We start from the raw sequence: 72,089 nt of genomic DNA on the forward strand, positions 1-72,089 counted from the left end.
ATGGCTTGATCAAATCTGACAACAAAAATGGAAAGGAGGGTTGTCTTTTCACTTATACAAAATATTCCCATAACTGTCAGTCTCTGATTATATTTGGTGGTAAATGTTTGTCAGGTTTTATATCATATATGTAGCACGCTAAAACGCAAGTCGACTTTGAAGCGAACTCATCATGCCTTTCGTCAGACTCCCGACTTGCCAGAAAACGTTAGGATCTCATTTCTGCTCTTGGACACAATATTTGCAAATAAAACAAATTTTCATTGCAAGTCCAATGTTATTTCAAAATGGATGTTTCGTAAAATATGCTAGTGCATGCTGTAATTGTTTAAAACAGTAAACGGAACTGCAAACGACTTGACAGTACAACCTTGGCATGGACTGCCCCCATTTTGATGCCGGTGGTAACTTTAATTGTTTTCAATGCTCGAAGGTAACAAGGGAGGGAACTCAAAGGACAAATAGTGAGGATTCCCACTCCCCTCTTCCCAAATGAAATATATGGATTAAAAAAATGTTGGTTTAATTTTAATTTAATTTTATTTTATTTTATTTTTGATTGGCAATCACAATACATTTCACCTAAACTCTCTCTTCTTCTAATCGACCAACATAAATTCATTGGCGATTTTGTCGCTATTAGCTATCGCCTTTTTTGTTGCTGATGTTGCTGTTGTAAGTTGTTCTTGTCGTCATTGTTGCTCTTGATTTTGGCCATCGCCGGGTCATACATATATCGTGCTCATGGCCGAAATTGCTATTTTTTGCGCATTACCGGTAATGGACAAGACAGCGTCGCGCATTACCGTTAAAGACAGGAAGAGGGCAATGTCCGTCACAAGCACGGTTTCTCTCTCTCTCTCTCTCTCTCTCTCTCTCCAGTCTCTCTCTCTGACTGTGTGTGTGTGCTTTTCGGTATGGATCAAGTAAAAACAAGGATTCAAACACATGGTGGCGTAAAACTCAGTGATAAAAATCTTCAGTTTTATCTCATAAAATTAATGATGACCGGCGATAGTACACACAACAGACGCCCCCTCGACTCGGCACTGCAGTGAGGGACGACAATGCGCGCGGCCGCCACTGAAGGGGAACTGACGGCCGGTCACATATACAGCGACTGCAGCAACTGAGAGGACACCCGGTTGGTTAGCTTCACTGAGTTGGGCTGCCTTTGTTTTTGATGACCAGTGGAGCATTACTGACGTCACCGCTGAGATCACTGGGATCAGTGGCCGGGTAAGTTCGCCGCGGCCGGCCCAAACCTTCTCGTGACATCTGATCCCGGCTAACCGGCTGAACCCGACACGGCAGTCCTGGAACGAGCTAGCCTCCGACTGCAGCGTCTACACCCTCACGGCTGCAGAAAGCCCAAGCCAGGTGGGCTGGACATCAGCGGTCAGTGTGATCAGAATGCCGGCAGACAGTTGACTCGGCCTAAGCAGCTGCTGTGCGGCCCGGGACTGAGAACTGTGTCAGGACAAGCGCCCACTTGGACTGAAGGCAGAAGAAATGCTGCCAGTGCTACAAAAACTGCCTCGAAGCGTACCGGCTTCAAAGACCTGGGCATCGACATCAACACGTGGGAGATGCTTGCTCTGGACCGTCCAGCTTAATTGGCGCAGCAAGATCACCACAGAACCCACTCACTTGTGTTCCACATGTGGACAAGCCTTCAGGGCCCGGACTGGCCTCACCGCTGATCAGTCACCTCCGGACCCACTGACAGCCCCCGATCTTCCTTCTGATATTTGACTGAAGCGACTGATGGTCATCTTCGAATCCGAAAGACGAACATCAGCTGTGGCGATTGCAGTTGCAGCGCTTAGCTGTCTGGGTGGATAGTGGGAGCTTACGGCTGACAGTTGCATCAACGCCGATCAGACTGTAAAGGCTGCTGCCTCGTCTGAAGGAGTTGCCACCGTGATGATAATCTTTTTCTGTGATTGTGGAAGTCGTCATTCTAGTGTTGGTCAGTTTCTTCAGTGTTTCACACTTTTCATTTTAATTTTTGATAGCGTCTGATTTTCTGACGGTTGCCGACTCTGCTGGATTGAATGTATTGTTGTCGTTCCCAAATCACATGTCTGCTAATAACGTTTGTGTCCCTGTCTGACGGGAGGATGTCGTCGAGGAAGAGTCTTTTGACCGTTGTGTTTGTTTCATTGCTGCAGTCGATAAATGTTCTGGGGTTTGTGCTCAGAGCGGAGACGAAAAGGGCATTAAACATTTTTTTCCCCTTCCAGCTGTGTATTCCTTGTTGGTATAACCTTGCCGGCTAACACCAACATTGCAACCAGCAGCTGGGGTGTTTCTGCGGTATTCTATCGACAGTGTTGATGGAATCTTGAGCTGGGACCTGCAGGTCACGTAGTTTTACGGTCGTTGATGGCGATATTTAAACAATGTCGTCCAGAGCATCAACATTTTTCAGCTGTTGATTGTGCTGGCCTTTCGTTTTACTATGCCTAAAATCCATATGATTTGCCAAGCAGCTTTTCATGACGAAACAGCTTTCAACACTGACTCGCGTGAGAAGTCTGCACATGGCATGCTATCTGTCGTTTCTGTCACTGTGTCTATGCTGTCGCTGTCACTGTCAGTATTGCTTTTGTCACTGTTGCCATTATTGCTGCGTTTAGTTGTTCTGACTGATGCCAGTCTTCGGCCGGGTGTGTGTTGGCGGGTGATGGTAGTGGTGGTGGTGGTGGTAGTGTGTGTGTGTGTGTGTGTGTGTGTGTGTGTGTGGAGAGAGAGAGAGAGAGGAGGTAGGAGCGATTGAAGCGCTCATGGAGCTTGAACATCGATACTGGCGGCATGCATGTTTGTGTCTTGCTTGTTGAGAAAATAGCAGGGGGCTCCAGGGTCGGCGGCGGAGGATAAAGGGGGACAACACTCTCTCTCTCTCTGATATTAAAATAACAAACACAAAGTATTTTTGGACATGTAAGAACATTCTACGATGCACCAGATTTGGAAGAACAACAAACAATACATGCACATCTGTTTTCCATATGTATTCATGTTCCTATACGTCTTGAAAAGAAAAATAATCAGGTTAGGTTTTATTTGGATTACTGATCGACACTCTACATCTCAAATTCACACAGTTTTTTTATTTTGAGCAACGCATGCTCCAACGTTCACTGTAACATCTCTGCTTTAATATCTACAGACAGGCTCGGGGGGTTGTCTTGGTTGGGGAGTTTCTGGGTCAGTCCGAATTCGCACACTTTGAGACTGCTCGGGTTCACCGACGTCATGAGGAAAATGTTGTTGCTTGATATTCTCCAAGAAGAATTACTTTGTTGGCCGGTTATTCGAAAGCCGCCACTAGCATCAGGCCAGCCAGCACTTTGAACACACTCATGTACACTGACCCTTGGATGCAGAACTTGCACCCAATTATGCAGACTGCACTACATTCTGTCAAATACGAGGCAGTGTTGGTCTTTATACGTGCCATGGAACTTCACTGCACACACAAGAACAAAGCAACCTGTTTGGTACAGAAACGTTTACAAGGCAGAAAGGTGCAGAATCGTAAAAACTGCCACCAAGGTTACCGGGGCTGATCTACCTTTTCTGGACGACATAATTGTATACTTTAATCGGCTACTCAAAAAAGCGAAATCAATCGTTGGTACAGAAATATAGGCACAAAAACCAATCGCTTCGCCAATAGCTTTTTCCCCCAAAGCAGTCAATTCCCTGTCTCTCGAACAAATCCAGTGTGATAGAAGAGAGTGGCAATCAACAACCATTTTCCAGAAGATCTAGTCGTCAACGCATCCACATGTGATGCTTTGTTTAAATGTGTGTATGTGAGTGTGTATTGATATGCACATGTATGTATCCTAAATTCTACTGTATCTGTGTTTATGTATGATTTTCGATTTATGTTTGTACCTTTTATGTCAGTACTATCCCCCCCAATATTCCTTGTGGTAATAAAGACATTCAATTCTATTCTATTCTATTCATTTGAGCATCACTTATCTGGCTGGATGCTTTCAGTCAACGACATCATCATCATCCGCAGCTCGACCGACCGCCCAGTTCCTCCCACACCCTCACCCCTCACCCCTCACCCCCTGCTCCCTCTCAGTCCTCAACCACCTCCTCTTCCGTCTTCGACTGTCTTTCCGTCCTCCGTCTTCGGCGGTAAACTCGTCTCATTCGTAGTCGTCAACGACTGCGGCGTCTACTGAGACGTCCACCTAATGCCGGTCAGCCAAGAACTGCATACACCTCTTGTGTTTGGTTCCAGCTTTCTATATTTTGGATATGTGAAAGGACAATGTTTGCAGAGTGCAATACACTTGGCATTATTTTCAATCGAGTTTTATCTAGGTTTGGCCATTTATGGTCAAAATCTGGTCGGACCCACGATGACGCGGATGGAGGTGACGCGCTTGACCAGGCCATTTTTGATCAGCACCTTCACACACACACACACACACACACACACACACACACACACACACATGCACGCACGCACGTACGCATGCACACACACACACACACACACACACACACACACACACACACACACGGCACACACACACACACACACACACACACACACACACACACAGCAACAGCGGGAGCTGAGAGAGGAAACAGGGACCTATTCGCGAAGCTGTGGACGTCGCCCTCGTTCAGGAAGTACAGCAGAATGATTTCCTTCCTGATCTCCCGGAAGTTGTCAGAAGTGACGCACTTCACCGTCCTCATCATCCCTGAGGGCCGGTGTTTCATCCGGTACACCTGCAACACAACATCAGCCACTGGTCACACTCTCTTGTCTCTTACCACCCTGCTGTAGGTAACGCTGTGTCAACACCTGTACACGACTGTCTGTTTTCTCTTCAGTCAGTTCAACTCGTCATCTGTCTTCAACAAAACCACTTGGAGACCGACGTCTGCACAAGGCACATTTTCCTTTCCCTATGCTCTTTGTGTCGCTTGCTGTGAATGTGTGTGTGTGTGTGTGTGTGTGTGTGTGTGTGTGTGTGTGTGTGTGTGTGTGTCCACGTGTTTGTGTGTATACTTTCTGTTTCTGTGCGTTTATGTGTGTGCGCGCACACAGACACACAGAGACACAGACACACACACACACACACACACACACACACACACACACACACACACACACTCACACACACACACACACCACGTGTACAGAACAAGAGCAAAGACAATATCTCGTAACGTGTGTTCGTGAATATCATTTTGAAGCGACTGATGTGAAGAAATCATTTTCGTGTACGTGTTGTCGTGTACACTCAACGTGGACACACACACACACACACACACACACACACACACACACACACACACACACACACACACACACACACACACACACATTTTCTCTCGCCCTCCCCACCCTCACCTTCTGGTTAACAATCAAGAAGTTGTCGTAATTTTGTTGCAATATTTGACCACAAAACAAATTCTTTTTCTCAACCACCTATTTTCGTGCAACAGGTTCACCGATGGGGTTTCAGAAGGGTCAGTACGATATCACTGATGACAGCATGAGAACAAAATGGGTCACTTCGCCTTATAAATGAAGACCCATGCTGTACTTCTTTCGGATTTTTATTTCATTTTAAACAAAATGGTTAAATAAGGTTTTTTTAAAATGTTATACATAGTTTAAGACTTAACTCCAGTCACCATCTTCCCGGTCCCCACCCCCACCCGCCACCCCCCCAACTCACCATTCATCCCTCTCCCCCTCCTAAACGATGATACTCGAATCTGTACTCTAACAAAATAAAATGTGTACAATCACCAGGATGTGTGACGGGGCATTAAACAAAATTCCTCCTCCTTCTCAAGACTGACTGGCTCAGAAAAACTGCTCGCACACTCAACCATAATTCTTTCGAGGTGCCCTTCTCTAATGCGGAACTAACACTGATCAAGCTTTTAAATTTCAGGTAAGTATCTTTTAATCTTTCAATTGTACTGTTTTCTTTCAAGCTGAAAGGTCCATACCGTTGTCACATTTTCACCACCACTACCACCTGCTTCCAGCCTTGCCATTTGCACTGTGACCCATTCGGAAATATCTGTCCACCGATGCAACATCTAGACTTATTGTTTCTCTCATTTTCTCTCGCCTCGACTACAGCAACTCTCTATTGTCTGGTTTGCCTGCTTCATCCCTCCAGTCCCTCCAGCGCATACAAAACTCTGCTGCCCGACTTGTCCTCAGAAAGAAAAGATCTGAGCACATCACTCCTCCTTTACAACATCTCCATTGGCTCCCTGTCTCACATAGAATAAAGTAGAAAATCTGCACTCTTTGTTGTAAATGTATTCACAAATCTGCCCCTTCCTGTCTCTGTGGCTGCCTTCACCCCATCTCGTTCTCAAAGACTCGGATCCACTCTGTATACGCACATCCAGATTCAAAAACTCCATTGACAGCCGCCGCTCTTTCTGCCGTCTCTGGACCTTGCATTTGGAATGAACTACCCCCTTCGCTTCGTCAGGTCTCCGCACTCAGCTCTTTCAAGTCTGGCCTTAAAACCCACCTCTTCCGAAGATAACCTCCCTTCCCTGCCTCTTCGTTTTTTGTTTTTTTGTTGTTGTTTTTATAAAAAACATATTTATGTATGCGTGTGACTGGTGTGAAAACGCTTTTGATTTGTCTCTGCACAAGATTCAGCGCTATATAAATACTAATTATTTGTATTAGTATTATTTTTTTTTTTTTAAAGAATTTTTTTTAAAAGCTATATGGCAGAACCACAGCGAAAAGTGATCAATATTATCTTCTCGTCCCTCTTCGATTTCCACCACCTCCGTCCTGGACAGGGCTGTAAAGAGACAGCCACCACCCTGGTGGCTGGTAGTTGCCGACTCTCCGTCAGGTAATTGATACGAGACTCTCCAGGTACTTGACTGACACGAGACTCTCCGTCAGGTAATTAACACAAAACTCTCCACTGAGGTAATTGACACAACACTCCCCATCAGGTAATTGATACGAGACTCTCCAGGTAGTTGACACGAGACTCTCCAGGTAGTTGACACGAGACACTCCAGGTAATTGACTGACACGAGACTCTCCGTCAGGTAATTGACACGAAACTCTCCACTGAGGTAATTGACACAACACTCCCCATCAGGTAATTGATACGAGACTCTCCAGGTAGTTGACACGAGACTCTCCAGGTAGTTGACACGAGACACTCCAGGTAACTGACTGACACGAGACTCTCCGTCAGGTAATTGACACGAAACTCTCCACTGAGGTAATTGACACAACACTCCCCATCAGGTAATTGACACGAGACACTCCAGGTAGTTGACACGAGACACTCCAGGTAATTGACTGACACGAGACTCTCCGTCAGGTAATTGACACGAAACTCTCCACTGAGGTAATTGACACAAGACTCTCCATCAGGTAATTGACACGAGACTCTCCGTCACGACGATTTGGCTTCACTTTCTCACGTCACGGACACGTGCAGATGCACACACACACACACACACACACACACACACATACACGCACGCACACACACCTACACACATACACGCACACACGCACGCTCACACACACACACACACACACACACACACACACACACACACACACACACACGTACTCTCTCTCTCTCTCTCTCTCTCTCTCTCTCTCACACACACACACACACACACACAGAAGAAAGGTTAGCAAAGTCTCTCAGCTGGACTGTAAACGGGTCTTCGCCGCGAGATGGAACAAGAGAGAGAGAGAGAGAGAGAGAGAGAGAGAGAGAAAGGAAAAGGGAACAGAAAGAGAAGGGGGAAAAAACGAAAGAAAGAAATGACAGACACATAGACAGACAGACAGACAGACATATGGAAATAAAGAAATATCAGTATCAGTATCAGTAGCTCAAGGAGGTGTCACTGCGTTCGGTCAAATCCATATATGCTACACCACATCTGCCAAGCAGATGCCTGACCAGCAGCGTAACCCAATGTGCTTTGTCAGCCTTGAGAAAAAAAGAAGAAGATAAAATGGAAAAAAAAGAAAAGAAATAACAAAATGCTAATAATATTAATAATACTACTTCTAATAAATAAATAAATAAAATAAAATAAAAATAAAATAAATAAAATAAAATATAATAACCAAACATTTTTTGTAACAAATAAATTTAAAAAAAATAAATAAATAAAAATAGAAATAAAATAAAATATAATAACCAAAACAAAACAAAACAAAACAAACAAACAAAAAATGAATGTGGAAAAAAATTGAAGAAGAAGAAAGCAAGAAGTAATTGTGCTTATTCCACAGTCAATTAGGTGGCGTCGTTAAGGTTCTGGCTACCACGAACATCACTTTTTTTTTCTTTTTTCCATTTGCAATCTCTTGTTTGAACCTGTCCGACAAGCTTGCATTCTTTTCATACACAATGACTTCACTCATAACCCGATATCACCTACGGCTACCACGAACATAACTTTTTTTTCTTTTTTACCATTTGCAATCTCTTGTTTGAACCTGTCTGACAATTAAGCTTGCACTCTGTTCATACACACTGACTTCACTCATAACCCGGTATCATAGTTTAACTGCAGAACTCAGTCCTGTAAACAGTCAGAACTTCAAGACAGATATCTTCAGACAACACTAAGGCATTATCTGATAAATCTGCCCTCAGTGATTTCCAGAACTACTGTTGTGAACAAAGCAGAAGCAGCTCAGTATTATTTCCTTCCCGGGTATTCAAAATCTTCACGTGCGACGAAATTTAAAACAATGGAAAAGGTTGCAAGAGAGAGAGAGAGAGAGGGACAGAGACAGAGACAGACAGACACACAGAGACAGAGACAGACAAGGAGACAGACAGACAGAAAAAAAGAAAGTAAACAGGTGGAGACAAACAGAAATAAAGAAAGAATGAGTAAACGTAATAAAGAAAGAAAGAAAGAAATGAAAGAACGAAAGAAAGTGAGAGAGACAGAGAAAAGAAGGCGAGAAACAGACAGACGGAAAGAAGAACAAACAAAGAAGCTTCAAGTGTGTACCGAGTTGAATAGCCGCCAAATGAACCTCCGTCCCGGGTAGGGCTGTCAAGTGGCAACCGCCACCCCAGGGTGAGTAGTTGTTGACACACCGTCAGGCAGTCACATGGCCCACTGTATTTCAAAAGGACTCTCCTTTTCGACCTGCAAAGAGACAAGACAAGACAAAAGTCTTTATTTCCAAGAGAGGGGGGTTTGGCAGAGTCTTTCTCTTTCAATAGGACTTTCGTTTAGAGAGAGAGAGGGGGCGGGGGGGGGGGGGGGGGGGGAGGGGGGGGTTAGCATAGTCTTTCACTTTCAATAAGACTTTTGTTTAGAGAGAGAGAGAGAGAGTGGGGGGTGGGGGGGGTTGGCAGAGTTTTTCACTTTCAATAGAACCTTCGTTTAGATAGAGAGAGAGAGAGGGAGGGGGGAGGGGGGGGGGGGGGGGAGGGGGGGAGGGGGGGGGTTGGCAGAGTCTTTCAATAGGACTTTCGTTTAGAGAGAGAGAGAGGGGGAGGGGCAGTGGGGAGGGGGTTGGGGGGGGGGTGTTGGCAGAATCTCACTTTCAATAGGACTTTCGTTTGGAGAAAGATGGGGCGGGGGGAGGGGGGGTGGCAAAGTCTTTCACTTTCGATAGGACTCTCGTTTAGAGAGAGAGGGAGGGGCAGAGTTTTTCACTTTCAATAGGACTCGTTTAGAGAGAGAGAGAGAGGGGTGGTGGGGGGGGGCAGAGTCTTTCACTTTCAATAGGACTCTCGTTTAGAGAGAGAGAGGGGGGGGTTGGCAGAGTTTTTCACTTTCAATAGGACTCTCGTTTAGAGAGAGAGAGAGAGGGGAGGGTAGGGGTTGGCAGAGTTTTTCACTTTCAATAGGACTCTCGTTTAGAGAGGGAGAGAGGGAGATTGGCAGAGTCTTTCACTTTCAATAGGACTTTCGTTGAGAGAGGTATATATATATATATATATTTGGCAGTCTTTCACTTTCAATAGGACTTTCGTTGAGAGAGAGAAGAGAGGGAGAGAGAGAGAGAGAGAGAGAGAGAGAGATTTGGCAGTCTTTCACTTTCAATAGGACTTTCGTTGAGAGAGACGGGGAGGGACAGGGGGAGAAGACAAGACAAGACAAACCTCTTTATTTTCCAGGATAATAGATAAGCACTGGCACACTTTTTTTCATCCAGTCCCCACCCTGAAACCGGGTCCACACTACCCAATACTACATTACACATGTCACTGCATGCACGACACAATGTTACTTTAAGTCATAACATGCATACACAATACTACATAAAGGCATAAGCATGGTAATAATCACACACACACACACACACAGCAGAAAGGTTGGCAGAGTCCTACACACAGTGAGAGACAGAGAGAGAGAGAGAGAGAGAGAGCAGAAAAGTTGGCAGTCTTTCTTTCAAATAGACTCTCGGCGATTTGAGACAGAGTGAGACAGACATAAAAGAAAAGAAAAGAAATAACAAATTAACTTTAAGTGTGTACGAAGTTGAACAGCCGCGTGATGAACCTCCCGGATAGGGCTGTCAAGTGGCAACCGCCACCCCGGGCTAGGTTATTGTTGACGCACTCTCCAGTCAGGCAGTCACATGGCTCACTGTCTTCATTTCCTCAGGGACAGGTAAAGCCGACACGCAGAGAGAGAAGAAAGGACTTTGCCTTTGTCACTTAGTCATTTGTCTTTGTCCCCACACAGCCTTGCCCAGCAACGGAGTAATGACTGTGCGTGCAATGGCTCGAGAGGCGCGAAAGATTGTACAATGGCAATCAACAGATTTGGTCCTATTTCACTTTTAATATCCTGAACTGATCTGTGACCTGTTTAAACCGAATTGTCGTGTGTTTGGCAATTAGGTATATGAGAAATAGCACAGCGTTTAATCGACCGTTATAATCAATAATCATTGATAATTAAACGCGAAATAATCTACTGATACCATGAACACGAACTGACACTCAAAGTCAAGCCACAATGTTCATTCGGTTTACCATTACCTGGTTTGATGGCCCAAAACAGAAAGAGCGGCTCTCTGATGTGCACAAATCTATCAATGCAGACGATTTTACGAAACTGGCAAGTGCTTGCACGTTAGTTAAGTGACTTGAGTCTATGCTTCAAAACGGCTGAATACATTAACCCTCGAGTCGAAAACCACTGAAATAGATAACGTCTACAAATGAATATGCCGGGCGCAATAGCCGAGTGGTTTAAGCGTTCGACTTTCAATCTGAGGGTCCAGTGTTCGAATCACGATAACGGCGACGGCGCCTGGTGGGCCGTAGAGGGTGGAGATTTTTCCGATCTCCCAGGTCAACGTACGTGCAGAATTGCTAGTGCCTGAGCCCCTTTGTGTGTATACACATGCAGAAGATCAAATACACACGTTAAAGATCCTGTAATCCATGTCAGCATTCGGTGGGTTATGGAAACAAGAGCATACCCAGCATGCACACCCCTGAAAACGGAGTACAGCTGCTTACATGGCGGGGTAAAAACGCACGCAGAAGATCAAATACGCACGTTAACTCACTCAGTACGGCCAGTCCTCTCTTCTCCTCTACACAGACCCCTCGGATGTCCAGTGGGTGTCTGAATGACCCAATCTTTAGCTTCCGTCGTCAGAACTGTGGTATTCTTTGTCAACATTCACCTCTTCAGTATAAGAGCCTTCCGCTTGCAATATTTTGATGATGGTAATAGGGGTGAAACGCTGTTAACGTCGTCTCTTCCGCCGTTCGTATGGAGAGAGTTAAAGATCCTGTAACCCATGTCCGTCAGCGTTCGGTGGGTTATGGAGACACGAAAATACCCAGCAACCATGAACCACATGAAAGATAGAGAGAGGGGGCGGCCGTACGTCTAGCATGAAAGGTAGAGCACGATGCTTTGCAAATCAAACGAATATCGGCTTCATTTCCAAACTGACCAACACTGCGCAAATGACTCAGTCAAAACGGAACAGAGTCTCTGTGGGCTTTTCCAAATACAATAGACTGAGCAACACCTAGACGCCACGTTCTTGGCATCAGAGATCTTTTCCCATCCATCTTGCGGCCAGTCAGTGGCAGCCTCTGTGCGTGTGTATGTGTGTGTTTGTGTGTCTGTGTGTTCAAGTTTGTGTGCGTGTATGCGTCAGTGAGCGAGGGTGTAAGTGTACACATGTGTCAGGAGAGCTCTGTGCACGTGTGTGTGTTTTATCTTCAGTTTAACGTCTATTCACTATAAGTGTTTTTAGACGGAAAGGAGTAAAGAAGTGGATAAAGGACAGGGAATGCATGTGAATATTAGTGTAAAAAAAAGTATTCATGTTATGTATCAGAGGAAAAGTATATTATAAGAAAAAGGTCTAAAGAGATTGTGGTGTGTATTGAATGAGGTGTCATGGGGAGGAGAATATGTACGTATATGCATATCATCATCTCATCTCATCTCATCTATCCCTTGACCCGTGGGTGGGTCGTTGGGGCACCATGGATGACTGCCTGGTCAGCTCGCGCCACCTGCCTCGGTCCTCAGCGGCCCTTTGAGTTGTGACAAATGGCAGGCCCGTCCACTCTTTGATGTTGTCCTCCCACCGCTTTCTCTGTCTGCCTCTCTTCCTCCTTCCTTGTACGGTACCCTGCAGGATGGTCTTGGCTAGGCCGTCTGATCGTGTGACGTGTCCATACCAGCGGAGCTTGCGTTCCTTCACTGTGGTTAGCAGGTCTTTGAATGGGCCAATGGCGTTTTGGACTCTTCTTTTCACTTCCTCATTTGTGATGTGGTCTTTGTATGTAATGTTCAGGATCTTGCGGAAGCATCTCATTTCCAGGGCCTGGATTCTTCTCTGGAGTTCTGCAGTGAGGGTCCAGGATTCGCAAGCGTATAGAAATATTGAGAAGATGAGGGAGCGCATTAGTCTGATTTTGGACGAGAGGGAGATCTTTTTGTCCTTCCATATAGTCTTCAACTGACTCAGTGCGGCAGTAGTCTGCGCGATTCTGGACAGGACCTCTGGTTTCGAACCCTCGTCTGACACAATGGCACCCAAGTATTTGAAGGAGGAGACTTCTTCCAGTTTTTCACCGTTTACGTGCAAGTTGGACGTTACGCCTTGGCTGTTGTTGGTCATAACCTTGGCCTTCTCGGCACTGATCTCCATGCCGTAGGCTGATGATGTCTTGTCAAGTTTGTGCACGAGTTCTTCGAGTTCTTTCTCTTCTCCTGCCAGGCCATCAATGTCATCGGCAAAGCGCAGGTTGGTGATGACTCTGCCTCCAATGCTGACAGTTCCCACATGATCTTCCAGGGCGTCAGTCATGATCCTTTCAAGAAAGAGGTTGAAGAGAGTGGGAGAGAGTAGACATCCATGTCTGACTCCGACCGTGGTTCTAAACCAGTTACCCGTGCTACCATTGAAGAGGACTGCACTGGTTGCTCTTTCGTATAGGTTCTGTATGGCTTGGATGATGTCTTCACTGATGTTGAATTTGTGCATGGTGGCCCATAAGGCAGCGTGCCATACCCTGTCGAACGCCTTCTTGAAGTCAATGAAGACGTGGTAGAGGTCTCTTTGGTGCTGGAGATATTTCTCGCACAGCAAGCGCAGGTTGAAGATTTGTTCTGTTGTGCTTCTCCCTGCTCTGAAGCCGGCCTGCTCTTTGGCGATGATCATTTCTGCTTGCGGCTTCAGTCGGTTGAGAAGGACCTTCAGCATGACCTTGCTGGGGTGGCTGATTAGGCTGATAGTGCGGTAGTTTTTGCACTGTTGTAGATTGCCCTTCTTGGGGATTGTGATGACCAATGATTGTGTCCAGGTGGTTGGCCACTCTCCGGTCTGCAGGATCTTATTACAGATGGTGGTGAGGGCATCAATCACCGCTTCGCCTCCAGCTTGAATCAGTTCGGCGGGAATGTTGTTGACGCCAGCTGACTTCCCTGCTTTCAGTGTCTTCACTGCTGCCTCTACTTCTTCCCGAAGAATTGGCTGGCTGTCGTTGTTGGTTGATGGGGGACAGTTCAGAACTGAAGTGTCACCTTTGGTGTCATGGTTGTACAACTCGGAGCAATATTCAGTCCAGCGCTGTAGGATGTCTTTTTCTTCAATGAGGCATTTCCCTGATTTGTCCTGGATGGTGCTGACTCGTCCTTGCTTGGTTGTTGTCAAGTTTTTGACAGTTGCGTACGCTCTTTTTGAGTTGTTCTTTTGCAGGTTTACAACAATGTAAATATAAACAACAACATTAATTATAACACATCAAAGGAGGATACCAACTGGACTGGAGTTTAAAATTTCCGGAAACATTCTAAGCAATGAATAATCATTCAAAATCTTTTCAGTGGCTAATGAAATATTGGAAGAAAAGTCATCAACTAGATCTTTAGGAATCAACTGTCTTATGCTCGGACAATGAATGAGTAGATGACTTACTGTTATTTGCTTACCGCATATACATTTTATATTTTTAGAAAATTTTGTACGAAAGGCATTTAAACGAATTCTATACATTAGACTTGTAATTTGTCTTGAATGTGCTGCTGGTGTCAAATTTAGAAAATGTTTGGGATTAGCTGCATTTTTTGTGTTTTCACAACATTGGTAATATTGATTATTTGAATGTATAAGTAATTGCTTAAATCGATTTTTAGATACATTTTCTATGCAACTAATCAGTGTATTCATGTAGATCTAACTGGATGTCAAGTTGTATTGCGCCTTCGAAATTACGTGCTGCTCTTCTAGCTGCTTGGTCTACCCACTCATTTGAAGATATTCCACAGTGCGAAGGTTCCCAACAGAAAGTTATTTTAATGCCCTGTTTTGTCAGTTGGTGTATAATATGTTTTATTTCCATTGTCATCTCAATTCGCTTCTTTGAATTTTGAATTTGGAGATTCTATAGCTTGTAATACTGACTTCGAGTCTACACATAATAGAATTTCACTGACAGTTTTCGGAATGTCTGAAATATAATTTAAGGCGTGTGTGTGTGTGTGTGTGTGTGTGTGTGTGTGTGTGTGTGTGTGTGTGTGTGTGCACTGTGGGAGCAACGGAATATTGGAACGTGCGAGTGTGCATATATATATATATATATATATATATATATATATATATATATATATATATATATGCGTGTGTGCTTCGACACTGAGTAAGTGTGTGTGTGTGGGGGGGGGGGATGAACGTGTGCTTGCATGTTTTACATTTATTTGCTTATTTATCATCTTTGTGTGTGTGTGTGTGTGTGTGTGTGTGTGTGTGTGTGTGTGTGTGTGTGTGTGTGCGTGTGTGTGTGTGTGTGTGTGTGCGCGCGCGCGCGCGCCTTTTAAATATCATTATTACAAGTAGTAGTATTTAGCTATTATTTTATTTTTCTATTTTATTTTATTTATTATTTTTTTATTCTGTTTTATCTATTTATTTATTTATTTTATTTTATTTATTTCGTGTTTTTTTTCTGAACTGATAAACCGCCATGACAGCCAGACATCGGAAGTCGGTGTTGGTCGTGTAACGGAAAGAAGAAGAAGATGTCGCTTTAACGTGCACTAAAATTGCTTTAAGATAGGTTTTAGGATGCTGAAATAGGACTTCGCCAATTAATTTATTTACCTGTTTATCAAATTGTCTGTAACTTAATAATGTTTGCGCTTTTGTCTTTTTCTGCAATTGTGGATTATCGAATTGATACAAGGGAAACAACTATGTTCTATTCTTTCACAACCGGAAGTACCGGAAGTCAGTGAGAGATGAAAACTTGTACAAGGCACAGTTGCTTCACGGTGATCTGTGAGCAAGACGTCTTTCTGTGTTTCGGGAACTTTCTGTACCACAAAACGATAACATTTTCACAATGGATTTTAAAGAATTGCTTCTCGAGGCTGACCGAAAACAACAAGCAGTTGCTAAACAGGTATGTATTCTTTTAAATAATACATTTTCAATTTACAACTACTCAAGATATGTGACGATTTGTTAGTTCAAACTGAATCGGCCGCCAGCTTCAAGACGCTGTTATCAAAAAGGCTGGCCACCAACCACCAGTATGCCCGCTGAGTTCCCCCGTTTGTCGCTAATAACGCCAGTCATCTGGATTCTGGGACATTTCTATATATTTCAAATTGTTAGACAATTGTTCATTGTTTCGCATTTAGGTATGAATGAATGATTAAAAAAAAAAAAAAAATCTTATCAAAGTGATTTTCTTCAAGTCTGTGTTTGACTTAGACCTGTTTACATTGCATTTTGTAAACAGTCCAAGTCTGAACTTGAACTTGAACTTGAACTGTACGATGTTTGAGGTCCAAAGACCTGTTCATCGCTCCGTGTGGGTCATTGGCTGTGCATACTAAGACGGATTGTACTTGTCTGGCTTGTTCTTCCAGTAGACATCCAGTCTGTTCTTAAAGGCATTCACCGACGGTGCCAAGACCACTTCGTCTGGGAGACTGTTCCATGTCTTGGTGACCCTTTCACTGAAAAAGTGTTTCCTGGTGTCACAGTGGGTGTGGTGCGGGAACAGTTTCTTCGCGTTTCCTCTGGTGCCTGAATCTTCTGCTGTTTCAAGTTTTGGTTTTTTGGTTCTGTGGAGTCCGTGGACATATTTGAATGTGTCTATCATATCCCCTCTGAGTCGTCTGTGTTCCAGGCTAGGCAGGTCGAGTCGTTCTAGTCTTTCCGCGTAAGGTAGCTCACTGATCGAGGAGATCAGCTTTGTGGCTCAGTGCTGCATGTCCTCCAGCTGCTTACATAATGTCTTGTGTCTAGGTTGCCACACAGTTTGTGCGTACTCGAGGATAGGCCTCGTTATTGTTTTGTACAGCTGGATGAAGAGCTTGCAGTCTAAGAACTCGAAGGTTCTGCAGATGATGCCAATTACACTGTTCGCTCTTGCTGTGACACTGTCCACGTGCTACTTAAATTTGAGGTCATTATCAACTTGAACACCGAGGTCCGCTTCCACCTCACTTTCTGCCAAGGGTATTTCACTGATGGTTCCGGTTTCAGCATCTACATGCTTCATATGGTACGATGCTATTGATTTTCGTGTGCCAATTTTCATCACTTTGCATTTCTGTGGGTGGAATCTCAGAAGCCAATCGTTTGACCAACTCTGGAGGCTGTCTAGGTCTTGCTGGAGCGATGCGGTCGATTCCTGGCTGTCGCTAGCGGCATAGATTTTTGTGTCATCTGCAAACAGTTTGACGGTGTTTTGTACATGTTTCGGTAGATCGATGTTTCGGTAGATCATTGACATAGATGACAAACAAGGATTGGTCCTAGTACACTGCCTTGAGGGATACCGCTTGTGACAGCTACTTCGTCTGAGAAGGTTCCATTGATTCTGACTCTTTGTTTTCGGTCTCCAAGAAAGGCTGATATCCAGTTGAGTATTGGGCCTTTTACTCCGTGGGCTTCGACTTTCTTCAGCAGATGATGGTGGTACAGTCTATCAGCCTGGTCCAGTCATCGAGAGCTTCCAGTAAATTGGTCACGCAAGATTTCCCTTGAACGAATCCATGTTGCTCTTCACATAGTAGTTCATTGCGCTGTAGGTGATTCATTATTTGTGTCCTCATGAGCGTTTCCATTACCTTGCACAGGATACAGGTCAGGCTGACAGGTCGGTAGTTTTCTGGCTGCTGTCAGCTTCCTTTCCTCTTGTAGATAGGAGTGACTGTGGCTTCTTTCCAATCATTAGGAATTTCCCGATGTTGCAGAGTGAGGCAGAATAGATGTGCTATTGGACGTGCTAGAGACCCTGCTGCCTTCGCCAACACCATAGGGTGGATTCCGTTGGGTCCAGGTGCCTTGTTTATTTTCAGATTTTGAAGTTGTTTTTTCACATCTGCTCCAGTGATGTTTGCCTCTTGCAGTATTTCCTGGATGTTGTACTCGGGGGGTGGTGGTAGGTTCTCCTCTTCTTCCTGTGTAAAGACTCTTTGAAAAAATTAGTTTAGAAGTAGAACGTCTGCCTTTTCTTTGTCTGTTGTCGTTTTTTTTTCCATCAGCGTTTTTCAAATCTGCAATGCCTGACCTGCATTTGGTTTTCGACTTGACATATGACCAAAAGACTTTGCTGTTATTCTTTGCGTTGGCTGCGACCTTTTCCTGTCTACCTCTTTTCGCTTTGCGGCACGCTCTTCTGGCATGGTTATTTGCGCGACGGTATTCCTGCTCGTCTTGAGGGTCTCATGATTTTTTTCATTTTCTGAAGAGTCTGTGTTTGTTTCGAACCGTGCTTAGTGTTTTCGGGTCCATCCATTTCTGGGTGGTTCTTCCTGATGTCATCACTGTTGGGATGTGCTTATATACAGCTTTCTGGATCTCATCCTTGATGATTATCCAGGTTTCTTCAACTGACTTGTTGGAGAGAAGTTTGTCCCAGTCTGCTTCAGCTAGGTCCAAATTCATTTCTTCGTAGTTCCCCTCTTCAAACTTTGTCTTCTTCCTTGCTGGTTCTCGCTTAACGTAAGAACATGAGAAGCTGATGATGAGAGTCACGTGGTTGCTTTTTCCTAGTCCGGCTTGTGTTGTGATGCTGTCTATCATCTCCTCTCGGTTGGTGAAGACCAAGTCATCTAGGCTGGGGTTCTGTCCTTGCCTAAATCTTGTTGGTTCCTTCTGGTGCTGGGTCAGATATGCATCTTGGGTGGCTTGGAGGAATTTCTGCGCTTGGTGCTCCTCCCTACAATTGCAGGTCTCCTTTTGCCAGTCGACTTTCGGGTGGTTAAAGTCACCCATCAGGAGAATGTGGGAGTACTGCTTCTGTTTGCCCAGGTCCACCATCAGTTTGTTGAGTTTTTCTGTGTTATCCGGGGGAGAGTTTGGGCTTCTGTATATCAATCCAATCGAAAGTTTATCTGAGCCGTCTAGACGACATTCGACTAATATTTGTTCTTCAAAGTCGTTGTCTTGAACTTCTATCTGGGAAGCCTTGAGGTTGCTGTCTACATATAAGCACATCCCCCGTCCTTTCTTGTCTGTGAGGTTATGAAAAAGGTCGTAATCGTCAATGGCTACCTCGCACTCCTGTACTGCATATCTTGTGTTCTTTGGTTTTACTTCAGTTATTCCAATCATTGATGGTTTGTACATGCTGATAAGGGCTTGTAGTTCATTCCTTTTATTCAGTAATGAATCTGCATTGCTGTAGAGGCACGTACGTGAGTTCAAGGAAGCATTGGCTGTATTGTTCTGGTGGTTAGATGACAGCTTGGGAACTGATGAAGTTTTAAAACTATATACATTGCGAGTTGAGAGTTTTTTTACTCCGATTCTCCCTGGACCGCCTGATCTGGCGGTTCCCTGAGGTAGACCACACGCTTGTTGCGCCTCACCCATCTAGCTTTGTCGTCCCCCGACGCCTGGGCCCTCTTCGTTTGCAGTTCGTTGTAAAGTGCAGTCTCTTTCTTGCGTTCTGCAGGGGTCAAGTCTTTTCTCATACTGATGCCTGAGATGGGGGTTGTTGCAGCAGCCTTGGTTTCTTCTTCTTTTCTCTTTCTGTGGTAGGTGCGCAGAGTCTCATCTGTCTGTGCTATAGACTCGAAAGTTAGTCTTAGTGGTCTCGGGGGGCCTTCGCTTCCCTTTTCTTTTGGCTTGCCCAGTCTTCTGATGTCTGTTGGTTGATGGGGGATATTCAGATGCTGCAAGATTTTTGTTGTTGTCTCTGTGTCTTCTGATTTCCTGTCCCTAGATTCAGTGGTTGCGCATTCCTTCATTTTGAAAATGATCAGGTTGGTTTTTCTTCGGTGCCTGTCTTCCATTTCAGCTACTTTTTCCTCTGTCTTGCTGTCCACAATGTCAACAATTTGGCTCTCTTTAGGAGTAGGACTGCCTGTGTTTTTGTCTGCTGTGTTGATCGTGACATTTTTGACGGCTTCGTCTGTGTCTCTGATCTTTTCAATCATTTTCTGTGGAAGGTCACCTTCTGTTATCTTGGTTACAGTGGCTGCAACTGCTTCCACATTCTTTGATAGTTCCAGGATGTCAATTTTCAGTTCTTCCATGCCATTCAAAAATTTGTGGATCACCTGGTTGCACGATTTGCCGCAGTACCAATGTAGCTGTGGGTTGGGCTTGTCTGCATCTTTCTTCATAAGCTTATAGGTGACTTCGTCAATATCGACGCAAGTGATGTGGAACCACAGGTCACATATTTCACATTGGAGTGCTTTGTCCTTGGGGCCTACTGTGTTTGTACAATGTCCACAATTGCTGTTTTGAATAGTTTGAGAGCGTTCATCAGTTGCATTTGATCCTTTGCGCATCCTTGAACTTGTTTCTGATGTTATCCGTCTTTTATGTTCCCCCGACATGATGTCTGATCTATGGTGTTTCAAAAAGGAAGATTTCACTCACCTCTCAAACCATGTGTGGCAATGTATCCTTGTTCACTTCAATCTCAGATCCTTGCCATGTGTAGCAGTGTATCCTGTGTTCGCCTCACCTAATATCATACAAGTCAGAAGAACCAGCAGCACACACTGATACAGTCCACCAACACCGCACTGATTCGGTCCACCAACACAGCACTGATACATCCACCAACACAGCACTGTCGATCCGACTAGTAATAGTCACAACCTTATTATCTGAACAAGTCACAAGGGTAATGATTTGAATCCGTTTTTTTTGGGGGGGGTTTTCCCCCCCCTTTTCCACACGTAATCCCGTAGAATAATCACCACAGCATACACAGGTTTGTTTTGATACAGTCAATCTGAATACACAATACTTGCTTTCTCTTTCTTCAGTCAGTCAGAAACTACAGCTGTATAGCAGCATACACTGGTTCAATCCGTAAGTATAGTTGAACAGTAATTCTCATAATAATATCATGACAAGTCACTAGGGCTTTGTTTTGAATCCATTGTTTTTGTTCACTATCAGTCACAACACAAACTTTTGTGCTAGGCCTATGTGGTAGGTTGCCCACATCACGAACACAATGTTATTATTGTACCAGGTCGTGAGCTGTTTTTGGCGACATCACCAAAGGGTAATTTCTGTCTCGTTTCACAGTGCCCTTGCAATTTTTGAGAGAAACTTGTGTGGGTACACTTCCCTAGCTGTTTTAAGCAGTTTTGGTCGAATGTCACACTCCAGTTAACACTCGAGAAAACAATTTTCAGTAAATTTATCCTCTCGCGTCTTCAAAACCCGCCATTGCCCTTCCACCACGCATGCGCAGATTCTGATTGTACAGATTTGACAACAAGCAATAAGCAAATGACACACACACACACACACACACACACACTGACTGACTGAAACCATTTATTGTCAGATTAACTGTTTGTTGTACTGACATTTTCGCAACCATTTGAATAAAATATTAACTGAGCAACACAAGGAAATTCTGATTTGAGGAAGGTATGATTTAAAAACACACACACACACACACACACACACACACACACACACACATAAATATATATATATTTTTTTTTTTTTTTTTTTTAATGCAGGAAATTAAAAAAATGGGAGGTGGGGCATGCACACACACACACACACACACACATACACACACACACACACTTCAAACTCCACAATTCCCAAGAAGAAAGCTTTAAAAAAAAAATTTTTTAATCTTCATACACAGATTATATAATCAGACTGTTACACAATTTGTCAATACCAATGATCCTCCTGAATCAATCCGCTCTCAACTAACACACACTCTCTCTCTACAAATTGACACCCACTACTGTCACCCCCCTTCAATCTAAATGTTATGACAAAACAGTTTTCAAGGCCCTAATAAGTCATCTTTCACTGTGTCATCAGTGTCAGATTGGTATAAAGGGGAAAGCAAAGCTGTCAGATCATTACATACTTTCACTTCCAAATTTATAAAATTTTGTAAAATTACTCAATTCACTGTCAGCAGCATTGGTTTCCACTGCTGATGCAGAAGTAGCAGTGATGTTTCCTTGGACTCGCACATCTGACAACTGTGACAAAAAAAAGAAAAGAAAATATATGATTACAGTTTGAATGGTTATGTTATGACATTTGTTTTAGTTACACATTTTCAGTCAAACTCCATACAACCCCTAAAATGTGTCAGATGTATTCACTGCATTATGCATGTGCAGAATCTCAAGCCAGTGAGTTGTTTAAATTTGTAACAATAACTATGCCTTATCTATCTATCTATTTATCTCGTGTGTGTGATTGCGTGTGTGTGTGTGTGTGTGTGTGTAAACATTCACATTGCCTGTGGAAGTAGCAAGGATCTCACTGTCTCAGTATCATTGTTACAGCACTTTCTGAAAATATGCAAGCATTTCCACTTGAAAGAAATATGCACTGACGAATGTTGTATAGTGCAAATGCTTTGTAGTGTTTGTTTCAGGGGTACGCTAGTCAGTTTTGTACTATGTGTCAGAGATGCATACATATGTGCTGAATAAATATCACAGCTAAGAATGTGGCAAAAAACAATAAAAAACAAAAACAAAACAAACAAACAAACAAAAAACTCACAAAAAATCCAGTTGAATGATACAACATTGGTGACTGGAAGCTGAAAAAGACCAGCCAGCTGGTGTACTGTAATTCTCCGTTTTAAAGGTTAAATTGTGCTTTTGGATTGAAACACTAGGGAGATAAGTGTGTGAGAAATGAAGACCCAAAACATTCTTAGTCTTGGCTGTTGAATTGAAACAAATATATTTTGAAACATAAAAAATGAATATTGGATTCAAAATGTCACATACCGTGCTTGTTTTGAAGAGCTTGTTTGTAAAAGGTGAAGGAATATCATTGCCACTGGCGGTCCTTTTCAGTTCACGAAATGATTCTGAGCTCACCACGCTCTTTGCAATCGGTTCATGGCTGGTATTCGTTGTGATTTCACCTTTTTTCCTTTGAAGTTCGAACAGTACTTCTTTCCTCCCGTTTTCCCCAGACCCATTGTGAAGCATTTACACAAGTACAATCGACGAACACGCAACTTTCACTTTTAGAGACTTCCCATGAATTCTCTTTCCGGCTTAATCAAGGGCAAATTACTCTAATTTTTTTTCTAATGAACAAGGTCTATCCCAATCAACCATGCGCCATGATAGTACGGTCTGGATGTACAGATTGTGAGATAAGATGCGATAAGATAAAAAATTTGAAGGTTTTTTTTTCTTACTTCTAGGGTAGCAATTTCCTGGTGACTTTATCATTGTTAGTGTTTGGTGAGTATTCCATGAAACCTGTTGATTATGCTGAAAATTTTGAAAATTACACATAAAATTTTATGATGATAAACTTCATGTAAATGATCAGGAATGAGAGTCAAATGTCAACTGGAGTCTCTGGAGACATGGAGAACACAGAGGCCCAGCATGGCCCAGCTTTTTGCACCAGATCCCCAAACAGGATAGCACACAGACCTAGTTAGCTTCCACATTTTTTTACACTGTTAGTGTTACTGATGGTGCTGTCACACACACACACACACACACACACACACACACACACACACACACACACACACACACACACATACACACACACTCACCCACTCACTCACACTCATCATCAACAACAATTATTATATTGTGTTTAAAGTTGCATGCTTGTTATCAATGCATATAATTTTTAAATGACCCATCAATGTGGCAGCCAGTTGGTCTTTTTTTTGTTGTTGATGTTGTAAAATCGGTCATGCTGAAAGGGCTTTTGTAGATTTTTCTTATTCTCCTGCTAACAATTGCGATTGCAGTTTTGAACTAAAAAAAAAAAAAAAAAAAAAAAAAAAATCCTTGATGCTGTTGATGTTCTACAGTTAATAAAAATATTCAAGCAGCTGGACATCAATCCTTAATTGATACGACGCTCAGTGCTTCATGGAGATCCCGATGAGAATGTGATTGTCAGTGAATGACATCAGTAATCATTGCATCCAGTAATTTTAGTTGGTTGGACTGGGATTTTATCGAATGGTAATTTATGATATTAATGGGAGTTTGTTGGTAATTTGGTGGAAAAATTGGCAAATTTGGAGTCAGGAGGTGTTGAGGGTGACCAGTCAGTGGATCAAGAGTTTGATTCCTGGTCGGACTTCTGTTGGGACCACTTTTATCAGCCAATAGTGAAAAGTTCATTACGGACAGCAGTGAAAGCAAACACAAGAATCAAGAACGGCTGGCCTTTCCATGAAATGCTGGAACTGAAGTATGCATAATCTTTCATTGAACAGGAATTGAACATTATATCCATTAATTATTCAGGACCAATGTCAAGCTGCTGGCTGCACACCCAAAGCAAAGCATGTTTATTTAAAGGGATTGTCGCTTGTGTTATGTGAACTGTGGCTGAATACTGTGCCCCCCCCCACCCCCCACCCCCCTTTTTTTTTTCTTTTTCTAGTTTCCAGCCAATTTACCTTGTTTGAGGATGACTTTGATAGATGCAGAACATTTTGCCCCAAGAAGTCATCAGTGTAGTAAGAGTATGCTGCCGGAAGGAACTGCCAAATGTGGAGAAAGATAATAATAATAATAATGATAATTCAATTTGATTTAGAAAGTGCTTTTCCATGTAAAATATGCTGAATTGCACTTACAATGTGAATGCCGATGTTTAGAACATGTATTGCATTTAAACACTAAAATGTAAAATGAGGAGGAGGGGGGGCTGAACGAATGCTCAGAACAGTTGTAATCTGTTTCTTTCTCCAAATATCTGGAGGGTCTGAATCTGAGCGATTTCTTCAGCGTTCACGGGCAACTTACATGTTTTGCTTTGTCAATGTTATACAAGACTGTGGTCCTTTATTCAAATAAAATCAAGATCCAGTTCAGTTGTTCAAGCTCACTTTTAAGTGCATGACTGTTATTTTGTCATTTGAACAGCCATACTTGTTTTGGGGTTATGTTCATGTTTCCATTACCCAACTTACATACTGTTCTGACAGGATAGATATACAGTATACCTTTATCGTTAGTGCATTTTATCTTCTTTGTCTGCATATCTAAACAGGAATGGAATTGAATAGGTCCACACATTATGCTGGCATTATACTTTTGGAAATGCTAGAGACATTTTGCAATTGTGAAGTTTTCATTTTCCACAAAGCAGAGGGAAAACAAAGGTATTACTTTACTATTACGCAAACGCAAGTGACACACTGAAGATTTGATGTCTTTCAGCTGTATTGCTTTGCTTTTGTTTTTCCTTTTTCCTTTGTGCTATTTGGACTATAAGTGCATAATGTTAACATTTACTGTCCAGAGCATTCAGCATTAATCAAGTCTTTCAGCACTGAAAATTAAGATTAAGCATATTTAGTATATTGTATTTTCTGTGTTCATCATGAATAGTGACCATTATTTCATGGCCTCAACACACTGTCACACACACACACACACACACACACACACACACACACACACACACACACACACACACACACAAAACATAGAAAAACCATAAACTGTCCATGTGTACACCAAATGATTGTCACTCACTTAATTTATCCTTTGTCCAAAAACAACAGATTTGTTTATTCAAAAACATACATTTTCTTAGTTTTCGAGACACCTTCCGTACGTCTGAAGAATTATTCACTTCTCTGCAAGTTTGCTGAATGTTTGATTAACCCCTTACTTGAAGTTGAACATTTTAAAAATGTTTTCATTCCTGTAGAATGTGTGAACAATCATCATGCAAAATTTCAAGGAGATAGTAGTGCACTTTTTTTTCTTCTTTTTTTCTTTTTTTTTTTTTTTGCACTTACTGGCTTCGGTGGAAACCCTGAGTTTGTTTTCCTTGGCACATAGGAATGAAAACATTCATTTTTGTCTTCCTTCAAGCGTTTGCTCTCATTTTTGTTGAGCAGCAACTAAGTCCATGTGTCAAGGGCACTTAGTTGTAACTACTGGTACTCATGCTTGGACCAGGCATCATGATCATCACACTTGGTAATTTGGTTACATTGGAGGTTTCCAAGTTATTAGATTCAGGGGAGCCTTGGCAGATCAAAAGCTAAGTCCCAAAAACTGTAGGAACTTTTCTCCTTTACCGCAGAAATAAAAGAATAATTGAGATAAGATAAAACACACAAAAAAACACTATTTAGTGCACAAAGAAATAAACAACATTATTGCTTTAAATATTAATTAAGTTGAATTGCGTCAGATGCACCACAGCAGTGGGGATTAGCCTGCTTGCTTTGGAACTGAACATGCATGGTTTGACCCTGCTCACATCCCTTTTTTTCTTCTTTTTTTTCTCCCAAGCTTATTTTATATATCATATTTAATACAGAACACTTTTAAAGATTTTTTTTCCCTCTCCTCATGATTCCTTTACAGTTACTGGATAAAGTGTGAAGCACAAGTGAGTCTTTAACTCAAGGCTTTGCCTCTTGTTTTAGATTTATATTGATAAAAGTGGCTGACAAGTGACATGAAGATGAACTGGTGAGGATTTCATAACTAAAAAGGCTGTTTCAGTGTTTGCTTTACAAGTAATGTTTTGTGTATGCAGGCATGCAGATAAATGTACATGTGTACAAAAGTGTTTTTGACATGTGTGCAGTCCCAACAGATAAAACGAATCAACACCAACTTCAGAACACCAGCATCCAATTCCAAAGAACAGAAAACCAGACAGCCAAAGTCAGAGGTGATACAGAAGCTTATTGAGGAGAAAGAAAGAGAGGAAAGGCAGAAGAGAGAGGCTGTGGAAAAAGAGAGAAGACAGAAAGGTAAGGGAAATGTTTTGTCGGTTTGCTTTGTTTTGTTTTGTTGTTTTACAACACCAACTCAGTAGCTGTGGTGTGTGTGTGTGTGTGTGTGTGTGTGTGAACATTTGCTTTATCTTTATAGTTTTGATCTTTGTGTGTTATGTGGGATGTTTCTTCAGGGAAATGCTTAGCAGGAACTGTTTTATCATGAAATGTCGTAGTTATATTGCATTATTTGATTGTTGATCTGTGTTCGTGTCTGTATGTGCCTGTAGGTGTGTGCATGTGTGTATGTCATTGAGTGAGTGCGTGAGTAGTGTGTCTGGGTATGCATGCAATTGTTGGTGCGTGTGTGCGTACATACGAGAGTGTTTGTGTGTGTGTGTGCGCGCGTTGTGTGTTTTGTATGTATGTATGTAATCCTACGTATGTTTATTGTATGTATGCGCATACGTGCTTGTGTTCTTCTTTCAATTTCAATTGTCTACTTTTTTGTTGTTATCATTATTTCATTTTTATCTTAATTTTTTTAAATTTTTTTTTTATACCTGTTACATTTCTTGATTTAATCAATTGACATGACCTCTTTTAATTGTACTCTCTTAATAATGATAATAATAATAATAATAATACATAGTTTTTCTATGGCACGATATCTAGCACCAGTGCTGCTCAAAATGCCTTGACTATAAACATGCCTTAAAAAACACATCAACCGCTATCTGACAATGGAAAACATCCAGTGTGTTCATATGAATGAAAAAGCACACTTAAGAGATGAACCAGATTATAAACGCTATGAACACACACACACACACACACACACACACACATACACACACACACACACATTAAAAGTAACAAGATTGAAAAAATGCCATCACATCTAAGACCAGAACTACATAAAATACACAGTGCATTAAAACAGGACTACAAAAATACTAGCACAAAGATACTTGTTAACAGGCATACCTGCTCAGAACAAAAATGCTAACGAAAAAGGTAAGTTTTCAGATCTGACTTAAAGGAATGCAGATCAGAGGCATTTCTAAGAGGTGAAGGTAGAGAGTTCCACACTTGGGGAACCTGAGCTCTGAAAGGCCTATTTCCAGCACATTTCAGATTAATCCTAGGAACTTTAAGCAGCTTTTCAGAACTGGATCTTAATGTTCTGTGTGGTTCATATGAGGAGAGATACAATGGAAAAGATTTGTCAAAATGTTTGAAGGTGAGTGCTGCTAACTTATAGTGAATGCAGGACTCAGTCGGAAGTCAGTGTAACTGATTCAGCAAAGGTGTAACATGATCAGATTTCTTTTTGGCGAGAACCAGTCATGCAGCATTGTTCTGAATTTTCTGTAATCTGTTGATGGAGGAAGATGGTAAACCTGCAAGAGTGGAATTGCAGTAATCCAGTCTGGACAGGACAAAAGAGGAAACCAACTGAGCCACATTTTTCTCTGTGATGTAGGGACTGACTGAGGCTAGCCTTCGGAGATGAAAATTACATGAGCAACACAAGAATGAAATTTGGTCGTTCATAGTCCAGGTTTGATCGAGATATACACCCAGGTATTTGGCTGATGTTTGGCATCTTTATGGTAACCAAAGTGTGAGTGTACAAAGTGAACAAGTTAGGCCCTAAGACTGATCCCTGAGGGACACCAAACACAAGAGGAATGACTTTAGAGGTGCTATGTTTTACTTTAACCCTGAGTTGACGATTTGAAAGATATAAAGAAAACCATTTTAAAGCAGTAGATTTAATGCCAAAAGTAGTGTTAAGACGATTGATAAGAATTTGGTGGTCAGTTGTATCAAATGCCGCTGACAGATCTAAAAATGCCACTACAGATGTAAGTCTTTTGTCTGTGTTTGAGAGGAGACTATCTGTGACCGAAAGAAGGGCTGTTTCTGTGCTATGGCTTTTCCGATAAGCAGACTAACAAGTTTCAAGCAGGTCGTTTTCATCAAGATGTTCCTGGAGCTGATGTAACACAATTTTTTCAATGATTTTAGAAATGAAAGAAAGATTAGAGACAGGTCTATAGTTCTTTAGCTGATTTGTGTCCAAATTGTGCTTTTTCAAAAGAGGGGTGACAATGGCCAATTTAAGACAATCATCAACAATGCCTGACTCTAGAGAATGATTAATAATTGTGGTGATGAAAGGGAGAAGGTCATCAAGACATAATTTCAAAAGGTTAGTGGGCAGTGGATCTCTTACCTATGTTTCAAATCATATGCATATGTTTGTGTGGGGATGTTTGAGTGAATGTCTTTTGCGCAATTGTAAATTGCATAGAGCTTCAAGAATATGCGCTATTGCAAGAAATCTTAATAAATAAATAAATAAATAAATAGTAGACCTACATCATAAAACTATTATTTACAAATCTCTTGACTTGTTCTTTTGTAATTTTATGTATACTAAATATTGTTGATATTAATACCAGGCTCCATGCTCATATGATATGGGTGGTTTTGCCAAATACATTTACTTTTATAAAAAGATTATAGTACTTGAAGTTGAAGTCTTTTTACTGGGTTAGTCTTTCTTTCATGAAACCAGGAAAAATTAACCAATATTTTTTGACACAAGTCTAAAGACTATTGACTGATCACTTTGAAGTTTTTGAAAAGCACAAGGCCTGTCCAGGGTCTCTTTGAAACATTTGAAATAAAGAACTTAAGAATGATAAAACAGAACCTAAGCATCAATGAGTGATCCTTATTGTTTTTGTATTGTATCGAGGCTGAGTTTTGAACATCTGTTGATCCAACATAAAGGGTTGTTCATAGTGGTTGATTATCTGTTGAGTCTATTATTTAAAAAAAAGAATGTTACAGACTGATATTGTATTAATTTGGTCGAAACAAAATGCTTATACTCTTTATAACAAAGGTGAAAATGAAAAGTGGACATTTGTAATTTGACAAAAAAAAGTGTTACATATAGTCTGAATAATAATATAGATCAGGCAATGCACACTGTCTGTCATGTCTGTCAAAACACCTGAAATCTTCTATCCTCTCGTGTTAGTTTTTTGTGGTTGCAGCTTTGTTGCTTTTTTTCTTCGAAAACAGTAAAAGCATATTATTACCCCCTATTTGGTGTAGTGGGGTTAAACCCCTTCCCGAACACTCCACCCATCTAGATATATTGGATTCTGACGAGTTGGTAGCTGTGTACAATCAATGCTTTCCAGGGGAGGGGAGGGAAAAGGGAGTGTTTTTTCATTATTTCAATTTTCTGACCCATTCATTTTCAGAAAACGACCCATGAACCAAACCTAAACTCTGATGCCCCTCACCCTTTACACCTCTAAGAAAAAAATATTTCCTTTCCATCTTACCTGAAGGAATTTTGGTTGTCTTGCAGAAAAAGCCAGGCAGGAAAGAGAGAGGGAGGAGAAACGAAAGAACACCTTTCGCATTCCAAAGAAGACTGCTGTACCTGAAGCCCCACCATCTGATGCAGAATCATTCTCTTCAATCAGCTCCGGTGATGAACCCCAGCTGAGCAGCAGTGCCTCCACCAAACACTCTTCCCACCATGGAGGTCATAAATCATCTGCAGAAAAGTCTAGCAAGTCTTCATCACATGGACACTCAGGAAAGAAAGAAAGGCATTCACATAAAGACTCGGAGCACTCCTCTAATTCTAGTCACAGCAGCACACGCAAGTCAGGTGAACATTCCTCCAAAGGAGAAGACCGCCATCGTGCAGAGACAGATAGGAATAAGCACCACTCAGATAAGCATAAACATTCTTCTGAGAAACATGATTCAAGTAGCAAGACTCATGAGAGATCAAACAGAGACAAACATACTTCTGAGAAACGTGATTCAAGTAGCAAGACACATGAGAGATCAAACAGAGACAAACATTCTTCTGAGAAACGTGATTCAAGTAGCAAGACACATGAGAGTTCAAATAGAGACAAATCTCACAGTGGCAGCAGCAGCAGTCATTCCAAAACACAGCATCCAAATTCACATAAGCATCACAATACAGATAAATATGTGATCAAAGAGAAAACAGTCACTGTGGCAGAGAATGATTCCAGTGGTTACATTACCAGTCCGGACATCAGTTCGGAAGAAGAGGAGGAACCTTCAGCTCCCAAACAGCCATCGGTAAACAGGAGCGCCAAACAGCATGCCAGTTCTGCAAATCCCAAACAGCTCACCAGTTCCACAGACTCCAAACAGGAAAGTGGTGATGTTCCAGTGACACTAACTCGCCATCATCTAAAACCAACTAAAGACCGATATGGGGGTTCCATGGAAGAAAGAGCGAAAATGCTTGAAAAACTGCAAGCTATTCGGGAAAGAATGGCAGAATCAGAACCAGGGAGCCGCAAAAGGTCAGCATGGGGAGAAGTCAAAAAGAGGCGAGCCAAGAGAGAAAAATTGGATGGTGATTTCACAGGCTCTTGCATGGAGAAAATTGATTATGATGAAGAAGAAAAACCAAGCTTGAAAAGGCCTGAACCAAAACCTGAAGAAGAAAAGAAAGAAAAATATGCCAAAGAGTTTAAAGAGAAAAAACGTAACAAAGAAAGAGTTAAGGATAGACAGAGAAGTATGAATGTAAGAAGTGAGAAGAGTTCTGATTCCAAAGGTGCAGCCAAGTCGAACCGGTTTGATGAACTGCGTGAAAAACCCAAGATCAAGCCTAAACCTCGACCAAGACCTCCTCCTGTCAATTTTGCTGACATTCTGAAGATGGCAGAGCAGAAGCAGGCACAGCCAGTCATGGTTGACATCGCTCCAAAGAAAGAGAAAGAAAGGCGACCTATGACACAAGAGGAAATCGATCGCAAACTAGCTAGAGAGGAGCGGATGAAAACAAAAGACTATAAAGACTGGTACAAGTTTGGAACCACTGCAAATGCAAAACAAGACAAGTCAGAAAAAGCTGGTTCTCCTCCTGGAGGGTTCTTACGTACAAATCACAATGTGATTCCACTGGAAGACAGTGCTAGTCATTCAAAACCATTTTCTATCCCACGCAAAGGTGGTAACACCAGCAGTGCAAAGACTGACACACACTCTGGCAGCACAAAGAGTGACAGTAAAGCCCACACCTCTACCTCAAATCGCCCATCAACCTCAAAAAGTTCAGACAGTCGTCCAGTGCATGTCCCTAAACCCCACCCTACCCGACCCGGCATGATAGCCAACAAACCCCAGGCTATGGCCCAACACATGAATGGTGACCGCAAGTCAGAAGCAGTTCAACCAGGTGCTGAAAACAAGCAGAAGCCTTCATCGTCATCGGCGTCGTCATCACAAAATTCTTCTGCCCAACATCGCCCCAAGGCATCTGGTGGTGCTGTTGCTGACAAGACAAGAGAGGGCAATGCTTGGGAAAAGCTGTTCAATCGACCAGAGTACAAGAAAATGAAAGAAGCACCAGGTAAGTTGTTTGACTCATTGCTCATTTATTTGGTGTCATATACTGTACCATGTCAGACAGATGCAAACTAGGCCTATTGGTTTGCTCTGCTTGGCCAAATTTCGCGCGGCTAACAGTGAAAAGACGGGCCCGCCCGCTCTCAGCCAATCAAACGCCTCTAAAAGCTATAAGCGCTGAATCATTCCTTTGGCCAAGGCTCTCCACGCCATCTTGTCAGGTTTACGCTCTGTCTCGTCTTACGCTTTTCTTGGCTATTAAGCGTATTCATTTGGCCTTATTTTGCTGCATGCGGCTTGTGTTTATTGTATTCTTACATTCTGTGTACTCGATTCGACTCGGCACCCGCGATTCGTTCGTTTTTTTCTGCCTCTAAGTCGATCCTGTCTTTCCTTTCTCTGTTGGGGGTCGGATTTTCGCTGGGTGCCTAAGCGCGGTTTCCATGCCTCGTGTGCCATACCACGAAGGCAGGGATCATGATGCTGGGACTGAGACTCGGCAAGAGACTCTCCCAGGCCCAGAGCTCATGATTCCTCCTGATACGGACCGCGGCGATGCGTCGTTAGACGCTGATCGCGGAGGCGACTTTCGTACCAGTAAAACGGTCATGAAGGGGACCGGGGGGAAAGAGGTACGAGCGTCGCCTCCCGAGGTGTCCCAGCGCGAGGCAGGGAGAAGGGGGAATGGCAAGTCCTCTCCTGGCTGTGGGGACTCGCAGCTAGGTGCGAACTCCCAAGGGGAGGCCGTGCCCGGCCATTACCCAGGTCCCCACTCAGAGACGGCCCTCACAGGCCCCATTGTTGTTCCCCCTCCTCCCTTCTCTGTCGACCCCCCTCCCCCACCTCCTTTCGGGGGGGGGGGGGGGGAAATTTGGTTCCGGGGGGGGATCTCTACTTTGCCCACCCCGGGCCAAGCCACCCCAGTCTCCCCACGGGAGGGGATTCGGGGCGCGTGGCAACCTGCTCTGCAGGTCTTCCCGCTATCCGGCCGGTCTCCCCTGCTGGGGGAGGCCCACGCGTGTCAGGCGGTTCCGGGCAGTCAGCCCGCTCGTCTTCGGGCGGGACTGACAACCAAGTCGGACCTGACCTCCCTCCGACTTGGCCAGGTTTTTCCCTTCATGGAGGTCAACGCACCAGTGACCCTTGGGGTTCGGGTCACGGTATGGCTGGTGCCCACGGGTGGTTACCCCCATTCTACCCGTACTGGGGCACACCTATGGTGCACGCTGGGTTGCCGGGAGTACCAAGGGCCAGCCCCTTGGTCCGCTCCCCACTGGACCCAACCCAGCACATCTCACAGGGTGACACACACAGCCCCGACAAGTGGGATCGACCAATATTGCCACTCTTCCACAAATCGGGCCTCTGTCAACCCACAGGTGACCTCCACGGTCACAACGGCCTCCTTGTCAGGACCGACGGCTGTTGAGGGCCCTACTCAGCCCGGGGGGAGCCTGCGGTTCCCACCTGCCCAGCCCTCAGTCCTACAGTGAGATGAGTGGGTGTTTGTCCCCTCACAGCACTCGTGGGTCCCTCTTGCATCCAGGGACGCCCTCTGAAAAGGTGTGGCACCCACCATCCCAAGCATGGTTGGACCTACAGGTCCACACGCTCCCCACCCGCTTCAGGTGTCAAGGACAAAACAGCTGGCGGCCATGGTCCCAGGCTCAGGATCGTCCCAGCTCATCCCGCTGGGCTGACCACAGCTCACAGGACGCCCCAGTGGGTACATCCACTTGGGATGGCACCCAGCAGGGGATGGACTGCGAACAAGAGTGGGAGCCCCTGTCTTCGGATGAGGACGAACAAGCAGATGAGCACTCTTCGCCCACATCCCAGGGGGGACAGATTGAGCCCGCGCCTCCCTAGGGACCAGCCTGAACCAAACTCGGACTTTGCCGAGCTCGAACTGACCCTCCCCAATAGGGTCACGTATGCCGAATCAGTCCCTCAGGCTGCTTTGTTACCCTTGACCCTCCTTACGCCATGTGACTCTAACTCCAGAACCACAAGGCAACTCAGAGTGCCAGAAATGGTGCAGGAATGGCTTAATAAGCCAGCCCGCACTGTCAGGGGTGCTACTTCCATCCCTCCTCCTGGCAGGGAGTCCCTCTCTGCCCCGGGCGCCTTTTCCCCGGGAAAGTTCCTTAAAGATTCCTCCAAGGGAGGGGTGTGGTCCTGGTACACACAGGACCACCCTGCCTACAGCGAAGCAGAGCCCTCCGCACAGGACAGGATGTTGGTCTCACAGCGCACCACCTTCCCCACTTCAGCTACCCTATCCTTTAAAACGTTAGCAGAGTGGGACAAATTGGCCCGCCACTGCCTCCTCGAGGTTTCCACAGCTTACACCTTCTTCGACGTGTTCCTCCACAGGGCCAGTGAGCTGTGGGAACAGCGTCCGGTTAATCAGGACACGGGGTCTCCTTCCTCTGTCCCGCCTGGCCTCTTCACCGACCAGAGGTTAAACGCTTTTGGCAGTAGGGTAGCATCTGGTCTCACGGCAGCTGCAGACACAGCTACCAGCCTTCACTTCAATACTGTGCTAGCGCGGAGTGAGGCCATTCTCAGCCTCTCTAACATTCCTGTGGAGGAGAGGGCTGCCCTGCGGTCCATCCCAGCACAGCAGCACCCCCTCTTCGGCCAGTATGCACCCCATTTTGTCAGCCACAGGGCAGAGACAAACAGGGAGGTGGCCTCATATTTGGCCCACACCTCTCAGGGGCTCCAGGGTGCTATGCCATTGAAGAGACCGGCCACCAGGGCCCCTCCATATACCACACCGCCTAAGTCAAAGCAGCATGTGCAGAATCAGCGGCAGAGGAATAAACCACCTTATGTCCGTCCAAGCCGACCGGCTATGCCCAAGGCCAGAAGGCAGCACCCCCAATGACTGGGCCCCGATTCAGCACCGCCAGTCGTTCAGCCCCTCCAAGTAGGAAACTTGTCCCGGCATGCACATCAGTGGTGTGCTCTGGGACTCAACGACGGGATTATGTCGGTGCTAGAGTCGGGGTACATGCTGCCTTGGGCGGAGGACCGCCCCCCTCTAAGATCCACTCCTCCTCCTTAGGTGCCCAGCTCGACGGAGCAGGAGAGCGTCCTAGAAAAAGAGATATCGCACCTACTCCTCATAGGGGCTATATCTCAACTCTCGGACCCGGGCCCCGGTTTTTACGGCTGGTTGTTCGTGATTCCAAAGGTCTCGGGAGGGTGGAGACCAGTTTTGGACTTGTCCCCCCTCAACAAATTCCTCCCCAAAATCAAATTCAAGATGGACACACAGGCACAGATTCGGGAGACCATCCAACAAGGCGATTGGGCTACCTCTATTGATCTGGAAGATGCTTATTTTCATATCCTCATCCATTCGGCATCCCATCAGTACCTGAGGTTCATGTAGAGGGACAAGGGGTTCCAGTTCCCGGCCCTCCCATTTGGTCTGTCCCTTGCCCCTTTCCTGTTTACCAAGGTGGTGCGGGAATTGGTGTCCATCGTCCGCTCGGAATCCATTTGTCTCTGTGTGTACCTGGACGACTGGCTTATCCTGGCCCAGTCGCAGGCCCTGTGCCTGAGTCATACGGCCAGACTTCTAGACCTTTGCTCCCAACTGGGCTTCCTCATGGACCAGGAGATATGCGATCTGTCCCCAAGTCAGTCCTTCGACTTCTTAGGGATGAGATTCGACACGCGGTCCATGATAGTCTCTCTGCCGCCAGATCGCTGGGACCGTCTGGCAGGCCTCCTCAGCCACTTGGGCCGCTCCTCCCAAGATACAGCGCGGACACTTTCTTCCCTCTTGGGCATGATGGAGTCCACGGCACCTCTCATTCCCTGGGCAGGGTTCTCAAGCGCCCTCTCCAGAGGGCACTGAGGTTACGCCGGTCCCAGAGCACTCAGCCATGGGATACCCAGATATGTCTGGGCGAGTGGTTCCTCGAGGTGACATCAGAGTGGTTAATCACCCCTCTTCGGACACAGGGGGTGCCCATAGCCCCACCTACTCTTCAGGTGGCACTCTTCACAGACGCCTCCTCCCTGGGCTGGGGAGCCCACATGGACTCACTCCATGCAGCAGGGACTTGGTCCCCGGAGGAGTGCCTATGCCACATCAATGTTCTGGAACTGGAGGCAGTTCGCAGGGCTCTCCTGCACTTCATGGGGGAGGCCACTGGCAAGACCATCCGCTTGTTCACGGACAAGACGACGGTCGCATGTTATGTGAACAAATGGGGGGGAGCGCACTCGGCAGACCTCTCCCTGCGGACCGAGGCTCTCCTCCGTTGGTGCCACAGCAAGGGCATTGCACTTTCAGCGAGACACTTAGCAGGAAAAGCCAACATCTTGGCAGATGCTCTCAGCAGATCCAAGAGTGTCATACGCACAGAGTGCACCCTGGACAAGGACAGCCTTCAGGGGGTGTGGGAACAGTGGTTTCCACCGATGGTGGACCTTGTTCATCAAGAGACTTCCCACTTATGTCTCTTCGGTTGCCGACCCAGAAGCGTGGGCAGTGGATGCTCTCTCTCTAGACTGGAGCAGTCTGATTGCCTCCGCGTTTCCTCCCTTTCCAATTCTGTCCAAGGTGATACGGAAAGAGAGATTGGAACGCCCGCAGCTGATCCTCATTGCGCCGAAATGGCCAGCCCAGACCTGGTTTCCAGACCTTCAGTCCCTGACACATGTTTCCACCCCTGGAACTTGAAACCAAATCTCATCTGCTGAGGCAGCCTCGCTCGGGCACTCCTCATTCCAATCCTCAACTGCTCCACCTGCACCCATGGCTGCTGTGCGGTCGGAACTGTCAGCATCACCATTGAAGTCCTCGACCCCTCGGTCGGCCTCTGTGTCGGCTGCGCTGACCCAGGGGTGTGCCTCCTCTGACCTCCTCTCCATAGTCACCAGAGCAAGGAGGCAGGGAACGGAGACTTTGTATGACTTTCGCTGGAAGAAATGGTTGCGGTGGTGTACAGCTCAGGGCATTCCCCCTACGAACCCTACGAGCATGCAGCTGGCCAACTTTCTGGCTCACTGCTCCTCGGTTTTCATCCTGTCTGCTAGTTCTGTGCGAGGGTACAGGTCTGCCATCTGTACCACAATTCAAACAGCTAGGTGGTCCCGCCTTTGAAGCGGATTTCCTGCTCAGAGAGGTGGCTAGGGGTGCCCCTCTGAAGGAAGCTAGAAACCCCAGAAGAGTGCCCCTCTGGGACTTGTTCCTGGTGCTGGATTTCATTCGAAAACAGCCCTTCGAGCCATTGGGGACTATTCCTTTTGACATCCTCACCGTCAAGACCACTTTCCTTCTGTGGCTGGCCACAGGCCGTCGTAGAAGTGAGCTGCATGGTCTTAGTGGAATGCCACAAGATCTGGCCTTCCACAGAGATGGTTCCATCACTATTCGTTTCCTTCCAGAGTTTCTGGCTAAGAACCAAGACCCTGAGGTTCCTTCCCCCTCTCTGAGGGTCAGACCTTTGTCTGATATTCTTGCCCAAGATGATGAGGATAGGCATCTCTGCCCTGTTCGGTGTCTCAGATATTATTGGGATAGGTCTCGCCATAGGCGTTCTTCTCAGAGGTGTCTGCTCATCTCCCTCAGTGAGAATTACAAGAAAGACATCGCTGCAGGCACCATTTCCCGCTGGGTTTCCCAAGTCATTCATAGAGCCTACTCTCATGCACACAGGGATATCAGCTGTCTTCATCCCAGAGCACACAAAGTGCGGGCCATAGCTACTTCGGCTGCTTTCCAGCACTCAGTGCCAACGCAGTATGTCTTGGAGGCAGCCTTCTGGCGGTCTGAGAATCCCTTCATCAACTTCTACCTCAGGAATTTCCGTATGACCAGGGCTGACGGTTCCAAGGGGATTTCCTTTGTCGCGGCTAACACTGCCATCTCAGTTACAAGGGCTCCCCATACGAACCAGTAGGCGTTGCCCTCCTCCATTTGCTTTAAATTCTGCATCAGTTTGACATGGTACAGTATATGACACCAAAAGGAGGAGTTTGTATTATACTCCATGTTTGGTGTTACATATACTTACCATGTCAAACTTGAATGCCCGCCCGTCTGTCCCCGCGTCTCCGCCGTGGTTCTCATGGGGCATTTTCTTCGATAGCCACGGAATGATTCAGCGCTTATAGCTTTTAGAGGCGTTTGATTGGCTGAGAGCGGGCGGGCCCGTCTTTTCACTGTTAGCCGCGCGAAATTTGGCCAAGCAGAGCAAACCAATAGGCCTAGTTTGCATCAGTTTGACATGGTAAGTATATGTAACACCAAACATGGAGTATAATACAAACTCCTCCTCTTAAAGACCACTGATTATGATTTGATGTGTGTATCAGTGTTATTATTAGTATCACAATATGTGAAAGGCAGATATTAAAGAACTGGTTCAAAGTATATAATTTAGTGAGATATTGAAATGGTTGCCAGTGTTATCAGCCTTGAGGGACTGCAGTGTGTACACTAATATAGTTGTTGACAGTTTTATTGCCCAATCTGTGTTTAAAATAACTGCTGTTCTAAACCGTCATCATTTCAGTTATGATAATGTCTGTATTGGTAATCTCAGTTGATCAAACTTAAAAGTGTTAATCCAATAAGAGGTCAGTACAGTCACCTAATATTGTAATAATTCGTTGTTTTTCTGCTGAAAGTGAAATGGCACTGAATTGAGGTTCAAGGCCTGTCAGAACAGTGCCACAGACCACAGACAGTGAGACACTATCATACTGTTTGATGCACTTAAATCATGAAAGCATGAGGCCTTGCTCTTGTGCTTCTTTCAGTCAAACACTCATTATGATCAGGCACAAACACTGTTTCACTGAATTTGATTGTTGTGGAATCATGCATTCTTAGTATCATGTAACTATCTTCAGATATGTTTAGTGGTTTCTGGGCTGTAGACTAGAGAAATTTCAAATTACCCAGGTTCCCTCCCTTCATCCACCCCCACCCCTTACCCTGTCACCCCCCCCTCAAGACAGGTGACTATTTTAAGCATTTGTGGGGAGTCTTTTAGTACATTAATTCTTCATCATATAAATAATGTATTAAACGTTAAGGTAAGCCCTAATCGATAGAGTAGGGTTGCAAAAGCAGTCTTAGCCGTTTTAGGTTAGCTAGCTAATCATTAGGAAAATTCCTAAATCTACGGAATTAGTGCAGACTTGGGAAGATACTTAGTGCAGAAAAATTTAGTGCTGCCAAGGTCATTTGCGCAACCCAGCGCTGTTCCTGATTCAGTTCTGCACTGGAATGATTTGATTAACCTGAGTTTTAACATGTGAAAATCTCTATGATAATTATTCACCATGATTGTTTTGACAGCTCCCAAAAGGAAGATGGTGATTGACAGCGAATCGGAAGAGGACGAGTATGACGATGAGATGGATGACTTTATTGACGATGGAGAGGTGGAGGATGCTGGCACCGTGTCCAAAATGATCCAACAGATGTTTGGATATGATAGGAGAAAGTAAGTTTCTTGTTTGCTGTTGGTTTTTGCTGCTTTGTTTTAAAGATGTTCTCTTTTTTTCCTTTTATTTCTTTTTAAGCTATACTTTTATAGAGCTTTACTACAACTACAAGTTACTATTTGTAGTTGTTGGATTTTCTTTGCTGCTGTGCAGTAATTTGGGTATGAGTTTCTTAAAACTTGGATTTAGCATACAACCAAAACCTGAAATGTAGGAAATTAACCTAGAAAAGTAGAATGTAAAGTTCATTCCTTTTCCAGTATGTGATCATATAATGATTTTTTTCTTTGTGTCTCTCTTTCTATCTGAATCTTTCTAAATTACAGTATCTTTAAGTCCCAGACTGGCAGAGTGTGTGGATGTGCTTACACTACATATATGTTTTTCCATGAATGTGCTTTAATCACCTAATAAATATGAACCAATACATTAGATTTATTAACTGCTGAGCAATGACAGTAATCTGTTCCCTTTCTAACCCTTTCTTTCCCTTTTTGTTTTGCTGGCAGTATTCTGGTTAATTGAAAATGGCATACTATAAAAGTATGATACTTTCATGCTGAATGAAAGAGCAAGGGTGAAGTCAGGCCAATATGTCATTTGTTATTGACTAGTTAAAAAATATTGATCAGCAGTGAGGAGCTTCAGAGAGCTTCTAATGAAAGGTTTCATAAATTCATCACTGCTGCCTTTCTCCCTTTCTGTTGCTGAAGTTGAATATACTAATAGATTGTTCACTGAGACAAATTATACAGTTTGACATCTCCGGTAGATTGGAAGATTGTGTGGTGAAATAAAGTATAATGATTGTCATCTCAGACATGATTAGTATTGGCCCTACTCGGTGTACAACAGTAGCTCTGGGAAAGTGCTTGGTCAGGGAGCTTTTATCTGCACACGGGACCGCGGTTTAACATCTCATCCGAATGACTAGCGTCCAGACCACCACTTAAGGTCTAGTGGAGGGGGAGAAAATATTGGCGGCTAAGCCTTGATTCCAACCAGTGCACTCAGATTCTCTCACTTCTAGGCAGACGCGTTACCTCTAGGCCATCACTCCACATGACCTGTTATACACACACACACACACACACACACACACACACACACATGTGCACATGCATATGATCATGTGAGCTTGTGCATGCATATGAGAAGTAAAGGGAGTAAAAATAAGCTGTCATAGTGTCAGATTTTAAAAACATGCCCCCTCAGGTTAACAATAATGTGTTTTTGAAAGTAGGGTTGGGACAAAGTTAAGATGGATTAGGGTCCAAAATAGATCACACTGATCAGACTGTTTTCTTGTTGTGATACTTTAATGTGTACCCCAAAAGCAGCATGATGTGAAACAGCATTATAAATAATCCAGTGCCTTTGTGCTTATTCTACTGTTCAGGTTCCGTGATGAAGATGATGATGACAGAAACATGGAGGTTGGCTTCAGTCAAGTCATGAAGGAAGAAGCCAGAAGGTATGTGGTTTTTTTTGTTGTTGTTGTAATTGGTTTTTGTTGTTGTTTTTTCAGTTTATCATCAGTAATGATTCGTTAAACTTATTTGTCATTTTCCCTGGTTGCAAATAGAAATTTTGAATAAAAGAAAGAATATATGAATTTGCAAGCACCCTTGTACATTTATGCACATAAACACAAAAGGGACATGTACAGCATTGCAGTGACATACACACAGTGCACACACACACACGCGCGCGCGTTGTATTATCAGTTGTACACCCCACTCCAGTTCTGCAGAATAGTGCAGGCAAAACTTTTAAATTGTCAAGCTAAGTTAATTTTGCACCAGCATCCTTTAAAAGTTTAATTTGTCAGATTCTGGATATAAACTTATTTGTTGATTGAATATATAGAGATTTAATGCCTGACAGTCCCCCTTCCCCTGCCCACATATTTCCATGGGCTTAATATTACTCATGATACACCCTGAAAACAGTGCGAGCACAGTTGAAAGATTTGAAAGTAGGCTGTGTGAAAATCAGTTTTGATAAATGCTCAGACATTTGGCATTGTGTCTTGTGTGTGCAGTGCTCGCCTTGGCCTGCAAGAGGATCTGGAGGATATTCGTAAAGAGCAAGAAGAGCTGCGACTGAAAGCTTTGAAAAAAAAGAGGAGAACATGATGCATGCTCAACACCAGCTTCTGCATGATCAGCACTGTGTGTGGGCTTGACTTGGAAACTATTTTCTGCATCGCAAATGATGGTTGTGTACATGTTCAGTATTGTACCAGATTGAGTGAGAATGCATCTGACTGTGTTACTGGGATTATTCTGTGTGGAATGTGATAAATCCCCCCTCCCCCCTTCCCCCTCTTTCATTTCTTGAGTGTAAATACTATGTGTCTAAAAGAAATATGACTGCACGATTTACAGATGTGGGGGAGATGGTCACATTTGGTGTAACTGTCAGTGAATTTGGTCTGATCATTGTGACATTGACATCATCATTAGAGGATCATGTCTCAGCATCTGTTGAGGGAGTATGTTTCAGTCCTGATTAATTTTCCTGAACAGAAATGTGTTGTATTTTATTGTATTACATTTTGTCTCAACAGATTTCTGTGTGTGAAATTTGTGCTTCTCTCCCTAGGAGAGCGTGTTACTACAGTGCAGCAGTGACTGTAATTGTGTTAGTTTTTCTATCAGAGTGGAGTTTTCTACAGGATTTTTGTCAGGGACAACAGTTTTGTTGCCATGGGTTCTTTTATGTGCATTAAATGCATGCTGCACATGGAACTTGAGTTAGTCATCTCATCTGAATGACTACAATGTATGTTGTACTAGCATACTGCTTTAGTGCTTAGATGAGAGCATCTAATAGTATGCCATCAACTGAATTTTTTTTGTTTGATTTTTGTTAATGCTGCTTATCGTTCATCTGCACATTTCAGTGGCCATACTTTAGCTGTACGTTCAGAGTTCCCATACACAGCCACACCTGGGTTCGTGTGTTGCAGTCCCAGTGTTGGCAGTCCACTGTGAACTATCGATATTAGGTTTCCAGGCCACATACCAGGGGAGACCCTGCACTGTTGCTGAGTCACTTCGGTGGTATTCAATAGTGCCTGATCTGATTTAGCATAATTAGGACACCATCTGCTAAGCCCATACTGACAATAATAATCGCTTCGTTGCGGAGTCAGGCTGAACGAGTGTCCTTCCCACAGTATGACCACCATCATGTATGATCACACTGACTTCAGATCTTTTGCCCACGTTAAGCCTATAGTTCTTGAAATGAAATTCACCAAAACTTCAGGAGCAAATTAATTCTGACTTTTTTTGTTGTTGTTGAGATAAGCATGGCAAGTTCCATGTACAATGGGTTTGGTAAGTGTACAGGGTTACTGACAGATGCATTTTGGTACAAGGCTGAAATCAGTTGGATGACTTTGGATGACAATTTGGAGTGAGTTCATGGTGTGTTGTGACTTCAGGGACTTCGTGTTTCTTATGGCATTACTAGTCATCATCTCTGCCATACATGACTTGCCACATGTGTTTCATCTGTATATAATTGAATGTATGCACCTTTTTGTTTTAATTGGGTACAGGATAACTGTGCCTTTCAGATCACTGCCTTTGCCTTAGGTACTGCCTTCGTCAGTGTGTGTGGGCTATTCAGTGTTCTGCAACAAGCTGTTTTCTCACGTCACAGACAGGATTTGGGTTACTTTATAACAGGCAATTGTGGGCTTTGCAAAAGGCAAACATGTAAGAGAGAGGGACTGTGTCTGGTTTTCTTTTATGAGTGTTCTTTTTACTGAATTTAGTCATCAGCCATTTCTTGATCTTTGATATTTGTTTTGTGGAAAGCTTTATTTTCTAACATCCTTGCATTTGGAGACAGTGTTGGTCATTTTCTGTCATCCATGAATTGATATGATTCTTGTTGGTTGGATGTATTTTGGGTATGATAGCTTTGGGTTAATGTGAGATGTTTTGGAGAAACTTTGAAATTAGAAATATGTGCTGGTTAAAATGAAGACTCCCTTATCTACATGGAATTTTGCTCAGGAATGACCAAAGGATAACATCAATTTATCAGGTGTTGAATTTTTTTGAGCTGTCATTTCTGAATCATGATCAAGAAGTATCTACTGATTTAGTGTCATTATTGCACGGTTTGAGACCAGGTCTTGAACATTTTTTGTGACCATTGACATTATAATGGAGAGAATTTTAAGAGACATTGTAATGAGACAAAAGAGAATATAATCTTGACGAAGAGTGGCTTGTTCTTTTGTTTGTTTTCATATGTATTTCTTGTTCCATCAGAAATGAGAAGGGGGGAAAGGGTACAGTTTTATAACGTCTTTTCCATGTTGTTTTTTTTATATAGATTTATTGATTTGCAAATATTAACAGTTTAATGTTCGACAAAAAGAGTTGCTAATACACACACACACACACACACACACACACGCACACACACAGAGTCTCTCTCTCTCTCTCTCTCTCTCTCTTACACACACACACACACACACCAACCATGTGCATAAAACATGCACACACAACAGACAGGCAGGCATGTATGTACATGTCTATACATGTACATACATGCAATATGATACATGCCCCTTTTTTCCAAAGCAGGAACAAAACATTTTCATAAATGATAAATTGACTGTGTTCGCATCAGCATTTCAGTAGCTAGAGACATATACCATACACTAGTTGTCTGTCTATGTGCAGAATGGGACCAAAATTGGTGTCGTGTCTGCCTGTCTTTAGTACTTGACCATCAGTTCATACCTCATCTCTTTCTTGCTTTTTGTTTGAATCAGCAGTAATATTCATGGCATTGTACTGTACTTCCTTGTAACAACAGATTTCTCTGTGTGAAATTCAGGCTGCTCTCCCTTGTGAGAGCATATCGTCACAAACCAGTTCAACCCTTTCTGCTTTTTTTTTTTTTTTTTTTTTTCATACCCATGTCTGGAAGTGTATTGTCTCTCCTGGTAGAATGTACAATGATCATTCTAAATATGTTAGGAATTTTAAAAAAAGAAAAAAGCACTAATTACATTTGGTAAAATTTCATTCTTGCCAAATGATTAAACATGACGTTATTGATTATAACTATGATAATAACAAAAATTGCCTCGGAAAAAACATGCTTGTGCTAAAATTTTGTCGGTAGTTTGCCATGAGTTTATCAAAAGTTGTGTTCCCTTCCTAGTTGTTAAACATCAGTTGAAAGGTCAAATAAGCAGTTTGATGAATAAGGAGTCAATGGCCAAGCAGGAGTCAACAATCCACATTAAAACGTGCAATAGTGCTCATGCACTACATGGGCGCAGGGCAGAATAAGTTGGATTCTTTAATCAGCAGGTCTGCACATAACGTATTTAGATTTTTTTTGTTTTTTTTTTTTAATTTCTGTGTGGAACAACATTTTGGAAAACTACAAAGGAATAGAAATCTGAGGTTAACCCTCTGGATGATTGTACTTGTAAACCTTTAAAATCTGAGATGCCTGAACAACACTTTTACTGTTATATTTTTCTCTTTCTTTGAAAGGAAGTAGCTTGCTGAGGTACAATCAGCTTCTAATTTTCTTCATAAATTGGAGGCCAGTTCACTCGTAGCTTTGTTGTTGGACCCTCTTCTCCTGGTCATGGCATGGCCTTTCTTTTTTTTTCTTTTTTGTTGTTGTTGTTGTTTTCTTTCTTTGTTGTTGTTGTTGTTTTTGTTTTTTGTAGTTTCTTTGTAATTGATAATACGACCAGAAAGTGACACCCCCCACCCACCTCCCATCCCTTCACCTCCCTACCATGGTATGCTTATGAACCTGCTTTTTGTTTTTGAGCAGATTTCATTTTTGTGTTGGAAAAGATCTGTTGCAGCTTTTTTTTCTTTTTTTTCTTTTTCTTTTTTTCTTATTTCTTTTCTTTCTTTTTTTTACCAAGATACTTGAGAATGGTTGGAGACAACTGAGAAGTACAGGACATGAAAACATTTCCTGTTGTTCATAATGAAGTGTAGGTCACATGTTTTAATAGAAGACTGAAATGGAGAAAATTGTGTTTTGTGGCTGGCCATGATATGATTTCGTTTGAATGCTTTGTCAGATCACACATGTGGATGTCTGTTGCAATTGTTTTGTCATGGGTCAGTATCAAATCCTGTGTATGGAGAACCTGTGTTCTGTTAATGTTATGTCACTGTTCCCTGCACTTAACTCGTCTTCCCTCTGCTCCCTGTGATACCATGTGGGGTTTTTTGTTGTTGTTTTTTTTTCCCCAGTCATTACACTCCATTGTACTTTGATGTCAATATTTTTTTTTAAAGTCCATTATGTATGTTGGCTTATGGTGCCTTGAGCAATGTATGTCAAGATTAAAATTGTAAATTATATAAAAACAAAACTGAGTGTGGTGTGTATTTGTGTATGCATATGTGAGGTTGTATCAAATCATACTGCTGTTTACTATTTTTCGTATATCATTAAGAGTTAGATAAGTCACTGAAAACTAACACTCATATCAAATGCATTTAAGGTCACAATCGGTAATAAATACACAGACAGACACATGAGCGCGCGTGCGCACACACACACACACACACACACACACACACACTCAGCACTGGTATCTGACCTGTCAAAAGAAAAGTTAATGCTAAGAAAGTAACTAAAAAGATTTAACATTGCACTACTCACAACACACTTCTTCCAAAATTAGCTGAGTTCTCAGAATGATGCTTGTGTAGTGGGGTGTATGCTTCTACACAGGCAACAGAACATACTGGTTGAAACAATGTACTGCTATGTGGTAGACATCAGTGGCTTCTTAATACATGGATCTGTAGCATCAGGTATGTCGCCAAAGCTTTCCTTGAAAATAGGGGGGAAAAAAGATAAAATCAGCATGTTGATTGTGGCCGTTCCAACTTGAAAAAGAAGAAGAATGGCTCCAGGTATACAGTATGATGTATTAATGCAGGCAGTCGGCAGCTGGTTCCAATCACACACGATGATAGATCCTCTGGTCTCCATGACTCACTCTACTGGTTGTTGAGGGTATTGTCAACATCAAAGAGATGCTGTTGTTGATTCTGTGCAAGGCAGTTGTGTCTCCCCTACATTTCCAGCGGCTCCCTTTGTAGGGTGCCCAGCATTATCTCCATATAGCCAAGTATTCTAGCATTACAACTCCCTGAAGTGAATCTTGCCAGTACCATTGTTCTCTAGACCTGTTCAGGACCCTGTACATACTCTGGGATAGACCAGACCATAGCGATACAGGTTGCAGCTCTTAGCTTGAGGCTGTAGTGGCCTGGTAACAACGCATCTGCCATGGAATTGAGAGAACTTGAGCATGCAGGATCGAATCCCACACTCACTAGCATTCTCTACCCGTCTTCTAGACTTTGATTGATGGCCTGGATGCTAGTCATTTGGATGAGATGACAAACTGAGGTCCTCTGTGTAGCATGCACTAAGCACATTCAAAGAACCCACAGCAACAAAAGAATTTTCGATGGCAAAATTTTGTAGAAAAATCCACTTTGATAGTAAAAAGGAAAAAAAAGGGTAGTGCTGCACCGTGGTGACATGCTCTCCCTTGGGAGGACAGCCTGAATTTCACACAGAATTTTGCTATGACAAAAAAGTAATGCAATACAATACAATGTAGTTAGGTAAGTTTTGTTGAATGAAGCTGGAGGACCTTGCTTCCTGATGCTGTGATGGTAAAAAGTGTATAAGAGTGCTTGTAAAAAGGTCATCACCAGAAACATCTGTTGTTTGGGGCATTTCCTTGTGTAGGTGGAATACAGTTTTAAGTATTCCCTTCCTGGTGGGACTGGTGAAGCAGCATTTGCCAGGGTTGAACTCCAGCTGCCTGCCGTTCTCTCACTATTCAGGAGAGTCTGCCCACGTGCCTGCATTATCCTGTAATCTGATCTTTCTCAGTAGGAGGCTAGGCACTCATGTGAAAAAGCTTGCCAGAGGATGTTCTGAGTGCCTGATGGAGGTCATTGATGAGAGTATCTCACAGTATAGGAAGAGCAGGGGTCCTAGGACAGAACCCTGTGGCACTCCTGGTATTATGTCTGTGTACTCACAATGACTACTCTGCTGCTTCCAGTCTTCCTTAGCTTGAATCCAAGTGTTTATTTTCCATAGGCTCTATATAGTACCAGGGAGCATGGGGCACCATGTCAAAAGCCCTGTTAAAATCAAGAACATCAACTATTCTGCCTGAGCAAAGTTTTTGCAATCTCATGGATTGTTGACATCAGCTGTGTCTTATATGAATGTTTCCTTTAATACCTATAGGAGACCTATAGAGAGGAAGGAATTCTGTTTTATTGTCCCACCACACAAACTTTAATTGTTGACATCTAATTCAAGCATTAATTTGAACACTTGAATGTAATGTTTAAAGAAATACAAAGATGGAGAGGATTGGGGGCAAGTTGAAAGTTGAGTTTTTTAAGGTCAGACCAATAGGATTTAAGATAAACACAAATATATTTTGCTTGCTGATTGGTTTTTATTTTAACCAATTTTCTGGTAAACCTTAGCATCTGAAATACTAGAACCAAGACCACCACTTTAGGTTATATGTAGGGTAGAACTGCTTTGATGCCTCACTGAAACTGAAACTAGTGGTAACATTTATAGGTTGAGTTTAACAACCTGTTTGCTTGTGCTCTTTAGTTCATGCTATTCAGTTGGATCTTGGGTAAAATTGGGAAATACAGCAAATCATATATAATATACACACTTATTTCCAATGTCAAATATATTTAAGATCACTGTGTGTACTCTGCATCTTGCTGAAATACAAAAACTGAACAAAACAAATGAACATCACTTAATGTATGGCTTGAGCACCCTGCATCTGACATGTATAATATTATAATTATATCTTTTTTTCTAATACTTTTTTTTTATTTTTCTGTTTTCAGCCCAGCAAATAATGCAAGATGTATTGAAATCTGTATAAAATATGACTGGCGCCAGTGTCTTTCCTCTGCCTCGGCTATATTGGAAAGTGAGAGAGCAGGTCTGTGTTCTCACAGGTCTGTATGTTCCCATAGGTCTATTCATCCCCCCTCTCTGATCAAAGTTCCCCAGGTCTATGTCTCTCCACTTATGTTTTGGGTTGGTTTGTATTCCCCAGAGATATCTTACCCCAAAAATGTCTTTGGAAGGTCTATATTTACCCAGAGCTATGTTACCCGAGGCTGATGTCTATTTAATCATTCATAAACATTTAGGTGCTGGTCAATAGTGGTTTGTGGTCAAGGAAGGAAAGTAGTCAGCAGTGCACATGGTCATTTGTTGTCAGTGGCCATCAGTGGTAAGTGATTGGTGGTGGTAAGTGCTCATTAGTGGTCAGTGGTGGTCAGTTATCAGTAGTTTCAGTGGTCAGTAGTAGTCAGTTTCAGCAGTGGTTAGTGATCAGTGGTGGTCAGTGATCAGAACTGGCTAAAATGTACGAACACTGCATAATTTTTTATTTTTTTTAAAGTACTCATAACTGCAGAAAGATGTTAGCAACATGTGGTGGTTGGTGGTTTGAGTAGTGCTCTGTGGCAACAAGTCATGGTCAGCTGTGGTCAGTAATCAGTCGTGGCCATCATGCAGTCTGATTCTCTCTCAGTCTGTCTGTCTGATTCACACACACACACACACACATACACACACACACACACACACACACACACACACACACACACACACACACACACACTATTTAGCAACCGAGAAGACGGAGTATCGGTCCGGGGGAGTATGGGACCACGCCGGGACTATATCGACACGGCCGGGGTGACCGCCGTACTAACACGGAGGACTATCATATCATATCATATCATATCAATATCAAGGGATGTAGGCCTGACAAGGCCTTTTGCCCGCTTGAAGTGGGGAAGAAAAAGAGAGTCCCCACATATGTCTGGTGCATTTTTCAACATTGAGTGCGCAATGATTGAAAAATCAATAAATATGTAAATGAGTTTTGTATTTAAAATTATTTAAATGAATATCAAGATAATTTTTAAATGTATTCACTGTTCCTGCGGAAACAACGTCTTGTGGCAAATTATTCCAAACATTTGTTACTCTGTTAGTAAAGAAATGTGCAAATCTGGAGGTTTTAACTGAAACTTTTAATAGTTTGTAGGAATGGCCTCTTGTGGCACTGTTCTCATTCAATGTAAACAAAGAGTTTATAGTTCTGCTGTCATATAATCCATGTGTCATTTTATACATCTCTATTAAATCACCACGCAGTCTTCTATATTCTAAACTAGGTAACTTAAGTGCTTGCAACCTACTTTCATAGTCCATATCAGCAAAGCCAATGATTCTTTTAGTAAATCTTTGTTGAACATTTTCAATACTGTCTATATGTTTCACTAAACCCGTATTCCAAACAACATTCCCATATCCTAAGACTGGCCTGACTAATGACTTAAATAATGGCACCATTATGTCTTTACTTTTACACTGTATATTTCCAACTAACATTTCGGTCAATCTATTGGCTTTTTTAATGGTTTCATTAACATGAACATCAAAAGAGAGACCAGAGTCAACAATGACTCCAAGATCTCTCTCCGATGAAGTCTCCTGCAAGTCCGTACCATTCATATAATACTTATAATGTGGATTATTTCTGCCTACGTGTAAAACTTTACATTTATTGCTATTAAATTTAATTTGCCATCTATCAGTCCAGTGTACTAAATTATCAATACTAACTTGTAATTTCAATCTATCAACATCAGAATCTACTTCCTCATAGATCTTTGTATCATCTGCAAAGATTTTCACAAAACAGTCTAGTATGTCAGGCATGTCATTTATATAATATACAAAGAGTGTGGGCCCCAAGACACTGCCTTGGGGAACACCACTACTCACCTTAACAGGACACGATGACTCAGTACAGTCCCTACTGATACGTACTGTGTTCTCTCATATAAGAAGTCTTTTATCCATTCCAACAATTTACCACAAATACCGTACCCTTGCAATTTAGCAATTAACCTATTATGTGGAACTTTATCGAACGCCTTCTGTAAGTCCAGATAAATTGCATCCATTGGTTTATTGTTTTCAAGTGACTGCATCCAGTCATGTACAGTATTCAACAACTGAGTCACACAGGATCTACCACTGGTAAAGCCAAACTGATAATCAGACAGTAAGTCGTTATCAATCAAATGTTTATTCAAAGTATCACGTATGAAACCTTCAAAAACTTTACATACAACCGATGTCAAACTTACTGGTCGATAGTTTCCAGGGTCTTGTTTGTTACCTTTCTTAAATATTGGTTTTACTTGTGCTACTTTCCATGCCTGTGGGATCTTACCATGTGATACAGTCTTAACAAACAGAATCTTTAAGGGAATAGCGAAACTATTATGCAATTCTTTTAGCAAATAAGGGTATATTCCATCAGGACCAGTGGCTTTATTTACTTTTAACTGTGAAAGTTTGTCACCAATAATCTTTTCTGAAACTTCAACATAATCTGTTGAAGTCTTGCATTCTGACTCAAAAGAAGGAACATTGGTGACATCTTCCACTGTGAAAACACTAGAGAAAAACAAATTTAGGACCTCAGCCTTTTCTTTGTCATTGTTAGTTAAAGTTCCACCAGGTGTGCTTAAGTTCGGAATAATCTCCTTTGGTTTAGTTTGTGATGCAATATAATTAAACAGTCTCTTTGGGTCACTTTTAATGTTCTTTGCAATAGACATCTCTTTTTCCTTGGTAGTTTTTCGTAATGCCCTCTTAACCTGATTTCGAGCACGTGCATAAGCATTATAATTTTCAGTCGTCCTGTACTTCTTATACCATCTGAAGGTCCTTCTTTTCAATCGTATCTTTTCCAAAACAGAAAGTGGGACAGTCTTTTTTTTTGTAACTTTTGTTTCCAGTCCAAAACTCTTTAGATGGCACATACTTATCTTGTAATTCCTTCAATTTATCAGTAATGCGAGACCAACACTCATCCACAGATTTGAGTTCCAAAGTCTCTTTCCAGTTAATGTCATCCAGTGCATGCCTCATTGTCTCATAATCACCTCTATCATAAACATAGCGTCTGCCTTTCGACTTATCAGGTAGATAATTAAACTGAGATCCCCGCTGCAGGTGAGGTGAACAGACAGACAGTGTGTGTGTGTATACAGGAGGCGGTCAACAGAGAAAGCGAGGGAGTTGTTTATCATTCAGTACAATAGTTATTGGTCGGACCACTGAGACGATCAATAATGTTCCACGTGTGACCACGTTCAGCTTGAACCCTGTTGACTGCTTTTGCTATCATCTCCAGAGCAATCACGCAGGCAGTCAAGTGAAACAGCTGCTCATCTTCTTTGCGGCACGTGCCACGTATTGACGTGAGCTAAAGCTCAGTTATTGAAATCTTCACTTGTTATTGTGGGTGAGCGCTTCAGCTGGGTTCGTTCGTTGGATTTGTGTAATCAGTCACAACCTGCCGGTTCAAACAATATGGAGGCGAGGAAGTCTGTGTTAGTTTCGATTACTGTGGGCGTGCTAGTTTTTCTGCGAGTTTGTCACGGTGTTGATCAAGATCTCACTTTTGAAGTCGCAGCTGGAAACACAGACTGCTTCTGGGAGCACCTGAAAGAGGATGTTCAAGCCGAGTTGGAGTACCAGGTGCGTTGGTTTATCTTTTTGGTCGTTTCTTCTTACCCCCAAGACAGTGGCGAACTTTCCAACACAACAGTCAACGTCAGCAACAGCCACCTTGTCGCACACATTGACACAGTGATAGACATGTGCGCGCGCGCACGCACACACACACACGCACACACACACACACACACACACACACACACACGTACTCTCTCTCGGCGGTACCCACATTTCTTTCCTCCACTTCTCTTTGATTAACAGAGTGAGCGTCCTCGCCATGTTGTGAATCCTACTTATTCAGTCTTGAAGGGAAAATGTGGCCGCTCTCTCCCACATACACGCACACACGCGCACACACACTCACTCACCCACCCACGCATTCTCTCGCTCGCATTCATACATCGTTCCATTTTCAAACACCAAAAGTGATGTGGAATTAAAAAAAAAAAAGTTCAATGTTATCGTGTGGCAAATAATGTGGGTTAAATGATTTAATTCTATGGTATAAACTTGTAACAATTTTTTTTCCTTTCTGTAATTGTATTTTAGTTGGTTGGCTCCAGCAATTAACTAAACCCTATCTGTGGAGGATCTGAAGTCTAATACTTAACCAACTCTTCCACAGTACCTCCCTGGTCCTTTCACCTTCTTTTAACCTTTAGATTTATGGGGGCTGTCACAGGGATGTGGTGGCTGTGTCTCCTCCAGGGGATATATACTTGGTACTCGCATAGTCTGTTCCTGTAACTAAACATACCACCAACAGGTGGGGGGCTTTGCAAACATGGAGTATGTGAAACTTCTTTGTTCATGGGCTGCAACTCCAGCATTCACTTGTATGAACATGAGTGGACTTTTATGTGTATGACCGTTTTTACCCTGCCATGTAGGCAGCCATACTCCGTTTTCAGGGGTGCGCATGCAGGGTATGTTATTGTTTCCATAACCTAGCGAACGCTGACATGGATTACAGGATTTTTAATGTTGGTATTTGATCTTCTGCTTGCGTATACACACTAAGGGGGTTCAGGCACAAGCAAGTCTGCACATGCATTGACCTGGGAGATAAAAAAAAAATCTCCACCCTTTACCCACCAGGCACTGTTGTTGAGATTCCAACCTGGGATTCTCATATTGAAAGTCCAGTGCTTTAACCACTTGGCTATTGCACCTGTCAGTATGAGAAACAAGAACAGGCACCACTGAACATCACCAAAGCGACTCAGCAGCAGTGTAGGGCCTCCTCTTGTGAGTGGCCTTACCAAGATCTGTCGCTTGTGGCTCTCTGTACACTGATGGCACTTGGACTTCCACACTAGGTTTAACCACTTGGATGTTCAGCCCCAGAAGCATGAAACTTAAACCAGTGGTTTGATTGATTGATATAGATTCTTATTGATTGACTGATATGGATATTTATATAATGCCTATCCTTGGTCAGAGACCAAACTTACAAACAATGAATCATTTGCACAACTGGCTGTCTACCTAATAAGAACTGAATAAAAGCTGCCTTTAGTTTAGGTGCTCATTTGTTTTATATGATTATGTCATTCAGTTTGGCTTCAGTCAAACACACACACATACACACACGCATGCATGCACTCTCTCACACATAGACACACAACACACACACACACACACAGATTTTTTTTGTTTATATATAGATGTGTGTGTGTGTGATAAGTAGATTTGACTGCATAATTTTTGCAGGGACAGTTCTCTTGTTGCCATGAGTTCTTTTGCGTGTGTTAAATACATGCTACATATGGGACATCAGTTTACTTTCATATGAGAATGACTGAATGGGGCAAGGAAAGGACTGAAGAAGTAGTGACAGGTGGCCATGATCCTCGCAATCAATGAGAGATATGATTACGTGTTGTGATCAGCCCCACATCCCCACTGTGTTAACCTTGTTAAATGGAAAACAATAGTGTTTATTTTCAGTGTGTCAGCACAAACGTTGTCTCTGTCTCTTACTCTCTATCTTTCTTTGTCTGTGACTGTGAATCTGTCTCTGTCTTTCTCGCTATGGCAAAATTGGTTAGGCATTGGCCTTCTGATCCAGTGATCACTTTGAGGTCCCACGCCCATTTCAGTATTGTGTGGTGTCCTTGAGAAGTTTTCCTCACTCCACCCAGGTGTGAATGGGTTACCTGACTGAAATTGGGGACAGTTAAAACAGCGGAAGGAGAGGTTTGGGCTTCACCTTCCAATGTTGAGCCCTTGATAAATGGTCATGAATTCTCTTCCCCGGTGGCTGTGAAACAATCAGAAGGCTGAAGGACCCTAAACTAACCTTTAACCTTACAGTTATTGTCTTATTGCTCATGGATTGTCACAGGTTTGGGGGAATTATTGCAGTGGTGATTTTCAACCAGTAATGAGTCCTCATTGTGGCAAAGACTGACAAAAATATATAAATATTTAAATTTTACAGATTTCAAAATAGATCTTCTGGGTGACAGATGGGTTTCTATGTTTTTGACAATGCATGAATACTCACCAACACACACTTTCTCATTCCCTCACTGAGTCTGCCTGTTTCCCTTGCTCTTTCCCTCACTATCTCTTTCACTCTCTCTCTCTCTATAAATTATAATGGTCACACAAGCTTTGCACTTTTCACACTGAGTTCCCTGAGTGATGTCTTTTTTATGACAACATAACCCCCCCCCCCCCCCCCATCCCTGTATTGATTGTTGACATGGAGCAACATGATTGGTTTACTCTTTCCAGCCACATGTTGCCAGGGTTGACTGCTGCAATACTGCATTGAATGGAAAATTCTCTGGGCTGAAAAAGTAGGGAATGGAAGCTAATTTAAGCTGGTGTTGATTTCTAGAGAGGAGAATAATGTGTTATATATTCTGGCCTGTGTGCCTGGTCTAGACTGTCTGTCTGTCTCTGTTTCCCTATTTATAAATCATTCAGTGTTTACACTGTCTTGTACTGTGTGTGTGTGTGTGTGTGTGTGTGTGTGTGTGTGTGTGCACCTTAGCCTGTGCATTTTGCCTTTGGAGTTATGTGTGTTTACCAGCTGTCGATTATTTGCCACATTCAAATCTGCTTCAGAGTGTATATGAACACAACTGCATGTGTAATATTTATTTATAAAAAAATATTTTAAGTGCATGTGCACATGAGAACATGCATGCTTGCTCATGCACACACACACACACACACACACACACACACACACACACACACACACACACACACACACACACACACACACACACACACACGCACACACAAATCCTTTTTTTTTTTTTTATATAGTCCTTCCACCTCCCCTACAACAGCTAGTACTACCAGTCCCATCATTCTGATTTCCATCTTCTTCATGATCAGTGGTCCAACTTGCCAAAACTGTTCACTGCTTGTGACTTAAGTTTCAAATCATTTCATTTCACAATAAGTTGAACAGTAATGATGATAATATGGATAAAGTGTTAATTATAGCACTGAATCTTGTGCAGAGACAAAACGGTTACACACCAGTCGTTCACAGACATGAACAGCTCTGGCTCATAGGACGAAAGACAAACCAAACAACAGCAGACCTTAAACCTCATCTTGAGGGAAAACATTAGTGACACATTTTCCTGTCTCATGTCCACAGGTGATAGATGGGGGGGACCTGGATATTGACTTTGTCGTCTCCGCCCCGGACGGAGAGATTCTGATCGAAGAGCACCGCAGAACGGAGAACACGGGCACGTAAGTCGCTTTGTTTGGGGGATGCAGACTGGAACTGAAGAATATGGAATGAGGACAGACCCCCCACCCCACCCCCTCCAAATAAAAAAAAATTAAAAAATAAAAAATTGAGAAAAAAAAAACATAAAAAGTTTCTGTGAAGTTCCTTTCTTTAAAAGGGTAATAATCGAAGAAATGGGTTAAAAGTTTCATGAAAATATTTGACAAAGAAAAGGGTAAAAAAAATTCTCAGGGGTAGAAGTTTCTTTTAGTGAACAAAAATTACAAGAATATTGAAAAAGCACAAGGACAGTCAAACATCCAGGTATATATAGGATATTATAATGTGAAGCAAAAAAACACAGAGAGAGAACTCAGAACTCAGGTCGGTATGGGGTCAAAACAAAAGTTTGTCAACACCTTAAAACACAGAAGCATGTGCACACGCACAAGAGAGAGAGAGAGAGGAAAGAAGGAAAGGATAGTCTACCAACCACATGTTTCATGAAATCATTGGAAAAACTTGTCCTTAGGGGTGAAAGCCCATTGTTGTTGAAATCAACCATACCATCTTGCACTGAAGTCCAGGTTTGAAGGGGAAAAAAACTTTGCCTGGAGCTGAATATTTTCATTTGAGATACGGTCAAGTGCTCAGAGCAAAGGAAAGCAATGTCTTGCTCAAGATTTTGGACCATCTTCAAGAGAAAAGGATTCTTCTTTTTCTTCTTCTTCATTCGTGGGCTGCAACTCCCATGTTCATTCACATGTACATGAGTGGGCTTTTACATGTATGACTGTTTTTACCTTACTATGTAGGCAGCCATACTCCGTTTTCGGGGGTGAGAGAAAGGGATAATTTTCTGGGCTGTGGAATAGCTTCTGAATGACGTACATGTGCTTGAAGCTGAGGTTGTTGATTTTTTTTTTTAAAGATAAACATCAGGTGTGAATTGCACAAAGATGATTGTCTTGTGAATGGTGAAACAGAAATGTGGGCTATTGTTTTGTATTGTGTTGCTTTTGTGTCACAACAGATTTGTCTGTGTGAAATTTGGGCTGCTGTCCCCAAGAACAGCCACAGTGCGGTGTCACCCAGTTTTCTTTTTGTCGATCTGCAAATGTTTTTTTGTTTTACTTCCACTTGTATGGGTTGGACCTTGGTGATAATGGGATAATGCTGAGGCTGACTGATTTTTCCTGAGAATGACTGTATCATGTCCACACGCTTAGATTTTTATCAAGACTTATAGAGACTTCAATCATCAGCCACTCTACATCTTAACTCTCTCCATACGAACAGCGAAAGAGACGACGTTAACAGCGTTTCATCCCAGTTACCATCATCAAAATATTGCAAGCGGAACGCTCTTATACTGAAGAGGTGAATGTTGACAACAGTTCTGATGACGGAAGCTAAAGGCTGGGTCATTGAGACACTCACTGGACATCCGAGGGGTCTGTGTAGAGGAGAAGAGAGGACTGGCCGTACTGAGTGAGTTAAAAATCACAGAAAACCGTGGCAACTCGCACATACTCCCCCCACCCCCCAACACCCCCACCACACTCCTAGTCCACCACCATCGCGCACACACACACACACACACACACACACACAGTTATGAACACACACACACAGTCATTCTTTCCATTAGGCTCCATCAGCAAAGAAAAATATGTTTTAACTTCTTTCCACTAATTCCAGCAGATTCATTATGTATAACCACAACTTTTCAGTTCCAGTTTCAGGAATGTTTCAGACATACAGACTGGTCCATATACAGTACACCACATCCCTGTTAAAATGAAAAGCAAGGAAAAAAGCAGGTGCCTGACCTGGCCATAAACCCAACACTGTTGTCAGGCCTTGAGAGCCTACATTAGGTATGTCTGAAACGTTAACATAAAATGAAACAGTCATTACTGTTAAACAATATACAATACAGTTAAAACAATGAAAATAATTAAACAAGATAAACAAAGTAAATACTTTAAAATAAAAAAATGAAAGGCATCAATTACGACCACAAGGCTGTATTGTATTACAGTATATCCATTTCCAGGTGTTTAGGTTGTCCTGTCACAGGAAGGTTTTGTTTTGACAGTGTTGCCACCACCACCAGTCATAGCTGAGCATCAAACGTTTGACAGTGCTGGAGTAGATCAGGGTCACTTGTGACAGAGCACGAATCTTTGATGGGCAGAAAGTGTTGAGCAGTTTGTTTTCACTTCATGACTTACTGGATACTGAGCGGGGAAGATTTGAAATGTGCTGAACAGGTGCATTTTTTTTAAGAAGAAACTCCCCCCCCACGTCTGGGTCAGATGCTGTCTGCACACAAATAGCTGTGCAAAATACTACACACACACACACACACACACACACACACACACACATGTTCATACATAGGTATTCATGTAGGTGTTTTAATCAAAATAATAGAAAGCAAATATCATTGACAGTCAGCATGTATATGGAACCATGGTTTTGAATTAAATAACTACATGACTGTGTACTCAACAACCATGACAGGTTTAAAGGAAACTACCTGCACTCTGTGTGCTGCTTGGTGCACAAGAACTCAGTCAGTAGCTTCATTTGCCTTGTTGTGTGGATTCATTTTGGTTTCTCTCAGATGAGGAAAGAGGAAAATTGTAACATAAACTGGTGAAACTTCAAAACTTCACTTTTGCGTTCAAACTGATCTATGACACACCTGTATTAGCAGTCACTCAGTCAACAATATCTATTTTAGATTTCATGGTGCATAACAGCTTGTGAACAAGAAGAGATATTCAGATAAGGAAGAATGCAAAGTAGTTTGGATTTACATAACAAATTGGAGCATCCCAGTATGTGGTGCTATGAAGCAACTTGATGGACCTTTTGTGTGTGCACATAAAAGCTGTTGTAAAATTTTCTTACACCTGGATAACCTTCACCAACACATCAGCCACCATCATTAAATAGCTTCAAGTAATGAAGTAGACCAGCTGTTGCAGTGTGTAAGTATGTGTCTGTGTGTGTGCATGTGTATGTGTGTGTGTGTGTGTGTGTGAAAGAAAAAGAAGCACTATTGAAGAAATCAGAAAGAACATTTCTTTCTTGCAGTCTCAGGACAAACTGGATTTGTAGCATTATCACAAGTATGGTTAGTATCTGCATGACTGCACCAATCCTTATTGTGTGTGTGTGTGTGTGTGTGTGTGTGTGTGGTTAGGTACGAGATTGTTTCTTGGTGTCTCTGTCAGGTGTGTATTTCTGTGTGGGTGGTACTTCAAATACACAACATAAGTATGGGAATTTTTACGCACCATACAAAATATATCCCATTCATTTTTCTTCATTTCATTAAATTCAGTGTGGCAGGGAAGGAGGTGTGAGTGTGGGGAGGGGGAGTGAGGGGGGGATATGGTGCCTTATACATGTTGATTAAGAATAGACATTGCTGAATGAACTACAAGTCACTTAGCAGTGAAGTTAGAATTGAAGGCCCCATAGTGTTTTACAGCCACTGGGGCAGTGAGTTCATATAAACTGTGTCCAGGGCTCAGCGTAGGAGGGTAGGGCCCACAGTCCTCACCTTCCACCATTGTCACCTTCCCCAGCTGTAGTCAGGTCACAACTGGGTGGAGTGAAGAAAATGGAGCAAAATGCCTTTCTCAAGGACACAACTCCATGCTGAAACAGGGCCTCAGACTTTGATTTGTGGTGAATACTGGATCAGAAGTCTTATCAGTCTTGCCAGGGTGCAGTATGAGATTATCAAAATATTTTTATTCTGTCCTGAAAAGACCACCTGGAAAACAGTTTTGATACTTCATCGATTTCAGAGTAAGAAGGAAAATCTTTCCTTTTTGTTTGTTAAACATCACCACAAAAGTGATTCAGAAACAATATTAATGAAGCAAGTTTTCGTCTGTTCTGGATATAATAAATGATACAGAGAGAACACTTTCGACACTTTTATATTTGAATTTGTGATCTTTCCCCTGTTTCAGAATCCATACAACCATGACTGGGGAGTACAAGTTTTGCTTCGGCAACAGCTTCAGTCGCATGGCATCCAAGGTTATTTGAGTGTGTGTGTGAGTGTGTGTGTGTGTAGTGTGTGTGCGTGTGTGTATGTAGTGTGTGTGTGTGTGTGTGTGTGTGTGTGCGTGCGTGCATGGGTGTGGTTGGGTGGCCTCAGTTGCATGCAAATCCATGGAGCACATTTTTTCATTCTTTTCTTTTTTTAGTTAGGTTTTTTTTGTTGGTTTTTTTTTTGTTGTTGGTTATTTTGTTGTTGTTTTTCCAAGTGCTGTACACATGGCTTTCTTCACTGGCTGGAAGAAAAGAAAAGGAAAGAGAAGAACCATAGATAAAACCTCACTCATTCACAGTTCTTCGTGTGTTTGTTTCTGTAGTTGCCTCACTGAGATAACATAGAGTTCACAGATCAGGATAAAGGTCATTGTTTATTTGAACAACTTCTTCCTCTTTGTAATATTTCTCATTTTGTTCAGACAAAAATCAGTGCCACCACTTAAAAGTACTCATTAAAAGTGTATATTGCCCTTCAAATCGGTGCTGCACTGATGTCGTTTCACCAAGGTTCAGCGGTTCAGGGGTTAACCCTTTTCCACCTGACTTTTCATTACATGCTCCCAGTGTTGATGTTTCACGGGTCAAGAAGTTTTTTTTGAAGGTTTGGAACAATGTACAGTGGCTTAATTTTATTTTATGCAATCTTTATGTGGAAATTAAAAACAGTATTAGGTGGTGAAAAATCAGAGGTACCTTAAAATGAAGATAAAGCAACATTTCCAGTCTAAGACTCTTTGTCAAGTTTGGTTTTACACCGCCTATTAATATTTTCATTTTCGTTTTAAAAGGTCCAGCAGTCACCATTTTTTCATATATGTGGAAATGGTTCCATTCTTTAAAGTTATATTTTTTCCAGTGGACCATTTGCCACCAGTACAATACAACACCATACTTCCTGATAATAAAATTAATGTATTCTGTCACAAAAGAGTTAACACTGGACAAGTGCTGACACTGGTTGTGTGTGTGCATGTGCAGGTGTATTTGTGTTTGCTCACGTTTGTTCTTGTGTGAAGTAACTGATGCAAGTATGTTTATGTATGTTTAACTTTTTGTTATAAATGCCGTGAGCTCCCTGCCTGGGAACTGTGAGTGTCAATCTGCATTATCATTATTATTATATATTACAGACATGCTAAATGCTCAATGCTTGGCTTATATCAGAGATTGGCACAATCTCACAGTTGGGACAACAGCAAAGTGAGAGCTGTATGATCAATGGTTTCTCCACAGCAGTGGAATTCATTTACAGCTTAGTCTTTTGTGAAGGACTATACTCTCACTTGGAGGCAAGATTGCAATGGCTCTTAGTGATGTTGCCTTGGGGGCTACTTGGCCTTTGGGGACTATCTCAACACTGGCTGTTTTAAAACCATCTTGGCTGAGAGAGTGGGGATGTAACTTGGGCAAGATACTCTCCTCTATAATGAAATTTTAAGGCAGATAGTTGGGACAGCAATTGCCTCCTCTGCTGTGCTGATGGTCACAGTGAGACATGACTGACGACAATGTACACATGAATGTGTGGGTGTTTTCTTGCTGCAGGTGGTCTTCTTTGAGCTGGTGGTGGAGGAGAAGGAGGAGGATGATGACTGGAAGTTTGACATGGATGAGGTGCAGGAGATGGTTGACATGACCCTGGAGGACATCAAGGTCAGAGGGCGGAGGTCACTGGATGTGTGGGGAAAGACACAAGAGCAGAGTGGTTAAAGTGCACAACATCCAATCTGAGGGCCAGATCCAGGTTTCAGCATCAAGTGGGTTGAGGATGGAGATTTTATTTTTCCAGTCTCCCAGGTCAACTGTCGTGCAGTGCCTCAACCCACACTTTATATGAATACATACACATAAAATCAAATGCGCAAGCCCAAGACCCCATAATCAGTATCAGCACTTGGTAGATTACAGAAACAGTAATGTCCCCAGCATGCACACCCCCAAAACAGAGTGTAGCTGCCTACATGGCAGGGTAAAAACTTTATACATGTAAAAACCTACAGTTACATATGAGTAAATGTGGGGTTGCAGCCCATTAACACAGAAGAAGAAAAAGAGGACATGGGAAGAAAGTACAGCCTGCGCGTCTTGCAAAGTTTTTGCAAAGTTTTTGTGTGTGTGTGTGTGTGTGTGTGTGTGTGGCAGGGTGGGGGGGTTATAATTTACTGAGACACAGACAAAATGTGTGTGAGTGTGTATGTGTGTGTGTGCATGTGTGTGTGTATGTGCATATGCATGTGTAGTTTTGCATCACATATAGGATTTCCACTTCTGAAAGATTTGTGTTCATAAAAGAAACTTCTTTTTTTTTTTTTAAACATTAGTGTTTGAAAAAAAAACAGCTTGGTAATAATTCACTTATTCCCTGAAACACAATTGTCAAGATGAAGCTCAAGTTACCACATATATCAGTGAATAAGGATCAGCTTCCTAAATATGAGCTTTTTTTATGAGAATTCGGGGCTTTTTCTCTTTCTTTTTTTCTTTTATAAGTATTTTTGAAGAGTCTGCAGAACGTATGATTGCTTAGTTTTAATGCCTGTTTTGTTGACAGAGAGAGAAAAAGGTTTGCAAAGTGTGTTTCTGAGGTTTTACACTGTTCTAAAACATTGTACAAATGTTGCTAGTCTTTTGTGGTTCTTTGTTGATACAATATTGGAAGGCACCAGCTGGTATGTTCATAAACAAAAGTGGTTATGCACTCAAAGCATGCCTCATTTGGCCCCATCTTCATGATGCAGTGTAGAGTGAGCGATCGACATTGGATAGTGTGTGTGTGTGTGTGTGTGTGTGACACTGTGTGTCTGTATGTGTTAGTTTGTGTCACTGTGTGTATGTATTTATGTCTGTGTGCTGTATGCATCTGATTGCATACATGAGAATATTTCTGTATTATACAGATCTCTGTGTTTGCATTTTGGCAATTTTTTTAAATTTGTTTTTTCCCCTTTATTTTACTTTGTTTCGGTATTTAGACATGCACTTAAGTGAAGAGGACACAGGACCCTGGGTTCAAAATTCAGTATTACAAAATTCAGTCACTCCCCCATGTGATTAGAGGTTGGGTGGGGATGGGAGGAGGGATTGTCCTCCGTGTGTGCATTTATGTGCATGTGTATGTTTTCTGTGTTTGTGCACATACACATTTATCTAACAAAACTTTTATTAAAGCAGTATCAAAGTGATGTTCATGCTTATCTGTATAACTGCTCTTTCTACTCAGTCTCTCTCTGTGTCTCAAACATGCAGGAACACACGCACACACACACACACACACACACACACACACACAAACCACACACACACACACAAGCATTGTTGCATGTGGTTTTAATATGCTTTGCATTTGAACTGTTGTTAGATATGTTGTATGTAAAACATCATTTAAAGCTTCTGCTTTTGTTCACATTTTCCTTTTCCTTTCTTTTTCTGTGTCCACGGGGGGCAGATGAAAAAATAAGAAGCTGATAACTTTTCCAATTCCTTCTTAGATAAAATGTGTTCATTTTCTTCCTCTGTCCTGAGTTCCTGAGTGGAGTGATGGCCTAGAGGTAACGCATCCGCCTAGGAAGCGAGAGAATCTGAGCACACTGGTTCGAATCACGGCTCAGCCGCCGATATTTTCTCCCCCTCCACTAGACCTTGAGTGGTGGTCTGGACGCTAGTCATTGGGATGAGGCGATAAACCGAGGTCCCGTGTGCAGCATACACACGTAAAAGAACCCACGGCAACAAAATGGTTGTTCCTGGCAAAATTATGTGTAAAAATCCACTGTGATAGGAAAAAGAAATAAAACTGCACACAGGAAAAAATACAAAAAAATGGGTGGCGCTGTAGTGTAGCGATGCACTCTCCCAGGGGAGAGCAGCCCGAATTTCACACAGGGAAATCTGCTGTGATAAAAAGAAATACAAATACAAATAATCTGACAACAGTAGGGGCACCCCTGATGACTTGGCAACCAGTTCTCTCCATCTCTGCCTGTTTCTTGTCTCTCTCAGGATGTCCCTCAGTCTCAGGCCTGTCCATTCTGGGATGTTGCCCTCATCTCTGTTTTTTCTGTCTGCTTCTTCTCCTCCTTCGCACTGTGCCTTGCACGGATTGTCTTGGCAAGTCCTGCTGATTGTGAGATGTGCTTATACCACTTCAGTTCGTGTTTCTTCAGTGTGGTCAGGTGTGTTCATTCATGTTCATAAAAACAAAAACCAGCAGTATCATTCATTAAGATTTGAGGACTTCTTCTTTCTCTTCTCCCTCAACTCTGTGACCAGTCACTGGGTCGCCGCACAGAAGAACTGTTCGCCAGGTCCCTCCAGGTCTGTTGGTTGTGTGTCAAAGCCTGGGTCTCTGCAAATAGTTTTCCTGTCAGTCCATGTGTTTGTTGTGGGGTTGACAGGGTGTGATTGATCGTTCCAAGGGAGTCATTGATCGTTGACATCATGTAATTGGTCGTTCCAAGGGAGTCATTGATCATTGACAGGGTGTGATTGATCGTTCCAAGGGAGTCATTGATCGTTGACACCATGTAATTGGTCGTTCCAAGGGAGTCATTGATCATTGACAGGGTGTGATTGATCATTCCAAGGGAGTCATTGATCATTGACATCATGTAATTGGTCGTTCCAAGGGAGTCATTGATCATTGACAGGGTGTGATTGATCATTCCAAGGGAGTCATTTATCATTGACATCATGTGATTGATCATTCCAAGGGAGTCATTTATCGTTGACAGGGTGTGATTGATCATTCCAAAGGAGTCATTGATTGTTGACAGGGAGTCATTGATCGTTCCAAGAGAGTCATTGATTGTTAACAGATATTGATTGATCATTGACAGGGAGTGATTGATTGTTTCAAGGGAGTCCTTGATCATTCCAAAGGAGTTGATCGATAGCAGGGAGTCATTGACAGGGGGTCATTGATCATTAACAGAGATTGATTGATCATTGACAGGGAGTGATTGATTGTTCCAAAGGAGTCATTGATCATTCCAAAGGAGTCATTGATTGATAGCAGGGAGTCATTGATCATTGACAGGGAGTCATTGATTGTTAACAGAGATTGATTGATCATTGACAGGGAGTGATTGATTGTTCCAAAGGAGTCATTGATCATTCCAAAGGAATCATTGATCAATAGCAAGGAGTCATTGATCATTGACAGGGAGTCATTGATCGTTAACAGAGATTGGTTGATCATTGACAGGGAGTGGTTGGTCATTAACAGGGAGTGATTGATCATTCACACAGGGAGTCATTGATCATTTACAGGGAGCCATTGATCATTAACAGAGTGATTGAATGTTGGCAGGGAGTGTTTGATCATTCCAAGGGAGTGGTTGATCATTGACAGGGAGTCATTGATCATTCACAGGGAGCCATTGATCATTAACACAGCCATTGAACGTTGGCATGGAGTGTTTGATCATTCCAGGGGAGTGGTTGATCATTGACAGGGAGAGATTGATCGTTCCAAGGGAGTCATTGATCGTTGACAGGGAGTGGTTGATCATTGACAGGGAGAAATTGATCGTTCCAAGGGAGTCATTGATCGTTGACAGGGAGTGATTGATCATCAGCAGGGAGTCATTGATTGTTGACAGGGAGTCATTGATCGTCGACAGCAAGTCATTGATCATTGACAGGGAGTCATTGATCGTTAACAGAGAGTTATTGAACATTAACAGGGAGTGGTTGGACACGACAGGAAGTGGTTGATCATTGATAGGGAGTGGTTGATTGTTAACAGGGAGTGGTTGATCATTCATAGGGAGTCATTGATCATTAACAGAGTGATTGATTGTTAACAGGGAGTGATTGATCGTTGACAGGGAATGATTGTTTATTGACAGGGAGTGATTGATAGTGATTGATTGTTGACAGGGAGTCATTGATTGAGTCATTGATGGTTGACAAGGAGTCATTGATCGTTAACAGGGAGTCATTGTGAGTGATTGATGGTTGACAGGGAGTGATTGATGGTTGACAAGGGAGTGATTAATCGTTAACAGGGAGTGATTGATGGTTGACAAGGGAGTGATTGATGGTTGACAGGGAGTGGTTGATGGTTGACAAGGGAGTGATTGATGGTTGACAGGGAGTGGTTGATGGTTGACAAGAGAGTGATTGATGGTTGACAAGGGAGTGATTGATGGTTGACAAGGGAGTGGTTGATGGTTGACAGGGAGTGACTGATGGTTGACAGGGAGTGACTGATGGTTGACAAGGGAGTGATTAATCATTGACAGGGAGTGACTGGTGGTTGACAGGGAGTGACTGGTGGTTGACAGGGAGTGACTGATGGTTGACAGGGAGTGGTTGATGGTTGACAGGGAGTGACTGATGGTTGACAGGGAGTGATTGATGGTTGACAAGGGAGTGACTGATGGTTGACAGGGAGTGGTTGATGGTTGACAAGGGAGTGATTAATCATTGACAGGGAGTGATTGATGGTTGACAGGGAGTGATTGATCGATCCAAGGGCCACCTGGACAAGTCCATCCAGCTGCAGCTACTGATTAAGATCCACGAGGCCAGGGACCGCAACGTGGTGGAGGCCAACCTGTCGCGTGTCAACATCTTCTCTGCTTTCCAGGTTCTTTTTTTTCTTCTTCTCTCTCTCTCTCTCTCTCTCTCTCTCTCTCTCTCTCTCTCTCTCTGTGTGTGCAGCATTCATGCGAGGTGTATGCATTTTGTGTGTGTGTGTGTGTGTGTTTGTAGTGTGTTACTCACTTCCGTTTCGTAAACACAAGCGCGATATTCTTTCTCTTAGTTTGACACTGTGTACTCCTTGTACATGTATACATGTATTGAGTATGACTACGTTTACTTGTGTATATGTTTGCGTGCCTCTTAGAACAACGGCAGATATGTTGGTCAGCCAGTGTGCTAATATCTCCACTGTAAGACAACAGATATTCATTCATTCATGCATTCCCTCTCTTTCTTTCTCTCTCTCTTTTTGTTGCTCAATCAGTCAGTCAGTCAATCAATCAATCAGTCAGTCAATCAATCAATCAGATCACTTTAATGTCCCCATGGAAAATTAGCTTATGGGCTACAAGACAGCATGGGATAGTACATCAGTAGAATAATGCTTTACATACATAAATTTGAAAAAAGTATAGCACATTCAAAGCAAACAAAAGAACATAATACATAGGCTGTTTGAATTTGTGTGATTGTACTGATACAGCGGTTTGTCTGATCTGGTTTGTCTGTGACTGGTCAACTGTATTACTGTCATTTTTGTTAGCTGGGAGAGCAGCCCGAATTTCACACAGAGAAATCTGTTGTGACACAAAACAACACAACACAACACAGCGCAACACTACACAACGCAACAAAAAGCAATGGAATACATTACAATACAATACAATATGATCCTTTGCAATGTACAGTACAATACAATACAATACAATACAATACAATACAATACAATATCCACGTTTGTTGTGCTGTGTTGCAGGTGTTTGTGATGATCACGGTCAGCCTGACGCAGGTGCTGATGATTCGCAGCCTCTTCAGGGAGAAAGGATACGGGCAGGCAGGACTTCGGCAGTCCACCTAATGCTCTCCCTTTATGTCGCTCTCCTGTGTCAGACCCACCTCTCCGTGGGTGTGTGTGTCTGTATATGTGTGTGTGGGTGTGTGTTTGCATGGATGTAAATGTGCATGTGTATGAATGTAAGTGTTAATGGAAATCACCATGGACGTTTATGGTGTGTTTGGTTGTTTTTTCTTCTTTTTTTTTTTTTTTTTTTTCAAGCAGGCAAAAGAAAACTGTACACTGACACAGGCATTTACAGTGTTTTGGTTTTTGACATGTATGGTGCACAGTTTTAACCTTTGAAGTAGACAGTTTCTATTCAAAGTGGCATAGTTTAGAATGAATGTTTCCTTGAAGTTAGTTTGTGGTGAGACAGGCAGATGTCATTCCTGATAACTATCAGACAGAGAGGTTTTGCACTTTGGAGACAGCTTTCATATGACTGGGTCCACGTTCCTGCTTTGAAGTTGCTTTTTTTTTTTCCAACATTCGTCATATTGGTGTAGTGCAGTTCCGTTCTGAACCACCAGCCACAAAATCTGCCGTCACTTTGATTTTGTTGGACACAGTCTGGTTAAAATAACAGTCTGGATAAAAAATATATGAAAATGAAAATGAAAGAAATAAAAAGAAAACAAAAATGGTCATCACAACTAAGATGTGTCACATTTTTTAACTGAATCAAGAGGTCTAAAGCATATCTGTGAAAACTGGAAGCACTTCTTTGAAGTTGAACAAGTGAATGTTTTTTCATACCTGTCACATAGAAACTGTAGCGGCAGTCGTGTCTGTTCAACTGGAAACACACTGAATTGGACCATGCATGTGTTTCTGTAGAAGGTTTCTGGTGAAGTCATTAAAAGAAAAGCATGTAAATGCACACCTTTTGCATCCATTGGCATACATTTGTGGTGGACCAAAAATAAAACTGATTTTCATCACCATCATATTATTTTGATCTGGACTTAATGAAAAGACTGCCAGAGGCTGATAGTGACAGCACTGCAGGTGTGTACTGTTATTGTTGACTTACAGAGGTAACCATGTCTCTTTTTGAGTTTGACAGGGTAATTTTTTTTTCTTGTTTTCATTTATGCATGCAGTTTTAAAGTAGCAACGAACAATTTTCAGTTATGATTCTTGAAAGAATCAAGGCATAAGTCATTCCAACCCTCTTAGTGATTTTATTGGTGTAAAGAAGGTGCATCCTCATTTTAACAAAGTACTGCCTTATATTACTGTTTTAGAAATTGTTGTTTGACTTTCAGATTTACATGAACTGGAGTATCTGTTGAATTTGTAAGCTTTCTTTGTGGATATTTTATTTCATGTTGGCTGGTCCTGTTCTATTTTATGTTATATTATTATATGTGTTGGTCGTGATAAGAATCTCATATCTGAGGACTCAAGGTTTCCATTGACATTGTGACTATTTGTGATCTGTTTCTGACAAAACCTGTCGTTTACAGCATTGAATTATGTATGCATGTCTGTGAAGGAAACTTTCATCCATTGTGAGATTTTTTTAAATATGATTTTCATGTGATTTTGTTAAGTTTTCCAAATAAGCAGGGAACGTCTTGCTGAGTTATGTTTGATGAACATTGTACCATTTTGTGCACAATGTGTGTGTACATATTTGCATTCTTGCTGACGGACAGCTGGCTAAGCATGAATATGAATTTATCTCTTTATATATTTAGATAAAGGTGGATAACATCTCAGATTCTGTGCAGTGCTGTGTGAATCTGTTATGTCTGAATCCTGTGCCAGATCTCTTTGGCAGTTGAGGAAGATTCAGCTTTTGATAGTGTTGAAACTAGGGACACACACACACACACACACACACACACTTGTATGTGTATACGTGCATACTTATTTTTATCTTTGTGAAGAGAATCTCAAATCCAATCCTTGTGCGTTGTTGATAAAAGTCTTTTTAAGAAAATATTTTTAAAAGCATACACAAAACATTCACTTAAAGTGGAATGCATTCTGTGCAATACTTAGTATTTGTTTGCACACAGAGCAGCAAGATCAAATATGAAAAATCAGACTCTTCAATAGCTGGGGTTTTTTTCGCACCATTTATGTGTAAAACCAGCAATATTTGTCATAAGTCAAAAAGTGCAATATACTGTTTCAAGTTTTTGTTTTTAACAAAAATCAGCATGATTAAAAATAGCTGATCGACTAAAGAGTTCTTTAAGACTCAGATTTGCCATATGTCCTATCTGGGAGAAGACAGTATTGACTTGTTGAACAGCATATTACTTTATGTTTTATTTATTGTTCTCGCAAACAGCCTGCCAGGGTTGAAATTGTGAACTGATTGCAACAGTTACATTTCTCTTAACTCTGACTTTTTCTTCACATCTCCATACGTAATGATGGTGTATGCAATCTGCCTATGTAACTGATTGTGGATGTCATGGTTTAGAAGTGATGGGGTTTTGAAAACCTTTTTAGTTTCAGAATTTACTCAGTGTGTGAGTCTTTTAACTTTGGAATTTTTAATCTCCTTCACCACCCCTTCTCCCACTCCTACAAGCTTCCCCTCTTTCTCTGTATAATTAGGGGGGCAGCACATGCTGTGTTATATATAGATTTTCCTCCCTCTGCCCCTCTCCCCACCCCCCTTTTCTCTGACATTTTTGCCACATCAACAGTGGTGGGCGTCAAAACTGTAACTTTTTAACAACTACAGCATTTGTTTTGCCTGACTGCTTGTACATGTTGTCTTCAGATGCTCAGTTACTCATCCACACATTTCCTAAGTGATTGAGCTCAAATTTGGTGCTTTATCTTCTCATCTGAATGACCAGCACCCAGACCACAACCCAAAGGTAGTGGAGAGAGAATAGAATAGAATAAAATATGACTTTATTACCAAGTGTACCGGGGTCACAAGGAATATTGGGGGGGATAGTACATAACAAGGTACGAACATAAATCGAAAATCATACACAAACACAGATACAGTAGAAATTAGGATACATACAAGTGTGTATCAATGTAAAAACTTGTGCATACTCACAGACGGGCGCAATAGCCGAGTGGTTAAAGCGTTGGACTGTCTATCTGAGGGTCCCGGGTTCGAATCACGGTGACGGCGCCTGGTGGGTGAAGGGTGGAGATTTTTACGATCTCCCAGGTCAACATATGTGCAGACCTGCTAGTGCCTGAACCCCCTTCGTGTGTATATGCAAGCAGAAGATCAAATACGCACGTTAAAGATCCTGTGATCCATGTCAGCGTTCGGTGGGTTATGGAAACAAGAACATACCCAGCATGCACACCCCCGAAAATGGAGTATGGCTGCCTACATGGCGGGGTAAAAACAGTCATACACGTAAAAGCCCACTCGTGTGCATACGAGTGAACGCAGAAGAAGAAGAAGTGCATACTCACACATGCACACACACGCACACATGCACATGCACATGTGCGCACACACACACACACACACTCTCTCTCTCTCTCTCTCTCTCTCACGTACACACACACGTTTGACACAAAATAAACAGGACAGCTATCCCCATGTCGCCATTGGTCGGCATCATCTTAAATATAAGGGAGAGGGGGGGAATTCTGGTCCGTATATAGAACTCAAACCTGTGCTCTCACTTCCTAGTCGTGAACATTACTACTGAGCTACTGCTCCTTGCATTTTCAGTGTCTAAGGACTGTGTGCTTTCATTGGGTACAGGAATGGAGATGGGAATATGTCCAGAATGTGGGTCTGGGTGACCTGATGATTCTGGAAGTTGGTCATCGTCCTCCTGGGGAAGGACCAATCGTCTCACATCTCAGTGCTGATTATTCATAGGACTCCGAGAATGCTGGTGCAACTTTTGTTTTTTGCTGTTGTTTTTCCTTTATTTTTGTCACGTGTGCCATTTTCTAAACGTATGCTTGCCATGTGGGCAGAAGATTAACCTCCACATGCATTGATGCCAGACATTAATTCTTTGCCAGTACATTAAATTCAAAGGAGTTTGTGGTGAAGAAAAAAAAAGTGAACATAAATTTGTAGCTTAACACCTATGGCATGAATGTTTTACTGTCAACATTTACAGTTGCCAATATTTTTTCTTGTGATCCATGTAGATATCTGCTTGTGCACATACATATATAGATGCATATGATATGTACATGCACATACAGGTAAATAACATATGCACACAACATACAAGTAGATGGGCACTCAAGATGTTTTGGACTGTCACAGTCCCTTACCTTCTGTTCATCTGCAGTGTTCTGCTGTTTTTTAAGGGGACAGAAGGAACAAAAACCTTTTATTTATTTTTTGCTTGTTATTTCTGTTTTGATTTGTTGTGTGTTGTGCTGACTGAGCAATACTTTTATTTCATTGTTAATGTTGGAGTTAACTCCTGTGTTATGTTGAACTTACAATTTTGGATGTGTTGAGTTGAACATGTGATACCCAAATCTGGTAATATTCATGGTGGTTGTTTTCCAGCTT

At 42.5% G+C, this 72,089-nt stretch overlaps 3 protein-coding genes across 3 annotated transcripts in view; 2 read left to right on the forward strand and 1 right to left on the reverse strand.

Annotated features, from left to right (window-relative positions):
• The window catches only part of LOC143286464 (sorting and assembly machinery component 50 homolog), a 14,268-nt gene extending 13,831 nt beyond the window's left edge, over positions 1-437 (reverse strand). Inside the window, exon 1 of the mRNA XM_076594037.1 lies at positions 371-437. Within this exon, the coding sequence (XP_076450152.1) occupies positions 371-391 (21 nt within the window). The 5' untranslated portion in view covers positions 392-437. The remainder of the gene's footprint in view (positions 1-370) is intronic.
• A 15,346-nt stretch (positions 438-15,783) lies between these two features.
• LOC143286800 (uncharacterized) lies at positions 15,784-45,964 on the forward strand. The gene is made up of 6 exons (XM_076594593.1): positions 15,784-15,938; positions 26,567-26,735; positions 30,097-32,139; positions 39,469-39,616; positions 41,017-41,091; positions 41,662-45,964. Exons 1-6 carry the CDS (start codon positions 15,879-15,881, stop codon positions 41,753-41,755), a joined length of 2,589 nt encoding a protein of 862 aa, XP_076450708.1. The 5' UTR covers positions 15,784-15,878; the 3' UTR covers positions 41,756-45,964.
• Positions 45,965-51,864: 5,900 nt separating this feature from the next.
• LOC143286801 (transmembrane emp24 domain-containing protein 1-like) lies at positions 51,865-71,380 on the forward strand. Its single transcript, XM_076594595.1, has 6 exons — positions 51,865-52,286; positions 55,894-55,991; positions 59,970-60,039; positions 61,603-61,710; positions 66,515-66,649; positions 67,523-71,380. The coding sequence occupies exons 1-6, from the start codon at positions 52,119-52,121 to the stop codon at positions 67,622-67,624; spliced, it is 681 nt and encodes a 226-aa protein (XP_076450710.1). The 5' UTR covers positions 51,865-52,118; the 3' UTR covers positions 67,625-71,380.
• Positions 71,381-72,089: the final 709 nt, after the last annotated feature.

Source organism: Babylonia areolata, chromosome 10, assembly GCF_041734735.1.
Source record: "Babylonia areolata isolate BAREFJ2019XMU chromosome 10, ASM4173473v1, whole genome shotgun sequence".
Classification (NCBI taxonomy): domain Eukaryota; kingdom Metazoa; phylum Mollusca; class Gastropoda; order Neogastropoda; family Buccinidae; genus Babylonia; species Babylonia areolata.

Bases quoted from the DNA above. Each gene is read 5' to 3' on its own strand.
- LOC143286801 (XM_076594595.1), top strand. From the start codon at position 52,119: ATGGAGGCGAGGAAGTCTGTGTTAGTTTCGATTACTGTGGGCGTGCTA. The intron at 61,711-66,514 runs GTCAGAGGGCGG...GATGGTTGACAG, and splicing joins TGACCCTGGAGGACATCAAG to GGAGTGATTGATCGATCCAA. The intron at 66,650-67,522 runs GTTCTTTTTTTT...GCTGTGTTGCAG, and splicing joins ACATCTTCTCTGCTTTCCAG to GTGTTTGTGATGATCACGGT.
- LOC143286800 (XM_076594593.1), top strand. From the start codon at position 15,879: ATGGATTTTAAAGAATTGCTTCTCGAGGCTGACCGAAAACAACAAGCA. The intron at 32,140-39,468 runs GTAAGTTGTTTG...TTGTTTTGACAG, and splicing joins GAAAATGAAAGAAGCACCAG to CTCCCAAAAGGAAGATGGTG. The intron at 39,617-41,016 runs GTAAGTTTCTTG...TCTACTGTTCAG, and splicing joins TTTGGATATGATAGGAGAAA to GTTCCGTGATGAAGATGATG.